Consider the following 57848-nt stretch of genomic DNA (forward strand, 5'->3'; position numbering starts at 1 on the left):
AGTCTGCGGTGTCTGGTGCGGTTACGGTCCGTCTGTCTCGTTGTAGGTCGGTCCTCGGCGCTTCCCCTGCAGCATCTCTTGGATAGCTACCAGTGCCGCCGAGAAGATGACCACCTGTCCTACGGGGAAACGGGAATGCCCGTCCCCCCTTTCGGCTGCACCTTTTCTGCAGGTAAAGTCACATTCCGAAAGCCCTTTCAGGGTACCCCTGTCAGCTTTTTTTTTTTTTTTAATAAGTCTCATGATTTGGTTGCCGAGTTTCTTGTTTTAAAGTGAGCCGCTGATGGTGTGCTTGCACCCAGATGTGATATAAATTGGATTGTGGTGTTCCTAAATACACTGGTGGAAAATATTCCCTGAAAGAAGCAACTGCCAAGCGTTTTAGTGTCTCTTTGTTTCAGCTTTGTCTGTTTCAAGGTACGTCCTCTTAGTGACAGTGCTAGGCTATGTAGTTGAAAAATTGGGCTTTGTTCAAAATATATCAAAGATATAACAGGATGGAGAAGAGGATGTGGAAATCAAAGAGGTGGATGTATGGCAGTGGGCATGTAGCGTTTCCCCGTGATAAATACGTGATGAGGGAAGAAAGCACGGAAGTTCCTGGATCTTGAGAACAAAACTCTTTCATTTGTAGTACTATAGTTTCGACGTGAGCTTATACCTTTCTCCAAGGCAGCTCCTGCTCTTCCAGCTCAGATCCGGAGGTTCCAGAGGATAGGTAGTATAGATACAGAAAACTGTAACTAGAGAACTATTATAGCTGGGGAAAGAGGCTGTTATCTCAAAAATTGCTTGTGGAGCCATTTGACTGCCCATGTATGGAACATCTAGAAAAAAATGCTTGCCAATATTTCTGCATTTTGAACATTTAAATAGCTATGTAAATGTTGTTTATTTTCACAGCTATCTATTTGCTGTGTACCCTGTCTAAAGTGTCTGTGGCCCTTCACAAAGAGCAGCGGTGTGATTATGAATCAGCTACGTAATGCACAAACACATTTCAATTTCTTTTCAGCCCCGAATTTGGAGCATGTACTGGCAGTTGCAAATGAAGAAGGATTTGTTAGACTGTATGATACTGAAGCTCAAACTACCAGCAAACTCATCTTTAAGGGTAAATGTTATATAGAATGTGATCTTCATGTGATGTGACAAGTACGTGGTTTACTGGAATCAAAGAAAGCTTTTTGCAAGTCATTTGAACATAAATGTGGGCAGTACTTAAATCCTTTGGTATACTTTGCTGAGTTTTCTTTACAAAGCAGCAGCACGGGTGTGCTCTTAGAACAGCAGTAGTAGGTGGATTGTTCTGTGTCATTTTTCATGCCTAAGGCAAGCTGTTGACAAGTTTTCTGATTTCAGTGTCTGATGTTCTTTAGTCTTCTGCAAAATATGCTGCAATGCACTGAACTAATCTTGTCTTTTGTTTTCATTTTAGAATGGCAGGCTCACTCAAATGCTGTATTTGACCTTGCCTGGGTACCAGGGGAACACAGGATTGTAAGCAGTCTTTTGCCATCTAACTTTATTTTTAATGCTTTAGCAACTGTGTGCAGAAAATGACAAAAGCTTTTTATTTTTTCCTCTGAAGGTCACTGCTTCAGGAGATCAGACAGCCAAGGTGTGGGATGTGATAGCCGGTGAGCTTCTTGGCATCTGCAAAGGTCACCAGTGTAGCCTCAAGTCAGTTGCTTTTTCTAGATTTGAGAAAGGTAAATGTTGATATTCCCTGTTGTCTGTTTTTTCCTTCTTCTTCCCCTGTGGCACATCGGTATTTTGGGGGCTGAAAAAAGGCTTTGGAAACTGACAGTTACAAATAGCAGAGGCAGACTGAGCAGCCACCTAGCCAGTGAAGCAAAACTAACTTGTTGGGGCTTCATAGTAACCTGATGCTAACATCTGCATGTTTCTGATCTTGGGCAAGCTTAAGACATGATATTGAAATCATTCAGTCCTTACTTCCCTACATAAGTGTATAAATACTCTTTTCATAAGCAGGTTTCTCTAGAGTAGAAGTAAAAAAAGACTAGGTAGAGTAAGGAAACAAGTCAAAAAGCATGGCAGAACACTGCCCTGATTTTTGTATTTCTAGACTGGCATCCCAAGTGCTGGGGTAGAAGAGCCCGAGGCACATAGATGGCATTATACTGCATTCAGTTAATGAAATTAACACTTTTGGAAGCTAATAGCACTCTTTTTTTTCTCTCTCAGCTGTCTTCTGTACTGGAGGCAGAGATGGAAACATCATGGTTTGGGATACCAGATGCAACAAGAAAGGTAACTGAACTTTCAGATACGTATCAAGGGGTGCAGAATACATCCTTGTGAGGGACAGCGGGGAGACAGATGGGCTGGGTGACAGTGCTTAGAGTCAGAGTTGTTAGGAGGGATGAAGCAAAGCTGGGAAGACTCCTGTCAGAGCAGGAAGGCAGGCAGAAAGTGCAGGAGCAAAGGAGCTTGTGAGTTGTGAGAGCAACTGAATGTATTGTGGGAACACCTACTAAATGCAGGGTGAGCTCATTCTGCTCCGCTTTTTGTTTCCTGAAGCTTTTCCTTCCCCAGTCAGGTCATGCCCTTGTGCCTCTTCCCAGTTCCCTGCTCTGTCACAGAAGTTGCCTGGCGTGTGCTGCCAGAACATGTCTCGCACTTTCATCTGACCCAGGTTCCCTGGCTCTTCAAACTGGCAAGTGGGGGAAAGGGAAGGCTCCACATGATTGAAGTGGAAGATACAGGAAAAAAAGTAGAAAAGTTGCTTTACTATAGTAAAGCAGTAAGTTTCATAAAGTGAGAAGTAGCAGACAAAAGGCTAATAGAAAATTATGATATAGAGTGGAAAAGCACTAGAAACCTACCTATGACCACAGTTCTGCTGGGGATGAAATGGTTTGAACACTCCAGGTGAGGATGCATGCAGAAGACCAGAGCAAAGGTAATGATTTCCAAAGGCAGCCTGCCTAGGCCAGTTCTAGTTTCAGTGACCACACTACATTGACCTCTGCAATTTTTTGCAATATATGCTTCTGTTTTCTACTGTGTTCTTCTAGTCGGTTTTGTACGTAACTAACAATTTTTGTTTTCAGAATATATTGATGATTTTAAAGGTTAGTCTCAGCAACTTTTTGGGATTTTTTTCCAAGCTGCTGCCTGTTTTATTAAAGTGATGGTAAAATTGCATAGAAACTATTAACTGAGATGTCTTTGTTTTCTTTCAGATGGATTTTATAGGCAGGTGAATCAAATCAGTGGAGCACACAATGTGGCTGACAAGCAGACTCCTTCCAAACCGAAGAAGAAGAGGCAGAACTTAAGAGGACTTGCTCCCTTGGTGGTAGGTATCTGAGGAACAAATTAAATGTGGGTCTGTCTTCAGAGGACAGACAATGTTATTCATAGAAGTCTTCCTAAGTAATTATCGTGAGAAATATTTGGCTTGAATGTGGTAAATGCTTCAATTTGTCTTTACAGAGGTAGGTTTTTGTATCATGGTCATGTGCTATGGCTAATTTTAGACACTGTTTAGTTGTCTAACAACCTGTGTGCCGTCAAAGCTACCTTTGTGCAAATGCCATGTGAAAATACTTTTTTTTTTTTTTTCAGAGAGGAAAGGGGTGGTCCAGCATTCCATTTTTGAGGGGGGGGATAGGGAAGGTTATAATTTCTTTTTTCTTTCTTCTTTTTTTTCCCTAATTTGACCACACTAATGACTGACTCACTGGAGTAAGACCTGGACTTATTTAACCTATTAAACCTTGTGATGAAGGTAGCTCTCTTATTTCTGACTTGAAAGGTATAACCTCAAACTGCTACCCAAACACTTACCGCTCAGTGGCAATTTCACTAGTGGGAGTGTTCGAAGGATTGTTGTGTCCCAAATGGCATCTGGTATTTCCAGGTTCCCTGTCTGGCTAGGAGGAGATTTCCTCGGTATTCACTTGACCTTGGACTAAGCAGCAAGATCTTGCTGACCTTGAAAGAAAATTAAGTTGTGGGTTTTTTTCTTTTCTTTTTTTCTTTAAGGATTTCCAGCAGAGTGTGACAGTGGTGCTCCTTCAGGACAAGCATACTCTTATCTCTGCAGGAGCTGTTGATGGGTAAGGAGGGAGGATGCCTGCTTTTCTGTCTATTCTGCATGTTCTTAGTGGCAAGAAAGATTGGGCATCATTTTCCTAAGATCACACAGAGGGCCACAAAGCTGCAGTTGCTGTTTGGTAGAATCAGCAGAGCTACGCTGACAGCTTGCTTTGGCAAAGCTGAATGCTGCTTTTCTTCCTTACTGGAGATGGCAGTGCTGGGACAAATTGTGCATATGTGGTGAATGCTTGTTTTAGTGTCTTAGCTATGGGGCGGAACGAGAGTAGCTCTTATCATCTCTCTCTATTCTCATGGACCTATTGGACCTCAAGTAAACAGGCTATTGTCAGACAGTGAGCTGTTCTGGGATGCAAGTGGGTGGTTGGTGCCTGGATATGTGTAGGCATGCTTGAGAAAATGTTGCCTTGAGTTACAAAGGATGCATTCTTTTAGGTGCCAGATCTGTTGCAGCATCTTGGAGCTCAAGCAAACTGTCTCATTGATTAGCACGGCATTAACCCTCTCAGAACTTGAATCTTTAGCAGGCTCCATGTGATCAGAACCTTTCTGAGGCAGATAAGATTGACTCCTGGTTATGGCTTGTGAGAGAGGCTTGCTCCCAGAGAGCAAATCCCTGAAGGACTTAATTTTTAAAACTACAAGCCAGGAGTAAAAAGGCATCCTTTTATTTCCTTTTACTAGTTGAATAAAGTTAACCTGTGGGCTCATGTTGTATCTTGTGTTAGTTACAGAAGACAATGCCGCTTCCTCATCCATAACCAGCAGAGCAATTGTTTTGCTTTCAGCGTGTCTCTGCTCTACTCTTGATCAGGTGTGTTCCTTAGCACTGGACACTCCTTGGTAATGAGCAACCTGTCTTCCTGTGCCCTTAGAAGGCCCTATCAACATTGCAAAATAAATTTTGAAGTTGAAGACACTTCTGCTTTTCTATTTCAGTGTGATCAAAGTATGGGACTTGCGCAAGAACTATACAGCTTACCGTCAGGACCCGGTGCCTTTCAAGTCTTTTTGCTACCCTGGGACCAGTACTCGCAAACTTGGTAAGTTATTGGAGGATGTTTTCGTTAAAGTGCAAAGTGAATTTAAGAAGTACTGACAGTACCATCTCTTATCTTTTTAGCCAATTATTGATCAGACTGACAAGCTCAGCAGGGTAATTTGATTGCCATTACAAAATTTTCAAGTTGAAGAGTGAGAATGCCCCACTTCTGTGTCATTGCACTGATTATAAAAACTTGCATAAGCTTCAGCAATTCATTTTCAGAAATTGAGATGAAGGAATACTAGAGGTCTTGAGGTAGAATTTAGCTAGTTGTTTAGATGCATGAGTAGAAATCAGATTGAACTCTTTCTTTGCATTTTATCTTGCAAAGACAACAGTCTGGATTGGGTTTTTACATTGTAACCTTCCAGAGTCAAGGAATACTTGAAGCTGTTATCAAAAACAATAGCGCCCTTGTTCATCTTGCTCTGTGCTTCTTTGTATCTTAATGCCTTACAATGCTCTGATGCAACACAGTAATTCCTGATGACTTGTCTAATCAGCTATCTTGACATGGTAATGGTCAGTGTCGGTCCCAAGAACGTGAGGGAAATCCTCAAGGAGCTGGTTGTGAAATAATTTGTTTGCAGGGAAAGATTTTTCTTGAACCTAAGTTACTAGCAAATCAGAGGATGGCTTATTCTGCCAAAGCATGAGGGTTTCTATTTATTTTAAAACTCTGCTTCTACAACTGGTTGTTCCTGTTACCCATTTGAAACTATCAGATAAATCGCTTGCCTGCTCTGCAGGTGAGATTTATCTCTAAATACCACCCTGAATCCTCATGAGAAAATCTAGATGTTACTCTAGAAACTTTCCTTCTCCAGCAAGTGCTCTGCCAAACAAATAAACTTTACAATGACAACCTCATACGTGATAGAGATCCCTTCCAGATTCCCCTCTTTAGGCATTTCTCTGAGAATGCCTGTTTTCCAAAATGCTTTCTGTGGAGTTATTTCTTAGGAAGAACTTCTGTCTTTGTCTATAGGATATTCTAGCCTGGTTTTGGATTCCACCGGTGCTAATCTGTTTGCTAACTGCACTGATGACAGTATCTACATGTTCAATATGACAAGTCTAAGGACCGTTCCAGGTGAGCATGACATCTGTGGAAATAGCTGCAAAAAATAGGTGTTACAGAGCACAGAAAGGCGAGTTTCTCCCCATGACTTAGAGAGACCAGCTTGAAGGCTTAGGAAGCCTATTCCATGCTTTTATGCTGAAAGCTACCCAGGAGAGAAGGCACCTGTTGCAAGGGTTTGTTCATATTTTGTGTTAAGCCATCCACATAAAACTAATAGCACAAAAACTTACACAAGTGCAGATACCGGTTCACCCAGATTGAGTCTAAGGGTAGTTTGCGTGTTATCCAGTGAGGAATGGCTAGTGTCCAGCTCCTACCCACCTGAAACAAGTTTGAATCTTCTGCTTACTGGCAATCACTGACTTTTCAAGCTCTTAGACAGGAATCCATGTAAAATGGTTGTATTGTGATATTTTAAGGTGTCTTTTAAATTTAGCTCCTGGGAGGAAGCATCCTCAGCATATTGTGGAGATACTTCAGCTTTTTAGATTCCTTCAGCTCTGCATCTGTGACCTTTACATCAACAAGACAGCCCACAGAATTGGGTGCTCTAAGCTGCTGTGTCACAGGCCAGCGGCTGCTTCTCAGAAAGCGGCAAAACTTTAGTTAGATTCATTCCAGCCAGACACATGATGTAGTTTTCCATTGCCTTTTTCCAGTCTCTCAGCTAATTGAAATTAAATGAACAATGCATCCTTCTGTCTGCTCTTCAGGAAAGCAGTCTGGTGGGTGGGAATGCTTCCAGAGTCGTGGTGCTCGTAGTAAATGTTAATAGGTCAGTTGTTGAGGTTAACCCCCAGTGCCACCTAGGGAAATAGGCTGACCAGCCTGTCCCCCCGCTGGAGCCGGCTCTCTCCAAAGCACAGAGCATCCTACCCTCAGCCTCCTCGTAGAGATCTTGCCTTCTGTGTGCAGCCAATAAAACCGGCAAGCAATCTCGATTCCTCCAGCTGGATGTTCCCACAGAGGGCAGCGCCTGCCTGCGGGTGGGAGCCTCTCTCTTCCCTCCCCAGCTTCCATCCTCATGGCAGCTGCTCTGATCTAGTACTGAGGCAGCTTTAGCTTGCACTGGGACGTGAGGAAATCCTCACTGTAACAGGATTTGCTGGTAGGTCTGGCTTAGGAAGGGACCTGCTGTCCGGTAACTGCTGTGTTGAGAGAACTGTGGGTGAAAATGAAGGGATATTTTGGGGTCTCGCAAATTTTAATAGATTGCCAAAGGCAGCCACGTGTCCTCCAGTTTGTGGGTCACCTCCTTTGCCAAAACCACTGTTAAAAAAGGGCTGGTAGAGGGAGTGCCAGCCCTGCCTGGTGCTACATGGGAAAAGTCACCCTTTCTGCCCGATGAGAGGACGGGACGTGGTGCGGCCAAGTGCTCTAGATCTACACCTCCAGTCCTCACGACAGGGGAAACAGCAGCCATCTCAAGGCTTTAGCAAACACTGCTCAGGCTTTAAATATAGGCAGCCAGCAAGTGTGACTGACACGATGCAAATTCTGTTGGCAAAATAAAGATGCTGTCAGCGGGAGGAAGGAGCAGCAAGCACCTTTGTTGCTGCCTGGGTGGAAGAAGGCCCCCGCTATGCTTTCCCCATGACTGTCCCTGTTAACGCAGCGGGGCTGGTGGTGGCAGCTGAGGGAGGAGGAGACAAAGAACCTTAACCAGAGTAGTGGGGCGGCCCCGGTGATGTCTCTGCTTGCTTGTGACATGAGTGAAGCTAAAGCTTTAATGAAACTGCCGCTGCTTCCTCGTGCTGTGGAGAGAGCTGTTCAGGTAAAGCTGCTCCGGTTGGGAAGCCTGAAGGGCTCCAGGTGAATAATAAAGACTTCCTGCCCCACAGCCCCAGAGCCAGGGAGCAGTGGAACCACTTTCTCCAGAGAACATGTGGTTAGGCAGGAAAAGCCTGTAAGATCAGCCCTGCTTGCACAACCGACTCCAGCGCTGTGCATTGACTGGGGCTTTTCTTTTCTTTTTTTCTCTTCTCACAGTGGCGGTTTTCAGCGGGCACCAGAATTCAACCTTTTACATCAAATCCAGCACCAGCCCAGATGACCAGTTCCTGGTCAGTGGCTCGAGTGACTGCAATGCATACATCTGGAAGGTGAGGTGACTGGGAGGGACCCAAACATGCAACCTGGAGCTGCTCCGCTCTTTCGTTTCATTTGCTTTTCACGTTCACATAGGACACTCCCTGCCTCCCACTTCTACTTACAGCAGCATGGGGTTAGCTCCTGGCATGTTGTGCCCAGTGCGTTGCTGTCAAGGCTGGATGTAACTGTTTAATGTGAAACAGAGCTAACCTCCTGCCATCAATACGTCTCTCATCACTGCTGCTTATTGCAAGTTGCTGATCTTAATCTGGTTTTAATGGGCATTAAAATCCTCTTTCAATCCTGGTGATTCAACCAGCTATGACAAGTAGATAGACAGTTCTCAGTTCATATTTAGCAATGGAGCACATTAACAAAAGTCAAACAATTTAATTGTTTTAAAGGGCGCTCTTTCCCCTCACTTCTGCTTTTTCCAGCTCTCGCTTCAGACATAGCTTTTTCTCGTGATTAATTTACAGTAGTTAAAGCCTTTGTATTACAGCAAGGGCTCAACCAGAGCCTTCAGCAAAATTCCAAAGCACCGTGTGACAGCTGAGAGGCTTCATGCTGACATGTAGGAAATGCAAATGTCACCAACATAGTAGCAGGGAGCTCAGAATAAGGTGTGCTTCAAGTTGTGCTCTCCATACTTGACAGCCATCTGGGAACAGAGGGGACTTCTTATCTGAAGTAGAATAGACAGAAACCACAGGTGACTGCTTGTTTCGGGTTTAAAGTAATTTTTAAGGAATGTTGACCTGTCTATCCCTTTCACAAGGAGATTGAATGTATAATACAAACCTTTGAGAGCAGAGGGCCAGCCTGCTGTGATTGTGGTTTGAGCATGTATTCTCTTTGACTTGGAGAACACTTGTAAGCAGCTAGGTTGCTTACTCAGAAGTCGCAGGGGTACAGTAGCATGGCTACTCCCATGCCAAGTGGTGTAATTTTAACCTTCCTCATGTTCGGTGCAAGTTCAGCAAAAATACCTGTGCAAAAGTGGGTTGCGCATCCTGTGGTCGCATGTTTTGATACTTTCTTGGAACACAGGGTGGGACTGGGTCGAAAGCATTCAAGTATGTCATCACATCTCAAAGTTTAAGCGTTTAAGCACTTATAAAATGCTTTAGTGTACAGAAGGCTTCTGTTGCTATCATATGTGGGTGACAGATCATATTGCATATTTATTAAATAAATCATCAGATTATTACTTTTATTTTAATCCCATAGTCATGTTAGAAAGTGGGACTTCCAGCAAAAATGTTTATTTTGAGATCTGTCATATCCAGAGGCTCCTTAATTTGCTTTAAATGTTGGCAGATTTTATTGACTGAAACATGAGTATCTTTCCCTGGGATGAGGATTTACTATGCTGTGAAAAAACCATGGTTAGATATTGCATGAACAATTAATAGGTAATGTTGGAAAGAACTTAATGAAGAGCACTAGCTTTCCATACCTAGAGAGCAATGAAAGGCAGAGCAAGGCCTTGTTGAGGAATGAAAGGCAGAGCGAGAACTTGTCCACCCAGATTATTTCTTTGAGAAACTTGCAGTAGTGCTAAATTGTGTTGGGTCAGCAATTCCCAAGGAATACTGTGGCTAGAACTTATTGCTGACAGGGACGCTATTTCAGTCTGTTTCCATATGTAAATCACTTCCAGGCAATGAACACTCACTTTATTGTGTTGGTGGGTTTTTTTAATTACTAGTTAGTCAATTAATGAACTGACTCTTGAACAGTCCTAAGATTATAAAAGCCAGAGAGCAGTGAGATTTCTCTGTACAAAGATGGTATCTATCTGAGCTACCTTCCTGGTAATAAAACAATATCTTTTATAGAATTATAGTTCCATAGTTCCATTCTCCTTTGAATCGTCTGGTACAGACTGCTCTGAGGTGACCATATTAAGTTACCCTTTGGTCTGTCCCAGCATTGGAATTTAAGTGCTTCTGTATCATATGGTGCATAAACTTTATACACCATTTTATGCTGAATCTTGAAGATGGATACAACAGCTGTTTCAGTGTGTAGAGTAACTAATAAAGTCTCATTTCCTAAGTTTATCTTTTTAACTTTTATGTAATAGCTCTAGCTTCCCCACCAATATCCTGTCACATCAGGCAAAAAGCAGCATGTGCTGTGGCTAATCCTGACTTAACATGCGCAGACTGTCCCACTGTCTTCTGCCAGACACAGTGGACACAGCTATAACTATGCATCCTCCTTTAGTTAACAATAATATAAGTTGGTTTAATTGACACTGGCATAGTGTAAAACCAGTGTGTCCCAGCAAGAATAATTCTCTTCCTCTGCTTTCCTTTGAGCAATCAGTGGCTACTAGGCTGCTACTGTGTCTGTTATGTGTGTATAGCAAAACCACTATTAAATGTAAACGAAGGTGTTCTCTGCACCGAGATCTCCTGTTTAGGGATTTAGTTTCCATGGCATTGCACATTTTGGCAGAGAAGGGAATACCCTGACCAAGGCATTTAGTGGATATGTAGTCAAGTGATTGCCTCGGCTATGCCAGCAAAAGAAAAGCAGCCTGTTAAGATGAACCTGTTGGTGTCAGAACAACTTTAAGATCTGAAGCTGGATATTCAATTGTAGTTTTGCAGGCTGTAGTAGGAGGTGATCCACAAGAGAAAAACTTGTGTGTAAATCAGAAGCCTTCCCCGATGTCTTGCATCTTCCTTTGAAATCTGAATGTGATGTCTACTCCTTTGCCCACACACTAAAGGATCTGTTCATTCACTTAGTCATTTATGCAAATCCCCTTGATAAATCCCCCTTATAATGTCACATCAATAATGGTGACTCATAGCTCCAGAAAGGATTGCCTGCTGAAAGCATGCAAAACTTGGATACAATCTCTGTGTGTGCGTGTATGCGTGTTTTCTTCCTTGGGCCACTTAAGGCTAGCTTCAGCTGTATCTGTCATTTACATGACCTGTAATCGAAGATTAATAGTAATACTGCAGAACAGTATTTATGAAGGGTGTAAGAGAAATGGAGATCAGTTTAATGGGCATGAGTGATTTAGGGAGCTTTTTGATGAACTCTTAAGAGGGTCCCTGGTGCAGCTGGTTGGTTGGAAGAGGTACAGGCACTTGGCCGTCATGCAAATGCCAGTTCTGAAGCCTGTGAAGGTTCATCTATAGGATTTTGTTGGTAACAGTTTTATTTTTTCAATAAACCGTTGACCTGTGACTGGGACATTTGTAAAATGGCTGCAGAATATATTTGCCTATTCTGATTAAAAGTATGAGCTTCACAAACTTTTAAGCATCTTACCTAGAACAGGTAGAGGTACTTAATATAGTAAAATGCTTGTGTCGTGTTTTGGGCTGACAACTCTGGAGGCAGAAATCCAGTGTGTAGCAGGAATTGAACAAGTGTTTCCAGGCAAGTCAGTACATCTCAGTGCTGACCAGCTGCTTCACCTCTAGAAATGAAACATGAACTGATTCTTGGAGCTCCATTAGTTGTTGCCTCATATGACAGGCTGAGAGCATTTGATTTATCTGTCTCATACAGGAAAGATGGAAAGTATTCACATGCCTTACAGGTGGGCTGTGTGGTCTTTTCTTAGTGAATGTATATTAGTGATGTGTATTAGGCTGCTGGACTTCTGATTGTATACTTGTTTTTCTATGGAATTTTTAAGGTTTCTGAGCCTAGCCTTCCTCCACGGATACTCCTTGGTCACACTCAAGAAGTTACCTCCATTGCTTGGTGTCCTTCAGACTTCACTAAGGTTTGTATTCTGGACAATTGTCTTTCCCATGAAACGATAGATGTGATGTGGCAAAATCTGCTTTTCAACATTGCAGGAGTATTTGTTTATTTGGGAGGAAATTTTGTCAATAATTTCTAAAAATGCTGATTGGGGGGGGCAGTAAACCAAGCTTGTCACATGAGTACAATGTATCGGAACTTTTTTGTTATTTTCCAATAATTTAGGCTATTTGATAAGACCTAGGAAATTGCAAATTAACAAAAAACTTCTCCTGATGAGAGTTTGTGACACTACCTGTAAGAGACAAAACTGTGAAACCATTTAATCAGGGCTTTCATAAGCCAGAAGCTTGTTTTGTCATGCTTCCTTACCTATCAACCACTGATACATCTGCTAGTCTAGTACAGAGCAGCAAGAAGCTTTGAATGCCCTTTAAAAAACATTGTGACCTTTTTTCAAAATCTGAGCTGTTTTTATGACATATTTGTATGTACACTCAAAAGCCTATAGTGAAATTGGGTCAGTAATTATGTACCAGGTATCACTAAAAGGAAGAGAACTGCAGTAGGAGGTTGGTTCAAATGATTGGCCCAGCTCAAAATGATAAATAACCCTGAAAAATCCTAGACAGCATCCTAATAATAGCCAAAGTTTCTTTCACCCAACAGTATTAAGCAAGTCAGCCACTGTCCCTATCTTGCACTATAAGCACCAGGTCTTCAGAGAAGCTTTTCAGTGCAGAAGGGTAGGAGCCTTGCAGGCAATCAGAAGGAATTGTTCTAGTTGTGTAAGATGCACAGAAATACGAGAATTAGCATTTTAGATGAAATCTGTGATCTAGAGGTAGCCCAGCATCCTGATCATGATGTGTTGGAAATGCAGACCAATACAGCCTTTAAAATCATTACTGACACAGGTAAGAAATAGCCATTGTACAGATGCTGAAGCATAAAGAAAAGCGGAAAATGTGGTGCTAAGACAGGACAGGAAGATGCTTGGAGTGATTTGAGAGGCAAAGTTGCTCTCTGTAGGGACAGAGGTCTCTGTAGCTGTCACAGAGGTCAGAGTAGAATCACTTTCCCATCCAGATTACTATGAACTTTGGCCACAGCATTTCCTTTTTCTTACTGCTGGTTCCCATGTGAGTCACGAGCTAATCTGTCCAAAGAGAGCCATGAAATGTGGGCTAGGTGGGTTCTGCTGCTTCTTTGGATGAGATTCCACAGATCCTTCTGGAGCGCGTGATGCAGTGGCGGGAATCTAGACCTAAGTTTCTAGCAGAGTTGGTTTCTCTGCCAGATACTGCTGACATCTGACTCTGAAGAGATAGCGCTTAAGGCTAGTGCAACAGCCTTCCAATGTCACCTTCTCAGTGTGTTGCAAATGTTTGTCCCCAAGCAGAAAATGTCCTGAGTAACAGAGACGGACCTAGATGCAGGTGCAAAAAGCAGTAAGGCTGCTTTTGTCTGCCTAGTGATTGACATCTCAAACTATGCCCTGGCCCTTCCTGAACAGACTGCTGTCTGTCACAGAGCTATGCAAGGCAAACGGTTACTGATGACTGAGATTTCTATAGCAGAGAGACATGAAGGCAGCAGCCTGGCCTGCTTCAGAGCAAATGCCGCTGTCCGGTACAGTAATGAAACAGAGCTGGGTTGTTTTGTTTGTTTTACAGGCAAATGTTGCACCCCCTCAACCAGGCTTCACCCTCATTCCTATTGGCACGGGGTGTCGGGTGCAGCTGTTCTAGTTCCCTTGGACAGTGATCCACAGGATGTGCTGTGGTTACTCCAACAAATTAATTTATACTGTAGATTGCCACATGCTCTGATGACAACACTGTGAGGATTTGGCGCTTACGACGTCATTTGGAGGAGGAGAAATCAGCACTTAGCAAAATCGGCTTGGTGGGCTGGGTCACTCAGAAGAAAACAGAAGAAAAACGTGGATCAGGTAAGGCCCCTGAGTTGAGATATCTTGTTCTGCAACATGGCTTCTGAATTTTGGCTATTCTCTGCACCAACAAAAGCCTTTGGCTTGTCTTACTAGTCTTCTATTTTTTTCATATTAGGCAATAATTCATATAGCCAAACACTTCCACTAGTAAATTCTTCTGCCATCAGCAAGGCAAGCTGGCTGAAATAGCTTACAAGTATTCCGAAGTCTGTATGACCAGACTGAAAAGCAAATATTCTTTAATACAGCTTGTTGGGATGCCACATCTTCAGTGGCTATTAGCAGGGTTCAATAATTGAACAGCCAGAGGCGATGTCATGCGTGCATGCACTGTAGCAACAAGTCACACTTCTTTTTTTTATATCAAACAATAACTGAAAGCAGTAAGATCACATGTTTTTTCCAGTTTGCTAGTTTACCCAGTAAAGGGCACATATACAGCCTTGGAATTAATCAGTAGCATTCATCCATTCCCATGTTAAGGCTAGTTAACAAATGCAATACGTTTCTAGAAAGCCTAGGCAATCAGACAAGCTATGCAGCGTGCTCTCACAGCTAGCAAGCAGATCTGGGCACTATGGAGAAGCTACTCACTGCACAGTACCCTAGACCAGAAGAAAGGAGCCCTGGATCATAGCACTACTTTGACTTTTCTGCAACTTGCATTTTGTTACAGTAGAGTAGGTGAAAGGAGATTACCACCCCCACCCAGACTGAAATAAGATGAGCTTCTCTGTAGAGTAGCTCTGAACTCAAGAATACAATAGCTTCCCAGCAGCTGGTAGTGTGACTTCCTGTGTTCCACCTATCTTTTCTAGCCCCCCTCCGAATGAATTTCACCTTGGCTAACACAAATAAAGGCTGAAGGTCTCCAAATCCCACTAATGGGATAACATTACCTCTAACCTTTTGCTAGTGAGTAACAGCCTTGCAGGAAGTTTGCAGGACAATAGCAGGGAGAGTGCCAGGTCTGCTCTGTAGCTGGTAAATGGTTTTGTGTGTGCACACACTTTGCTTTAGAGAGGGCTCAAAAATCACTTCGTGTGCTAGTTTCAGCAAAAGAGAAGTAAGCATAGGTCTAATCCAGAAGCCCAAAACATACAGGAGCTTGTACACTAAAACTTGACAAGTCATCTTTGGCAATTATACTAGAAAAATAACTTATTTCTCCTTGCTCTTGCTGCATTAAAGAAACATAAGAGGGAAGAGGAAGTACACAGACACTGCAAACACAACAGCAGGCTTCCTGCTGACTGAACACAAAGCACGTGCTGTTAGAATATAGGAATTACCTGCAAAGGCTGATTCAGAGCTGGCAAGCTAAGTACTATTTCAGACCTGCTGGGATGAGATCTAGGTAGTTCCCCACCCATTTATGTGGAACAAATTATGAGACTGAGGTGTATTGACTGTTGATTTATATCATCAAGTGTAGCAAGCACAGTTTCCTTTTCTTTGGAAATTGCTCTTGTGGTTTCTCTAAGTTCCACTACTTTCTCTGTGTTTTTGTGTAATCAAATTTATGGAGCAAGCCTGTGCATGGTCAATTTGTGACTCTGAAATCTGGAGATTGATAATATCACTCTACAAGATTTGTAGCAGAGAAGGTTGGAAAAATCTGAAATAACCTGCTCTGGTGTTATGCAGGTTGACTGCAGGTATTTACAGTATTGTACTACATGCAATGGCAGCATGAAAGGAAACAGCTTGGAACTGGCTTAGTAGAAGCCTGAATAATGCATGCAGAAGACTGATCTTCGTATTCTTTATCTCAAGTTTGGGGATGTTTCTCAAGTTTAGGTTTTCTTCTTGCTGTGACACCCATCCAACTGTCAGGATAGCTTTTTTCCCTTTCTTGGCATCTCCACAGTATAAGTATCAGGCTAGTTTGGGATTGAGAGTGCTCATAGCCATCTAGTCATGCAATAGTTCTGCTGTATGAATTTGTAGATGGTCATTAGGGATCAAGAGTTCCTGAGTTTGCTATTTCTCTTCTACCTCTAGGAGCTTAGATTTTTTAAGTGCAACTAATTCCCCAGCTGGGATATTATTGTCTTGTAAGTGCTTATTGAAGTACAGATTAGGAGAACCAATCTTGGCAGTTATTTTCTGTTAGTCCAGGTTGAAGCAAGTTGTTATGAAGTAGCATATCTTATCAGGAAAGGAGCCTTTAACTCTGTATTGTGTGTTTTCTAGTGATTTGTAGTGGGATCTGTTAATATGGGATCCTATTTAATTTTTTTCTGATGCACCAGTACTTGTATTTTGGATACTAGATAGTACAGTAAAAGGAAGGATCAAAAGAGGCTCAGTATGGTATATAATCAAAGAGTCATGCAGGTGCACACTTGATGTGTTATTTATAAGGCAGCCCAGCATCCTAAAGAAAACAGCAGGTTATTCGCACTAGACTTGTCATTGTTATAATGAAGTGCTTTATAGTACAGCACTAATGCTGAGATTTAGGAGCTCAGATTAAACACCTGGTATATGGAAAATGTTTAGAGCTCTTGTGCTCAGAAGTAGAAATGCATAGAGTAGCTAAGGTGCTATCCTATTTAATTGCATCACTGCAAGTTAGATGAATGAGAAAGCAGGCATCTAACAAACACATTAATGTGTTCTCAGTTGCAGGATGCCAGAAAAAAAAAAATTGACCACTCTCCCTCTAATATTGCTGCAGACCAAGATCTTTGCTATATATAATTCCCACTGTTATTAGTGAAGTCCTTATGTCCCTACCTGTTACATGACTACTGTTATAAGAAGTGGGTATTCAGAACCTCTTTTTTCCCCTACCTGTTACATGACTACTTTTTTAAGAAGTGGGTATTCAGAACCTCTTTTTTAAAAGCAGGGGGGTTTACATCTTGGCTAGTGAGCTCAGAAGCCACTGTGAAATACCTGTTTGGGAATCATTTGTTTTAAATAAATAACTTACTACAATGACAGATTTTATTTTCTTCAGAATTTGTCTTTGTTCAGGAGGTGAAGAATTTCTCACATTCCTCTGGGTGTGGTAAATAACTACTGTCTTCATACTCATACAGCATTGCAGAAAATCATCCAGGAAAAAGACAAGAGAAAGAAAGCGTGTCCATTCCTGTTCTCACTCTCTCTTTTTTTTCCATCCTTAAAATATGAAAATATTAATGCCTGACTAGGACCATTATTCATACGGTAGGGCATTACAGCATAAGGCTTCCTTGGTATTGTAATTAGCCGTGGGACCTGCTTACAGTACCTTTGTCCCTCAACTCAGTTATGCAACCGTTAAGGATGGTAGCGCAGGTGGGGACCAGCCTTGCTCTCAGGCAGCATCTCAGTACTGAGCTGCCTGGACCCAGCCACTGCAAGGCGTCCAGCAAGGCTAGCTAACCTTGGAAGATTCAAGATCTATTTTGTCTGTCCGTCAGTCCCTTGGCTGTAGCTCAGCTAAGGGTGCTCATTACAGAAGGGATAGAAGGCAGACATTACACAAATGTAGTATATTAGACTTATCAATACAATACAGGATTTTACATAAGACTTGTACTAGTTTAACTGAAATTAGAGGGATTTATGCAACCTCTTAATTCAAAACGGTATGTCTGAGAAGCAGGGTCAGTGCTGAATTCATCTCCTAGTTGGAAGGGGTGTTTATAAAATGGCTGTCTTCAGTCTGCTGTTCTGTGTTCCTCATCAGACTACTTATTTCTCCCCTATCAGGACTGCCAGCCAGCCCACAGAGTACTCCTGCCAAGGCCTTCGCAGCGGGCAGCCCGTGCATTTCCTCACCACGGCCGGCTGCCTGTGCTCCCATTTATTCTGGAGACCTTCCCCTCTCTACAAACACTCCGACGGGCGCTCTCAAAACCCAGACGGCCGCAGCCTGCACCCCAGCCAAGCGGAATGGAGCCAGCCCATGCGCTTCTCCCAAACTGATCCCTTCCTCCAAAATGTCTATTAAACATTGGGTCACGAGGACTCCATGCTCTTCTCCTCCAGAAGTGGGGAAAAAGGCTCCTTCTCCTAGAAAAGCCCTGGCAGAAGTCACCCAAGGTCTCCTGGAAGCCACTTGCCCTCCTAAAGCCCCACACTTGCAGTTTGAAAAACGTGCCAAGAGAAGGCTTGACTGCAGCAAGGAGGATGGTGTGGGGCAGAAGTGTCTGCAGGCCTGTAGCTGTGTGACTGAACTGGACCATGTGGCTAAGAAATCCAAGCTGAATTTATGTCACTTGGCTGCAGACCAAAAAGCTTGTGATGAAGGCTCTCTCAGCCTGGCTGACTTGGATAACAACTGTGAAGGCTCCAGCCGCAGCCCAAAAGAGCTTTCCTTTCCTGGAAGCTATATTAATCCATTGGGCATCCAAACTACCCCCCATCTTTTCAGATCTCCATGTGGGAAAGACACTGAGGTAGTAGATAAAGAGAATAGTTCACCTGAAAGAAAAAATTGGTTGTCTGCTCTGGGAGAGAGGCTCCGGACTGGCAGAGCTGGCAGCCAGAGTGCCTCAAACAGCCCCCCGTCATCTTGCAGTCCTGGTGCCAAACAAGAGGCTGTGGCAGCGGCCACTTCACCAAAAACAGTAAGTCAGTGACAGTGGTCATGAAAGACATTATCCCTAGTTGCCACTCTCCCCTTGTTTGTTCCGACCTGCTCAGGCATTCAAGGAATTATCTGATCCCTTTGATTAAGGACAAAAGGGATGATTTCTGGCCTAATAAGACAGATATGTTGATGCTGTTATCTAGTAATGCAGGAAGATAATTTTTAGGACGTTGATGTCCCTCACTTTAAAGGGACTTAGGGCACACAGGAGCTCAGAGATCTTCCCAGTACCCAGTCGGGTGTTTGGAGGATGTAGCTGTCATCTGAAATATGCCTCTACTCTGAAAAGCACAATAATGACAGCACCTTTCCTGGCAGATCTACTGTTTATGTGTTCATCATCACATCTGCCTGTTTATGTTACTGAAAAGCCACTTAGGCATTGGAAGAAAGAGCTAAATTTTATTCTAGCCCAAGTAGAAAAAATTTGGTACCCATGTTAAAACCGTGAGGCTAAATAATGCCTTCAGTTCCTTCAATTGAAAAGTAACAGAAAACAAAGGAATTGCAGAAGAGTCAGAGGACAAGACTTGACTGACATAATCCTACTTTTGATGTACAAGAAGCCTGGCACAGAGCTCATCCTAGGATCTGAAAGTTAAGCTTATAAAGCAGCTAAAAAAGTTGGCATGAGGGCATGGGGATTTAACATGCAAACATTTTTTACAACAAACCAAACTTGACTCATGTCTGAAACTGGACTCCAAGTCTATGGTGTATTTGACTGAGTCTTATTTCAATAAACGTTAGGTAAATTTCCACTCATCAAATTTTAGTTGTACTCTCTTTGAATATCTGATGATTGAAGTTGTTTCCATCATTAAGGCTTACTTTGGTAAAGTATCTCATGTGTTACCTGATTTCACCTCTTCCAGCCCTTCTATCAGATGTGAAGTAGGCAAGCCACCACTCCTTAAGTTACACATAGCAGCTGCACTCTTCATACTGTGCTTGTACCAGGGAATCTTGGTTACAGCAACTTGTGCTTTATGCTGTACATGTTTAAACACAAGACAGAAATATTTGCCCTGGAGAGGGATTACTATAGAACAATTACCTTTCCTGCCCAGTATGCTCTAGTTCAGATTTCAGGATGCTTCTGTGTTGTACTTGAAGCCTGAGGAAGTACCAGCAGCATCCACTCATCTGCTATGTCTGGGAAATCTGCAGCCCTCTTACCTGCTGTAGGGAAGCTGAAACTGCAGCCAGAGTGCTTTTCGTATGGCAGTAAGACAACCCTAGGTTTTAGCTAGTGTTTCCTGTAGGTAGTAAGCCTCTTATCTCAGACAAACAGATTACAGCAAAGAACCTTTCATGTACTATCTTATTTGAGAAGCTAAACAAACTGGGGCAGTGTTGGAGGGGCAACTATAAGACTCCTGCAGCCTATAAACTGTTAAGCTAGAAATGTTGATTTTGGTTTGTTTTTTTTTTTTTTTTTGTAGGCTACAACCACTTCAGTTTCCATGAGGAAGATCTGCACATACTTCCACAGAAAGCCACAGAATGACTGAAGTGGCATGTGGCAGTTGCACCTGATGGATGTTGACACTGTGGTATCCAGACCAGATTTCGCAATGCCAACAACGATGTGCCAGGATTACACAGTTTGTTGTCAGACATTGATAAACTTGGGGTTTTATTCTTCTGTTTTTCAAGCTGTTAACAGTTGAAGTCAGCTGAGTGTGGGAAATCTACACAATACTTCGTCACAGTCTCTTACTGGCTTCCGATGATGGTTTTTTAATAAAGAAAAATTAAGGGGTTCTTGCATGGTAACTGTTATAGTCCAAAGACAGCAACAGCTCTGCTGTGCATTGTTGACAGGCACTATAGCTTGTCAGTTTATGTTACTAATTTGCCATTGAAACCTCCTCTACTTAAGAATAATATGTAAATCAGTGCACGCTCCCAAAAAGCAAGTGTTGGAATGTGTGTAAAGAAACTTACTGGAGGTAGATCTGAGCCCCTTTGTTCTGAATGGCATTTCTACAGTTATTCCTCTAGCAATGACTACTCACTTCCAACAGGGAAGTTATGAATGTGTTAAGTAAATATAAAAGACTTTTAAACACCCTGTGTCCATCCAATGGTGATTATAGTCTCAAAGACAAAGTATAATCAAGTACATAATGCCTGTACTCCTCTTGCCATCCCCTTGCTTCTCCCAGTCTGAAAACTTCTGTATTTACCGACTTAGCTGGCTCTTGAACCATCAGCACTACAGCTGTTGAGGCCAACAGCTTGTCACTTCTCTGAAATATAATGCTGACAAGTTGCGTTAAAAAAATTAGTTTGATCTATCCCAAATAGAACACCCATAACAGCTGGTTGCTTGGTCACCTCTTACACATTCAGCCTGTAGCAAAGGCATTAATAACTGCTTATAACATTACTTTATAACACTTTTACAGTACAGAATCTATGAAAAATAGCTTGTCAATTGGGGAAGAAGAACTTGACATTTTAGAAAGCACTTGACGGAGTTTACATATTAATATTAAATGCTTTGCCATTGTAAGTTGTCACTGATGCTGAAAGAACAAGGTCACTGAAACGAGATCACTGTCCTGCTGGCTAATGATACTAACTCCTCAGTCATGCTTTCCCCAGGGGAAGCTAGTAGAAGATCCATATCTTAGGTTGGAGTATCTACTCTGTCTTCTAGTACAATAGTTTGTATGAACTTTTAAAAAAGAACAAAATCAAACCAAACCTCTGAATTCCTATTAAGTTTTTCCACTGCAAAATAATTGAGGTATTTGAAGGGGATGTGGTCCAGCTAACTCCTGTTTTCCATCTGGAATTTTCACACCTACTTTTCTGTAGCACTGAATAGTACAGTAGCTGAAAAGGATTAGAGGAAAACATGCTGGTTTGCATTTTATATTGTAGATTGTATTTTGCAAGAAAATAAATTACTTGAGAGAAACTGGCTTTTGTGAAAGATCTCTTACATCTACAAAGCAAAAGTAAATGTGTAGTGTGCTTTTTTAAAAAAAGAAAAGCAGTCATCATCAGTGCATCTTTTAGCAGGAGCACTAAAGCACGTATAGGGGCCAGAACAACTTTCTCCTGTTTACTGAATTACAGGCCATCATTCCATGAGCTTTGAGGAGAAGCCATTATGAAAGTGAGAAAGGTAATGTAGTGCTTCAGGTATTTTGTTATAGTTCTTGTTTAAAAAAATGGATTTGTAGAAAGTGATTATCTGAACAGATCTAGCATCTTGGGCAAAACAGGAATATGTTAGTTTAATTTTAACCTACTTCTGGATATCGAGGTAGTTGGAATTAGTAGAAACATAACCTAAAATAAGTAGGTTTGGGATGGAATTCTGTCTTAATTTTAATTATTAGAGCAACTGTGTAGGACACAACCTGCCCTGTCTACAGACAGTTTTTCATGCAGGCTTCTTCCATGCAGTTCGCAAATAACAGCTTGCAGAATAGAGATGTAGACCCTATTGAAGTACACAAGAGTTGTCAGACACTTCAACAATAGGATTTCATGTTCCTCCACTTCTCTCACAATATTTTCCTCCTCCAGAAATATTCTGCAGCCAAAGCATTTTCTCCTCTATCTTGTAAATGGCTACCTAGAGATGATTTACACTAATGGGTTACCACTTGGATGAATAATACTGTGTGGTGATGTGAGATTTTCTCCTTTCAAATAGTACTTGTTTAGTGGAACTACTTGTTTTATGGACCACCACGCATGATTTCTTTGATCTTAAATTGACATCAACCTGGTTCAGAGCCTAAGAGAGTTAAGTGAAACTTCTGTTCTTCTACGTCCAACTGCCTTGACCTTATTGTGATAAAATCATGATTGCAAAAACATTGAACAATTGCTGATACACAGTATGTTCTTCTTTGGTTGGGTTTTTATCCTTCTAGCTTTAACATCATGATGATAAAAATGTCAGTTTATTGTTCGATTCCTGTTCATGCAAGGGGTGTCAAGTATCCAAAAACCAGACTAATAATAGTTCATAGGACCGTAAAGCCAGTTACTCTGTGTGCTGCAGCGACGTTAAAGTAGGCTGTGTTGACAGGGAGTTTAGCAGATATTGTCAGAGTGTATCACTGAATTATTCAGTGTCACCATTATTTTTGTTCTGCTAATTTTCATGGATTTACTGATGAAGGAAGTGACAGTATGTACACTGTGAGATCAAGACATCCATTGGATTCTTGAAAACAACATGTGGCTGACATAAATGAGCCCTGATTTGCTTGAATAGACTGATTTGCTGCAGGTAGCTGACAGCAAGGTGGTTATGTTAAAACTGGAATTGTTGCGTCATACGAAATCAGGTGTTTGTACACATGCAATTATTTTAAGAAGCAGGACTGGAGAGAGAAAGAGAAAGCTGACGTTTGCAGAAGTAAGCAGGAGAGAGAAACTAAAGGAGAAACTAAGCTTCGCATACTTGTTAGGTACTTAGAAGAAAGAGTAGGGCTTGGGAGGCCCACATTGTGCCTTTGTATCTGTATACTCTAGTTTTTTTCCTTCTGTGCAATGGGACAGTTGTCTGTGCTTGCCAATTCACCCTGATTAAGAGAGGATGTGAGTCTGAAGGCTGTTGTGAGGCACTCTTCCAGAACAGGGAGCGCCTGGTCTGAGCTAACCTAATCTGCTCTTGGAAAGGAGTCAGTTTTGTCAGAGTATTAAGATCAGCCAGAAGAAGGTTTTCTTGTTTCAGAATAAGCCTGTTTTTGCACAGGGTTGTTCAGAAATGGCTATCGTGAAGTAACAGCTCCCCAGTAACTCCACCACATAGGCGATCCTTCAAGAAAGTGATGCAAGACTGTTGGGTGAGTGGTATTATGTCAAACCAAGGATACTCTCAAGCACGAAGGTGTCAGGAAAACTTTCCTACATGAAAGGGAAAGGCACTCTTTACCAGGAGTGTAGTGATAGGACGAGGGATAACAGTTTTAAGCTGAGAGAGTATAAATTCAGATGAGATATTAGGAACAAATTTTTTCCTGTGAGGGTAGTGAGACACTGGAACAGGCTGACCAGAGAAGCTGTGGATGCCCCATCCCTGGAGGTGTTCAAGGCCAGGCTGGATGAGGCTGTGAGCAGGTGTCCCTGCCCATGGCAGGGGGGGTGGAACTGGATGATCTTCAAGGTCCCTTCCAACCGAAACCATTCTATGATTATTCTGTGATTATATGAAAATGAATTTCGTACTTGTCCAGTGGTGCGTAACTCAGCCAATGGTTTGGCTGTTGACATGTCACTGCCTGTCCCAGGCTGAAGGAACCGCCGCTGCTGCTGCTGCTGCCTCGTGGCAGAGCCCTCACCTTCCTGTCAGCAAGAAAGGCTTCCCCTCGCTTCCGGATTTGTAGGATGTTGTGCTCTGCTTTCCCACCGCACGCAGGCCCACAGTAACGGAGGGTATTTCCTGCAGTCGCCACATCCCCAGCCCCAGCAGGTCTCTCAGGCCATGCCTGCATCCCCATGCCTCCGCCGCTGTCGCAGCCCCACATTGCCTGAGCCATCTCCCACCACCTTCTGTCAGTGTCGCTGCCCTGCGGCCTCTCGGTGAGGGCCTGTGGGTCCCCCACTGCAATCCCACAGCCAAAGTGCTCAGAAAAGCATGTTCTGGTTGTGTTTTCATCTGTACCCAGCAGGGACACCACCTTGGGGCCACCCCTAGCAAAGAACATGTGTGCAGCCTCCTTTTTCATCTTCTCCCTGGGAGGCGGAGAAGAGTGAATTTTAAACATAATGCTGCGAGTTCAGTGCTGCTAAGCAGAGCTTGTCTGATTGCAGATGCAGCTGGAGCTCCCGGCTGAGTCCCGCCACAAGTGAGTTAAGAACAAAAGGTCTTCATTGCTCTTATGCAAAGAGACAATTTCTGTGGCAGCTGAGGGCAGCATTAGTATTCATCCCTTGGTCGGTCTGGCAGCAACGCGGCTAACTTGATATTAACTGTGGCACAATGACTGGGTTTGGGGGCTTTTTCTTAATATATATCGCAGGTAGCCAACCAAGTGGCTCTTTAACCTCATTTCCTTGGGGTACCTGCTCTCCTACCCGCTCCAGCAATGGGCCCTGGGTTTTCCTTGCAGTGCTGGTGGTTTATTAAGAGCCACAGGCAGGTTCCCTGCCTGGCTTATTTGTTGTCATGTTGTAATCCTGTATTGGTTTATTTTTCAGCTGACCAAAGTTCCTCTTAAACTCAAGTCATCTGTGTTTACAAACACTTTATTGTGTAATATACTAAAGCTTTTTCCCAGTGCTTGAGCGGGACCATAGATTTGCAGCAGAGACATTTCCACATTATATGCATTAGAAAAGTGTTACCCTAAATGAGTAATGGAAATTATTTCTGCTCCAGGAAGCAAAATGATGCTGAGTGAAAGAGAGGAAGAGAAGATGGTTTATATGGAAACAAGAGGATTATTTCCCTTTGCCCGGGCCCACCGAAAGGCTCCATCCCCTTCCCCCTCGTTGTGTGTCTCGTCGCAGCACGAGGGTGTGCCAGAACATGTTCCCACAACCTTTCAACCCATGCAGCACAGCCTGCAACTTTCCTGGCTATTTTTGTGTATTCCACTCGATTAAGTGCTGAGGACTGTGATAATGCATCCTTTCACCAACAGCACCCAGCGGAATGCAGTCTCAGCTGCTCACAGACTGCTTTTCCAGTTACTCTGCCTAAAAACTGAATTATCAATGGGTTATCCTTCTGATCATAAGGGTGTAAACTGAAGATGTGCTGTTCCTGGCCAGGACTCCAGCTCTTAGTAATCAACTATTATTCTTGTTGACAATATGATTCCTGCTTCTAACCAAAGTCCTTTCCAGGCTGCCTTTGCCTATTATAAAAGAAGTGGCTCATCTGCTGCTGAAGATGAACCACCTCTGGGCCAAAACAGGGCAGCTATTTAATTATACAAAGGTAGAGCACACAGTGGTTTCCTGAACACCTCTGGTTGCATAGCAGTATCTTAGTTTTGCTTCAACTCCTTAGTCTGTTTACCAAATATGCTATAACACTGCTAATGATTTATCCTTTGTAGAAAAGCCCCTTTCTGCTCTGACATCTGCCAGTTTTTCTATTGCTCAGGAACACTCAGATGCTGCAAACCCCACCACCATAGCAAGATTAATACAATCTCACACTGCCCAGGCATAAGAGTTACCCTCAGATCACTGTGGTTCAGATGGCTGAACTTGTCAACACCAGAACAGAGTCTCCCATTTTGGGCTGAGGCGCTATGATACAACCCAAATAAACCATCACAATTGCTCCTGCAATATCATCTGACAGCGACCAAGGCACAACACATCCATCGTGACCGACAGGCAGCCCACTGACAGCACACAACCCCAATCACCTGTTTCACGTTGTATCCTGGTGAATTAAAAAAAAAAAAAAAAAAAAAAAAAAAGACCAAAAAAACCCCAAAATGATAGCCTTCCCATTGAACAGAGTGGGGGAGCATCAGCCACGGCAATGTGGGCAGGATGTGACGGGATCAGAAGTCAGCCCTTTTGGTTCCCACTCATCTCCAGGAGTGCCTGAATCCTTGGGGAGCCTTCATCCCCTGAGCTTCCAGGCAGGCTCTGCAGCAATGTTTGAAAGCAGGAGTTTGTCTTCCAGGGACCTTTGGTACCAGGGAAGATTTCAACATTAAGGCCTATGTCACTAAATGGAGCAGGGGTAAGAGCAGGGAGCCAAAATCAGGATCTGGCCCCACACAGACCTGCAGAGACAAGTGATTTTTTATGCCAAGGTGACCAGCTAGGAGCAGGGTCACGCCGACTGGGAAAGTGCTCTCTTGATGGGCTAGCTCCAGCTCTGGGAGATATATCCACTGAGTCCCACAAGGCAGCCCTGGGAAAGTCTCTGTCCAGGAGCAGAAAATGAGACTGTTCTGGGACCTGCCAGCCACGGCTGATGGGAGTTGCACAGATGAAGGGCCAGACTCCTGCAGATATAAATCAACCAGGCTCCACTGACACTGCAGCTCTGCTTGTTTACACTAACGGAAGGTGTTGCCCACTGTATTTCAGGTGTTAGATTTTAATTTATATTTACTCTCTATCCCACTATAAGGCAAATCACACTCATTGGCAAGCTCTTGGCTGAAAAGGGCATTGCGTTATGCCTCCGGTTTCATTTTAAAAAGCAAAAGCAAAACCTTAACTTAGACTTTCCAAATTATGGTATGAAAATGTATGCCAAACCTATGCTGTAAAAATATTTGGAATGCTAAAAATAGATTGTCATTTGAATAGCTGTTGAAAGGGGAAGCATTCCCAACCAAACCTGGCACGACCAAAGCTGTTTATTTTCCATACACTTATTTCCAAACAGGCTGAGCATGCGGAGCCATCATTTCCTCATAGGGTCGTTGCAAGCCCAGGTACCACTGATGGCAGTTCCTAGTGGAACTGGAGCTGAGTTTCCACTGCTGTCACCTACTTTCTTGGCCAGGCATCCAGTCTGGGCATTGTTGTCATCAACTTTTTCACCAAAGGAAGCTATGAAGGTTGAGTTAATGAGAACAAACACCTCAAATCAAAAAAGACTAGCATCTTCAGACTGAAGCCTATGATACAATTCTGTATTATTTTAAAGGCAGAACTTGCTGATTTATCAGACTGTCAGACAGATCAATGCATGAAAACATTTGCTGCTCTCTCGGTGCCTTATGTTGATGCACTTGCACATGGCTCATTTTCCACCACCGAAGTCACGCTGTGGTAAATCAAATGTTAATATGTAACTCCCTGCAGTATCCTATTGTGGCAGAATAATGATACCTTAGAAGCATTTTTTTCCCAGCTCGACTGTAAGTACCAATGTATTTTTTATACCTCTACAATCAATATTCATCTTTAAATATGAGAGACCTGCAGCACTTCTCATGAAAGCATTTCAGAGGGCCAGAGCATGGGGGAAGTAGAAGGCCCATGTTGTGGAGAGGGGAACGGATGCCAAGAGGAGTGGTGAAGACAGTGTTGTGTGTACCTGACAGAAAGGATGAAAAGCAGTAGATACATTTTCTTACATTATTCTTGTCTGATTTAAGCCTCAAACCATTTGTACCACATCATTAGCAAGAAAAAGATCTGCTGCCAGTACACTTTGAGTGTCTTATATGGTATCTTTTGTGACCGTATTTGTGTGCATGTTTCTAAATAAAATCTCCTCTGCAGCAGACTGCAACAGTCAGATTCACACTTTTTCAAGGCAAAAAGCTCCACCTTTGTTCTTTCTTAGCAGTATGCCTCACTTAAATTGAGGCTGGCTTTTTGATGGCTGCCCGAGGTGGTTGCTCTGTGTGCTAGGAGAATCATTTCAAAAGGCTGACTTGTTCCAAAGTGCACCAGAGGAATGTGAGGAAGTGCACTGGCAAGGGAAAAGATAAACAGTGCAAACAAAAAGAGCAGTTTAATCTTGCTCAGCTGTATCTCAGCTGCAGTTCTACTTTCTCTGGGCAGCTTTGACACAACCACGATGCAAGTGGCCGACTGGGAAGCGCAGTTTGCAGAAGTGCACAGCCCCACCTTGAAACAGAAAAACTGAAACACCCACAGAAAGAGAAAATATTATCTCACTGGGCCATAATACACAACAAAATTTTCCTCTACCATGGTTGCAATTTGTTGCTAGCCTCATATTTCTGTATATACCGCATATAGCAGGAAGCAATGGGCTGCGTTCAGGCTTAACCACAGGTAATGATTTTTGCTTAGCAAGCCTGCGGATGAGTCATTAGACCTACCAGCTGGAGCGCTGAGTACTGCTTCACACCAGGCACGCCCTGAGGAGCCAAGGCAGTGGGGCAGCCACATACCTGCGGATGCCTGCAGGACAAGAAGCCTGAGTTGAGCCCTATTCTTGCTGGCAACAAGATTTCTGTAGGTTATTTGACATTTTTGTGCTTGTTTCTCCTCCTTTCTAATGATGATATTCCCCTCTATTTTATCTAGTGCTGGTGGCATCTCCCACTTGCAAAACACTTAAAAATCATTGTGTAGAGGATCGTCTATTGAGATGCACTTTACCACTCCAGGGTAACTGGTGGAATGAGGAGAAAGCATATTGCCCCCCAAATCCAAAGACTTAATGTAACCACAGGCTTCCTGTCTCAGAGCAGGAGATGCCAAAAAAAATGCTTCATGGTGAACTCTCCTTTCTGGCATTTTGTGGGGAAGGAGAGGGGAAACCCAGGGAAGGATCACTACAGTAGTACCTTTAAGGTACCTTTAAGGTAATAAAAATGAGTTTGCTTGCAGTGTGATTTCTTTATGGTAGACATTTTATAACACTGGTTCAGGTTTGCTGAAGCTACCCAGAAAAAGTTGTATGGTCCAAATGAAGAAGTGCTTAATCATTAAAAAAACCCTCTTGCTCTTTGCATGTTCTTGCCGTACTGCCATAAGCCACCCAAAAAAAGCAGGCTTGGGCTGGGGAACCTCTCCCCAGTGCCCTAGTCCACAGCAAATCCTGTCCTGGCATTTCCAGGAGGTTGTCTGGCTATGGCAGGGACCCCGTGGAGCCACAGCACGAGCACTGCTGTGCCTGCGCATTGAGCTTTGCTTTTGTTCTCACTGCTATGACCAGAACCTGCACTTTGACCAAAATAAGAAGTTTCCTTCTTCCAATGTGGCGGCTTGGAAAAGCATGGGCTTATTTCAGATAAAGTTCATGGAGGTGAATGATTTGAGGTGCATCACAGCTGATTAACAAAAATCCTTAAGTAAGAATAAGCCTCTCCTTTGAGCTACTTTGAAATAACCTTTAGCACGAATGTCTCTCTAGGCTCAAGATATCCAAATGCAAAGCAGACGGGTCCCAAGGGCTCGCTCCCCTGCTCTCTTATACCTCCTCTGCCTCTTTTTATTGTGATGTATTTGCATTTAAAAGTAACAAAGGGAGAAAAATTACACCTTGTGGGAAGTTTAGCTCTGTTCACACGAGCTGCTTTCTTTTTTTAGCGTGATGCTTCCTGTACGCTCAGGGAGGTCAGTTGCTGTTTTTGGCAAAGTACATTCCCAGCAGAGAGGGGCATGCAGGAGAGAAAAAAAAAAGTTTCTGTACAAGTAGCTAAGTAGCCCCTGCCACCACAGGAGGAGATATGGAACTGAAGGGAAGATTTTTTTCCCTGCAGAAATCCCCCTTCCCTCTGGTCCCCTGAAAATCTGGCAGAGTAAGCATGGCATCTCTCACTGCAACCTCGTGTCTCAGACATGCAGCTGTTGATTTCAAGCCTGAGGGTGAAAGTCAGGATGTCGCATCTTCAGCCACGATGGAGAGACTGACGCTTCGGGCCAGGTCTCCTCGTCCCTTTCTGGGGGCGAAGCTCTGGGTAGTGCCCTTCTGTACCCAGAGGCACCCAGGGGAAGATAAACACTGGGGAGCATCAGAGCCAAGCTCTGCGTCCTGCATGTAGTTCAGGTCCAGCAGCCTTTTGCGACATCCCTGGATTTGGGTGGGAGAGCAGAGGACACCCCCCTTTCATCCTTCCCCCAGCACCACCGGGTGCATTTCAGCTCCTCGGTGTCCGGACCAGGCTGCAAGCTGCTCCTGCTGAGGAGGCCTCCTGCCTGCACTGTCGGCAGCGGCCACGGTCATTCTTTCCATGTGATAAATATGGTAACAGAGTTTGCACAAGGTCAGAGCTGGGAATAAATTCCATTGCTCAAATAGGAGAGAGCTAAGTTTCATTCACTCGCTGCCGTTCCAGCTCTGTGTCAACGCCGTTCGTTAACGGTGACCTATTACGGGTGACCTAGAGTCTGCCCTGGAAACTAAATTCACTTGCTATCTCTCCTGCAAGCTTGCAGAAGTGCCTCGGGTACAGCCAGTGCCTGAGCACGCTGGCCGTGTTTGCTCCTGGCCAGGCTGGTGGTGCTCGCACAGGCTGCACACGTTCGGGCAGCAGCAACAACAGAAGGCAGAAGGCCAGGCACAGCACATTTAGGAGCTATACGATGGCTGCCTGTGCGCAGTGGTATGGACACAACCAAGGTGGCAAAGCTCTGGACTCAGCTGCTTTTTCTGCATGCAGAACGTGCCGGTGCCACTGGTGCTGCTCTCGCAGGCAAAGCGGTGCTGGGAGCCCGGCACCGTCACGCGGTCATTGTGCAGCCCCAGCAGCACATGCCCCATTCCCGAAAGGCTCATCTTGGCTCCAGCGGGAAAATCCCTCTCCATGCATCTGGATGTTGCAAATAGGTCCATTTGCTTGCCAAAAACTGGCAGTTGGAGACTGTGGTAATAGGTGCACAGACAGAATTATGCATTACAGACTTTTAAAAAAAAGCTCTGGCATTTCAACAGCCCTGAGCACTTGCCTTTCTGACTTTAAAAAGGGAGTAAAAGGACATTAAATACTCCATGTGTGGTGTACATTAAATATGACAATCACATATTGAAGACAATCTCTCTCTGCTACCCGTTTTTCCCTGATCACATACAAAAAACTTATTTTGTAATACCTGAAATATGCAAGTGTTGTCCAGGTTAATAAATTACGGTCAAATCAACTGTCCATATGCATAACAACTCTTTGGTGAACATGGGAGAGGAAAACAATCTCATCTGACCACGCAAGTGTTGTCCAGGTTAATAAATTATGGTCAAATCAACAGTCCATATGGATAACAACTCTTTGGTGAACATGGGAGAGGAAAACAATCTCATCTGACCATAGTGATAGCCTTTATACAGTTCTGAGTAGGAGGTTACCTAACAAATGCACATTATGTTTGAATTATGAATCTGCCTCATATGCATGCACCAGTGTTTGAGATCTGCTCAGGTTCGCCCTGCAGTTGAAGTTAAATTAGTATTTATATACATTTATCTCTGGTTGAACAGCCAAGAGAGTCATTCCAGGTAACGAGGTTTTGACTTAGGGGGAATACACCATGGAATAATAAAACAGCTTTCTGTGCTATCAGGCAATAGATCATATTGGATGATGTGAATTCAAAATCTTAAAGACGTATTGAGTGAAGGTGAATTAGGTTGCTTCATCTTCGTGCTGGTTTGGATACTGGAGAAAACCATTCTCTGTCTTTGCTATAAAGAAGCTGGACTAAGTGAAACTTAGGTCGCTCCTTACTAGACTGTTCCCGTTCATCACTTTAACGTTGAGAATTCAGAGAATAACGTTATTTTACACTTTGATATATGGATGAAGAGGGAAAATGTGTTTTAGGATGGAAGGTGGTATAATTTACACAAGGAAACTCTAACACTGAAAGCTGACCTCTGAAATCTGATAGCTTGCCACTGTAGAGCTTCCGCAGGCTCAGTGTGCAGAAGCATGTTTTAAGACTCTTCAGAAAAACAAAGCAAATTACAGCCATTTCCAGTTCTCCTCACATACATTGCTATATTTTTAATTGTCATCCTATCCTTATGTACACCACCACCAAAGATAATTCCTGCCCCAAGGAATTGTTAAATCTAGTTAAAGACAGAAGAAAGTATAATATATTACAGGTAAGCCACTTCCATATTTTAAAAGTATCCAATTAAACTTGAAAACATACCTGCAGAATCATCTGGTACCTTGTATTTATACAGATATGACTTCCCTAATCAAGTTAGGCGAGAATATGCCTGCCCAGTACACATCAGCAATGCCTGCTTATAGGTTTGCACTATGTTCCTTCAATATTGCTCTGGGGTCTCTCAGGCCAATTTGAAAGCCGTACGCTGTCTATTTTCATTTTAGGCTCTCTCAGTGACCACATCATTTGTTCACTGACAGCACGCTTGAAAGGCTCTGTCGCTCTACTTGTTTTTACTTACAGGCTGCCCAAGATCTTTTCAGATGCCAAGGCGATAAGCATCACAGCAGGCTTGTAAAGCAGGCTAGCAGGGCTCACCTCTGACGAAGGTGGTAAGAGGGAAGGTGGTAAGGCAAGCTTGGGAGAACGTAAACAGAGTTATCTTCACGAGGAGTGAACAGATCCATCTGTTGGCACGGAAGAAGGGTGGGAATTATGGCTGAATTAACTTTCTCTGTTTGCATCACTACGGACTTAATGTGTTTGTAGAATGAGTTAAAGAGACGTTCGGATGTTTGCAAAGACCTTTCAGCTGTTTTCTGTTCTAAAGATATTCTCCTTTGAAATACTGAGCCTTGAGCCAAAAGCTTAAGTCTTTAATGAGAATTTTGCCTAAGTAATAAATGAATAATTACTTCAGGTTTTGGCCCTGGATAAAAACAAAAGTTCTTCCTGTGACAGAGAAAAATTATCCATTGATGTGAAGTATCTAAGTGGTCACTGATGCAATAAATCACTTCATAAATCCCTGACCACTTATCTTTCAAATGCTTTGTAGTTTGAAATGGATGTAACGCATGCTTTAGAAAGTCCTTAATTATGTAGTTTTCCCAATACAGGTATTCAAACTTCTCATGGGAGTAATGTGTGTTTTTAAGACAAAGCCTTGAAAGCGGGTGAGGTTAGCTGGCCCACAGCATGATGGCTGTCTCCTGGGCAGATGTGCTGGAAGAGCAAAGGGCAATTCTGACACATCCATCCCCAGGCAGCACCAGCTTGGCTCTTCTCTCTGGGAAATAGCACCAAAATGTTCCTGTTGCATCATTTACTTCAATAAATCATCCTCTCCCTCATGATATATTGAGTGATATTACTGTGTTTATATAAAGCATAATCAATGCTGCTGACTCAAACAATTCCCACTTTGATGTAGCAGCAAGGTATCCTTACAGTTATCAGGACCTGGGCCACGCACATTATTGAAAGTTAAATACCAGTAAGCTAGAGCACCCCACTGCAACTTCTGTCAGTGACTGCTCCTAGTGAATTATCTTGTCTGCTGTTCTCTTTCAGAAACCTCTTCAGTGGTGAGTTTTTCTCCTCCTGGATAGCTTTGTTTGTCAGCTCAGTGGTATATCGTCTGGCCACAAGCACGTGAGCTTTTCAGACACATGTATGAACTGATGGGCGATACAAACAGGGCAACACATCAGGACTGGCCAAGTTGTGCAATATACTTCCCTCACTTAGATACTCAGACAGGATCTAGTGGGTGTTATAAAGGAAGACAATTAAACATTTCAGAAGTCTAAAATCTACTCTTTTTTCCATGTTACTGAAGGAAAAAAAAAAAAAACAGATTAGAGCATATTTCCCTAAGCTAGGCTTGCATCAGTAAACTTGATATATTCTTAAGGATGAGTTTTTAAAGATCAGTACCCCCCATCCGTAAACTAGCCCATTATCTCTGTGCAAGGTCTAGTATTTTAGCAACAAGGCATTTTGCTGACCAGGAGAACCAAGCTATTTTTTAAACAAAACTGAAATAATTTATTTCTCAAAAACACTGTGGGAAAAGTGTTAAAAGGCAGCTATATATTTGTGTAAATTTAGTAAAAATAACTATTCTTATATTGTGCCATTCATTCACTCAGATGTTTCCCTCTCCCTCATGTATTCTGCAAAGGAACAAAGCTCTTATCTTGGATGTTTTAAATCCCACACACCCACCAACAATGCAGTTCTTGGCCCTGTGACACCTAAACTTCCTGTGTGGCTCAACCTCCTCATTAGTGAGATACGCTTTATTACAGGGCAGTCACTTTTGAAGTTGCAAGAAATCTCTGTAAGCTGATGGGATATTTTTTTTACATGATTACTGAAATCTGCCATTCTAACCTCTGTCCCAAGGCAAACTGTGAGAGGTGCGTATGGGACCGGCTATACCTCCCCTTGTGAGGTGCAACACTTTGCAGCAGCTTCTGCAGCTCTGCAGTGTCCATGCAACCATGAGGGTCTCTCCAGCAGAACTGAAGCCTAATTCTGTTGTGTCAAGAAGCCCAAAAAAGCCTTTATAAAAAAGGCCAGAAAAAAAAATGCATTATTTTTCTTCTATGCTGGTGACCACAGCTTTACACAAGAGTGTAAGGAAGGAAGTGAAGAAAGTGGGTTGTCATGCTCTGCCACACCAACAACGTTCTGCAGTTACTCAGTCGAGTGAGAAGGGGATTTTCTGAAATGTGCTATGATAGGTAAACACAGCACCTGGTGTGTGAAGGATATGGAGGGTAATATTTACCATATCTCTTTGTCTCTCTAGTTCAGACCCTATATGCAAACATCAGACATACTGACAAATAAATACGTTCCATCTCAGTGCCATGACTATGCTCCCAAATGGGATGAAGCAGGATAGGACTTTGCCAAGGAGGTGCCCAAAGTTATGTCTGTTTTATGAGCCAGATTTAGCTGCACACAACTCACACTGATATAAGACTTACCTGCTGTATGCCACAGCTAAATTAATTGCTTGTCCATATCAGCTAAGTAGTTTGCAGGTCTTTTTCTCCTGACTTAAGACATACCTAGAGGGGTTTTGATGCACAGATGGCATTTTCTCCATCAGTGTGGCTGTTCCTTGAAGAGAAAGTAGTTTGTTGATTTTTTACAAAGAAATCCTAATGCTGCCTCATTTTCCACAGTAATGGAGTACATCTCTCTGCAGCCTTTCCACACACTTTACGGCTCTGGGACACACGTCTCCTCATAAGACCCTGCCCACCTAAACCTTTCCTGTGGGCAAGTGCCTCCCTTTCCACAAAGAGATTCAATTCCAACGTAAAAACTAATCAAGCCCTGGCTTCCAATTAAACATCCAAGCCTCCATCTTCAAAAGTTTTCACCTTGTGCTGTAAACCCCAATTTTCCTCGCTGCCAGCACGGCTAGTCCCACGATGGTGCCTGCCAGCTTCCCGGTGGTCCTGACAGGGAAGAAAGAAATGGGGAGAGGGTGATGAGGGTCCCCACAGCGCTGGGTGCTTTTCAGCTGTTCCCATTTTAAGTTCAAAGCTTTCTACATGGCAGCGGAATGGGAGGCTTTCCAAAATCTACAGGAGGCTGGGAAGGAATCCAGCATCACAAGGAGTATCCTGACGGAAACAGAAGAACTGGCAAAGCAGCATATGTGAAACATACTCCTTTTTGTCACAACCAGAGGCACTGTTTTCCCAACAAACACCCAACCCATTTGGAAAAGAACAGTCGCTACCTGTCTCTGTGGATGTGAGCCCTGCTGCCCAGCCAAAGAGAGTTTAAAGCAAGCAATCCCTCCTCCCTACACATTACACTGCTCCTACCTTTTCTTCCTTTTCCAGTGCTGCTACCCCTTTTATAACAGATGGTATTTTTCTAACATCCTAGACCTACAAACTATAGTCCTGTAATGCAAATGGTTTTATTTGCAGGGATAAAGACTCATCATGAGCACAAGTTTTATAGGACTGGGCCTTGTATTTCTTGAAGTCCTTGCAATGATCCCTCTCCTGCCAAATCCCTTTCTGTCTAGCTCCTGCTCTTACATTCAGACTCCATTTCCTGTGGCTTTGGTTTGGCTGGGGTTTGCACTCTTTTTTCCTTCTTAATCCCTCAACTTTCTTTCGCTGTATTTTTCTGCCTCTCAAGCTCGCAATAGCGTTTCTGTAATCGGACTTCTTCTGCACAGCACTGAAATGGCAACACTGCAGGTCTGCCTCAGAGCATTAGTTTGCAAGCACAGGAAGAGGCAGAGAAAACCCCTCCGTGCCTAAATCCTACCATTTAAACTATTACAACAGACAGTGTTTGCAGAAAATCCTTTAAATGTGTTGGTTTGGGGTTTTTTTAGAATTATGATATCTCAAATGTCATACACATTGAAGGCACATACTTTGTACATCACAGATGTACTAAAACCAGTGCCTCCTGAACCTTCTCCATAAGCAGAGAGCCTAACCCTTTCCTGGTCTGCCCTGCCCTTTCTCCAGTGGCTGCAATTATACCAGTAGTGATTCAGAGGAGCGAGAGGCTCCTGCCTTGTGTGTATCAGTGAAAAGCCCAAGGACAGAGCCAGCCAGTGTTTCTGGCAGCGCAGCCACATGATAATTAAACAGCCCTGGTTACAAATCTGTCAGTGCAGGAATGGCATACTTTCCTGGTGAGTTGGCAGGGGCAGGTAATAAAGCTCGCATGCTTACACGTCCATTATGAACAGACCTATTAAGAGCCTCTCCTCCCAGAGGAATGCTGTAGTATACACAGAAAGAGTCTGTGGTCACCCAGCATTTCACAGGTATCCAGCTGCACACTCAGCAGACACCAAGCGTGCAAAGCCACGCTGCCCAGGCAGAATCCCAGTATTCTTGCTTAGAGAAGCAGGACCCTTCTCGTTTGAGTAGAGAGAGGGTCCATTTGCTTTTAGCAGTATTTGGACCACATAACAAAGCTTTTTCTCACTCTCTTCAGAGAATGATGGTTGTACATATATGTACAACTCCCAAGGTTTTTTTGCTTCGTCTAAAATCCTTCCAATTACTTCACAAGTTTCTCAGCCAATATTTCATTGATTACCATTGCTGTAACTCCTCCTAAACAGATAAAGTATTTCAAGTGCTTCAGAGAAAAGTATGTCCCCTCTCTGCACTGACGTGTGCAGAAATGCCTCTCATACTTTCTGGATCTAGCTTATCTTTCCCAAGGGCTGAGGCATGACGATCCTTTGCTATTCTTTTCCCTAGTATTTAGGACAGTACTTCTGCCTTTTTCAAAGGATGAGGGAGGTCAAAATCTTCCCCCATACATTTTGCTGAAGTTACAGTATTTCGGGCAGGTTATTAATGTTAATGTTATTAATTGTTTTGGAACATATTTTTACTGCCTTATAATATTTATGGACTTTGTACTGAATCACATAACTACTCCCTTTCCTTTTAAGCAAGGGGTACAGTGTAAATGCCTGAAATTTCAGGAGCTGCTAGCATTTAGGATGAATGTGATGATGGTTAGTATTTCCTTCATGAACTTCATGTTTCTGGGATATTCTTAATGTCAAGCTCTCACATCCCCTGGACAATCAAAACTCCCAGGGGATCTAGGGAAGTTACAGTCCAGCCAAGTCCACTTGTTCCCACAGTGCGCTTTCCACACCTCATTAAAAAAGTGATCCAGAATTTCTCTTCAAAGCTTCAGCAGCCCCTCACACTAAGAAGAAACCTTTCAGAAACAAACCAGTATACACTGTTAAGTGCATACAGTACTTGGAGAGGGATTATATGGCAATAAGGGAATTTTTCTGTGCTAAAAGGAAAACAGAAAAGTATTTTTAAAGTGCAATGGTATACAAATGAGACCAGCAGCTCTGCCTGACTCCAAACAAGATTCCCAGGCCTTCAAGGAATTGTCTATGCTTACAAGTTCTGCTACTTTAATTATGCTGACACAGAGCAGCATAATGCCTTTCTGGCATAGCAGCAATTATACAGGTATGGCTTAGTCCAGTTACACACAGCAAAACAGAGTACACTGGCACACTTTTTTCTATAGCTCTGTATGCAGACTGCAGTTTTTACTGGCAATGTATACACCAACAAAAAATAATATTCTTGTTAATAGTGTCAACTAAGTACATGTCTCAAGTAAAGTCACCTTTCCTTGAACTTGTTTATTTCACTATCGTTTCTCACAGGGTTTTTCTTTGGGGATCTTTTTATCACAACCCACCCCCTTGCCTTCCCTGCTGCGTTTTGTCTGTGCTTCCACAGCTTCCAAACCTCCTCCCGGGTGTGATTCCAGGCTGGAATCCTCCCTGTCCTCTTGCTACACCTTCAGATCAAACCGGCAGGTTTGATCATTTAAACTCCAGTTTCCCATCCAGCAGTCACTTCCTCTTCTTTCGTATCAGCTGGGTTAACAAACCGGCTGCAGCAGAAGGCCAAGGCGAGCCCAGTTATTCCAGCAGGACAAGTAGGTGTTAGGCAATACCGTAACCTGCTTATTCCTGCATTTTCATATAGGAAGATAGGGAATGAATACAATCTGAGAGTTATAATTTCTGTTCCTACCGTCAGACTGCCTCATCAGCCTATTTTCCATTGCAAAGAGGTTTCCCTAAGTACAGACCTTATTTTTCCCCACACAATTTCTCTCTGTGGCTTTTGCACATTTAGATTTATCAGATATTTGAATGAGAAATTAATAGCCACCCCACAAAACTGGATAAGGTACCTCTGTGTGTACACTCACCTTCCCTACTGCTTCTCTAGTAGCAGCAACACAATTACTCCCGACCACAGGAGATCACTACTGGAATAACTCCTCCACGCTTCCTGAAGGGAGTCAGCAACCCCTCAGCCCCCGTACCCACATTAACACGTCCTTTTCTGAGGTAATCATGAGCTGGAAGCAAAATGGGAGAGAATTTGCCATCTGCAGTGAAAGGCTGCCATCAGCTCTGAGTAGATGTCTTCATGCCACACTTGTCACCAGTAGTTTGATGGGGGTCTGAGAGCCCAGGCTCACCTATTAAAAATTAGTATGAAGAACTGTATTTTGCTACAGTCTGACTGTCCAGGGAGATCTCCTGCAACTCTTTGGGCTGGTAAACTTGAGGATTATTTCGCTGCTGGTTGTCAGCTGCAGGAGCAGTTGGATTTTCGGAGGGGAAGCATGAGAAGGGCCCTGGAGAACTGCCTGCACTTCAGTGATGTCCTCCTTGCAGATGGGGTAGGTACCAGGCTGCTGTAAAGTGTTGCTCAGGGAACTAGTCCACAACCCCAGCCAAGAAAACTCACTTTCACTGAAACACTTTCAGGCTTGTATCTCTGAGAGCTGGGGAAGCAAAGGGCTGCATGGTGCTGGGTAAGGTGGGGTTTTGATTCCTGGTTACTTCGGGTCAGACATTTAAACAACATAGCGACAAACCAGGGAAAGAACCTAACTGATGTGACTATTAAAGAAAAAAAAAAGCCAAGCTCCAAAATCTGGCTTTGTATCTACTCCACTCAAGTGAGAACAGACAGCCTGCAAAACACACAGCAGCAGGAGTAGGAAACTGAAACCCCGTATTGATTCAAACATTAGCCTGAATCCTGCGATGACCCAGATCACAAAGATTAAAAGCACTACAATCCTTGAACTAATGAAGTAGGCAAGTGGCTAGGACTTAATGATGGTGTGAACTTGGGTTACAGTTTGTGTGCATATTGCATCAAAGAGAAACTCTTTGGCCATCGGATTAATTTATTTTTCCCCTTCTTTTCTCAGCCTGCCTGGAAACAGCACTTAAAACTCTCATAGTGTCTTGATCCTGCCAACAATTCTGAGAGGGACGCTAAATGCTAGTAGTGTCAGAAATGTAGCAGTACAGAAATGGCTTAACTTTTTCCCATCAGCTGCCCTTTTTATTATTTACACTGTAAGCTGTTTAACTAGGGCAGGGACAACTTATTTTTACAGATTTGCATGCTGGATTCAAACCACAGCTCCTATATTTCACTGGGACACCTAGTTGCTGCTATTAAAAAAAAAAAGACAAAATAAAAAGTCATACAGGGATGTGCAGTGAGAAAGTCTAATGGTTACTGAAAAATCCCACATACAGAAAGGGCAGTAGTCCAATGAACCTGATGATCTTTAAGGTCCTTTCCAACCCAAACCATTCTATGATTCTATGACAAGTGACATCTAGTACAGTTATGTGACAGTGATGGAGATGGCAAACAAGGCACTAACAGCACTTGTTATCAAAGGAACAATTACAGCACTAGCAGTTGTGGGTGAACATGAAATCTCTGTAGAAAAGCCTGTACCTCTACCATGCTGCTTTGATAACAAAAGCAAATGAGACACTGAGCTCCTAAACTGCTGCACAAAGAAGGAAGATAACATAAGCAAGTCAGACATTATTGCAAGTCACTTCAAATTTCAGATAGCCCCCAAAATATACCACACGTTCTAACCCTGCATCTGGACAAGCACCAGCAGTTAGAGCTTGTGGCAATGGTTTTGTGAGGTATTCAGATACCACAGTGATGGCTGCCACAGATGTACGTGTGTTTAGAAACTGTTTAATCAGTGATTGCTGCTGTGAAACTCTCTTTCCATTTTCACATGAGTGGGACTAGGCTGCAAGGGATGTCACACAGTGGGAGAGGCTCCTTGTCATAATCAGAAACCATTAAAGACCAGAAAAGAGGATGGTGGGTTTTTTTCACTTTTGGTTAGGAAGAGATACATCATGGATGATGATGCATTCCAGTAGGGCTGTCCAACCCTTGGGAGACAAGGGGGCAGTTCTGGAGCACTTCTGTGGATGAGCTCTGACTCCTCTTGAGCTCCGTGAGCAAAGAAGCTGGCAGGGCTCAGGGTCCATCCACACACGGGGGCATGAGGAAGCCTTGGGCTACAGCCTCTCCGCTGGATATCCCTGTATTACTAATTTCATCTCTTCTAACTCTCCTTACAGACTAAATACTTGGGGGATCCCTCTGAACGCTGCAGGAAGGTACATCATCCTAGGCATCCATATGGCTGCCAGCCTTGTACCTGCTGCTGGTTTCTAATCAAAAGAGTGAAGACTGCAATTATTTGCTCATCTTTCTAGCCTTTATTTTGGAGAAAGTAACACTCCCAGCTACAACCAAAATGATTAAGACAGCAGAAAACGCAGAGCAGATGAGCAAATTAAAACCATCTGACTCATTTCCTAACTCAGAGATGTCTGGAAACTGAAATTCACAAGTGACAGAGCAAAAGGCTTCATCTTCAGCAATTTCAACCTTTTCTTTTTATTGAAGGGAGCCTTTTCTTGTATATGCACGGGTCTTGCGACAGCATCTTGCTAAGGCCATTCACAGAGGAACCCGCACTTTGCGATATTTACAGACACACCATGCCTTAAAGCACAGCACGTGGCCAAGGGGTCTGCAATGCACCTCCCTGAGCTGTTAGCACCACAGGGATCTCTGTTTCTGGGCTCTTCTTACTCTCCCAGCTGCAGGTCGCCAGTGGCTGGGGTTGGTATTGATGATAATGCTCAGACGGCTCAGGATTGATTTTAAAACAAAATTGCCTTGCTGCAAGGAAGGCTGAGCCTTAAAGTGTAGCTACGAGAACCTTGCTTATGTTCATGAGTGAACATACTGTCTGAAGGTGGCTGGTCTCTACAGGCACTGCTGACACCAGGCTGCTTTTCTCTGAAAATACGTTGACTCACAAATGGACCTCAAGGACTTAGAAAATGAATCCACCACTCTTTGCAAACCCTACATATCCCTTAAGCTGCAAAGAAGCCTAATTTTGAGGATCTAATAGCACATAAACGGTATATAGGGTTTGTGTTCACCCCTAAGCAGGTGAAATTTTATTAGAATATTTAACATAACCTGGCATTCTGAAGGGAAGCTCTACCTTGGATGTACCCACAGAAACTCATTACAAGAGTAAATACATGACAGAGAAAAGATCACCTCACCTTGACAACTTGCAGTCTGTATTTAGGAGGTTAAGAGGTAAAATATTAAGGCAGATACGAAAGCTACTTCATCTGAATATAATTTGAATGTCCAGAATGAACAGAATGTCATTGTATTCCCAAGTGACCCAAATAAACGACTACTCAGAAATGAGACTCAGGCAATACTATTCAGAGTTTCAGATTAAGGAATATAAAAGATGGAGATGGGCTACATTATTCATAAAGGCTGTTCCAGTGAAAGACCTAAAGAGCCTGAGCTTTCAGAAGGGTCAGCCAGCAATATTGCCCTGTGTAAAGCCATTGGACCCCATGAATCAGTCGGCCACAGTGGACTTCAACACTCACAGCAGAGAAGCCCAGATAAAAAGAGGAACATAAAAAATAAAAATCAATTACAATCTTGAGCAGCAGAAGATAACTTCCAAATTTATGAATCAGTTGCTTCATTCTTATGTTTATGTAGTATTCATTTGTTCTCAAGACTCTATTAAAAATAGCATCCTTTCAAATTCCAGTAGAACAAATCGTACCAAAACTATAACCAAAATATGTGGTCCATCTACAATTTTGGCAATTATCAAGTGTGTTATTTTGAGTTAATACCATTATTAGCAAGGGTTTTACAAACATTTTGGATGCTCCTGTAATTCAAAACAGGCATGGTATGCATTTGCCTGTGTTTGCAGCAGAAACAAAGTTTGCAGCAGAAACAAAGACGTGTTGAGGTCTTGTTGGCCTCCCTGATCGTGCTCTAAAGCTGCTCACCTGCCCCAGCAACCTCACAAGTGCTCTGAAGTGTGGTGCCTGTACAACAAGCTTTAGTCTCCCCAGCTGCCCCAGCAGTCCTAGCACAAGCAGCAATGGGAGGCTTCCCACCCTCATGTCCTCACCCCCCCCAGCTTCAGAACGGAGACCTGGTTTATACCTTTCTATACTGTCCCAAACTGTTCATCTTATTGGCCCTTGCTCTCTTCTCCTGCCACAGGCTATCTTCCCATCCCCATTACTCAGCTGCTCTCCACCCATTTTCCAGTTATTACCGGTCAAACCCAGGAAAGACCAGCAACAAAAAGACAATTTTTAGCTCAAACCTGACATCAGCTGAACAACCCAGACCACATCTTTGTCTGGCATATCATCTTTGCCATCTGACCGTGACTCTAGGGGGCCTCTCATACAATCATGTCCCCATTTGTCCTACCTATATTGCTTCTTGCCTAGTTTTCCAGTTAAATTCCTAGTTGCCAATAGCATGACTGTGCATACACAGCAAGCTCAATGCAAGCACAACAGCCTTTCACCCAAGGTGACACAGGCACCTTTCTCCCTCCCTTTTTACTGCATTTTTCAGAGGTGGAAATTTTGACTCCATTTGACTCCAAATGTGAGACTCTTAAGCATCGATGCCTAATCATCCCCTGATCACTGAGAAGCAATCAAGTTCAAGAATGCAACTTCAGCCCCTCTATCAACTGTCTTTCTCCACTGACTGTAGAGGGAGCATAGATCCCTAATTCAGGCACCTTACTTATGTGCTCGAGATTAGTTTGCATGAATCCATGCAGTCATATGTGTTAATTGATATGAGTATTGAAGTCTGATGTGTATCTTATTTGGAATAGTTACTGTACTTCTGTGGGCTTATCGAGCACCTAGGGGAACAGTCCTGGAGCTTTTCTGGAATACAGATAAAAATAACCACGTGCAGAAGTTGCATGGCTGGTGTAGAAGTGCAGACTCTCAAGCTCTTTTAGAAAACTTGCCCCGGGCAAGGGGTCCTTGGCAGCCACAGGTGAGTTCTTCATCTCAGAACCCCACCATCATGTGCAGGCTTTGTGAAAAGCAAACATGCCAGGTCTTTGAAAGGGGCTGGTTTGGATCCTAAATTCTCCTACATGAGCCAACATACAAGTGAGCGCTTGGTAAGGGGTGCTCTCAACACACCATTGCCAACAGTGAGAAGACGACAATATTAAACGTTATGGAGTGTTTTCACCACTATGGTTAGGAGCACTACCTCCATCTGTATTTCATCTGGGCCCTGGAATCACATTGTTTTTCTTACTGTACAGTTATAGCACACTAAGCCAGCAAGAACAGCCCAAGGATTTTGTTTTGTTTGTTTAAAAGCTGCTTGCAGCCGTGAGGTTTTGAAATTCACACTTCTTTTCAACTGCTGAAGCAACACTCTGGGATGACATATCACAAAAGCAAGGCCAACTGCTTTCCAGAAGGAGATGTATCATAAAATAAAATAATTGACAAAGAAAAATGGGCCACTGTAAAAGCAAAAGGAAAATAGTGCAAGGCCGCTAATATAAGCAATCAAAAAAGCAAGAAAAAAAAATGTACAGGAGCTCACACCATTCTTTCAATACACAAAAATACTCAAATAAGGGCAGCAGTATTCAGTGGAAACTACACAACAGCACAATCATCCAGCTGCTTTATTCTTCTCTTATAAAAGTGAATCTAATATTAAACACTGCAGCTCCTTGTTAGAACATGAGGAACTAATGCTGGCCGCACACTGGGAATCATAGTGGGTTTCTACCTGTATTTAAATTTTCTGGACTTTGAACAAACTGACCAAACACCTAAAAATACAACCCAGTTCCCACTTCTAAAATCCCATTTCTGCCCATCCTAGCAGTTCATAACCAGTGATGGTTCACTGTGCAGCCACCAGTGCCTTCTCTTCTCAAAAGAGATGTGACGCAAGCTCCTCCTGATTGGCGTGGACAGGTATTCAAGTAGACAGATTCTCTCAGCTAACAGTTCTTAACTTCTGCGTTGCCCAGACATGATGACAAGGATCTAAAAGTTAATTACCTTGCAACTTTCCTTCCTTAAAAATATTTTGTAAGACTGACTTCTGGCTCCCGCTACAAGACTGTGGGAACACTACTACTGCCTCTGTTTGGTCCTGAATGGCCCTGGTAGTAGGAAGCAGGGAAAGACATGGCTTCCTACCACCCATAGAGATAAAGTGGGAGAAAGAGAAGAAGGGTGGATTTTAACATCAAAATTACCACATATATTACTGCTTCTCTAAAAGATATAAAGTTCCACACTGTCCACTCTGACATAACAAAAATATCATGCAAAGATAAACCCATAATTACGAATAAACGGCAGCACTGCATTTTGCATAGGTAGCAGTATATACTATGCAGACAAGGCTGATGAGACTTGAAGATGTTTCTATGGGACATGTACACCAAGCCCTTACAATATGGAAGTGAATTTTTCTGTCAGGCATAAAGCCCAATTCAAGCATCCATGTTCCATAAGTCAAGTTCGGAAAATGATCATTCTTACATAGTCATGTAACTACACAATTTAAAAACTTCACCAAATACTGCTAGTCTCACAACACATTTGGCAACGCTGTATAGTGGAAATAAAGCAAGTCCATAAACCAGTGTTATTTGGAGTATCCAGCATATGTGTCTTCCTAAATCAGCTGCATTTGTTTAAAATAACTAGCAGGTCTGACTTAACACCACACATTGCCTGAAAGTGAAACAAGTCTTCTTTTCAGAGGAGTGGTGCCTCTTTACTTGTGTGAAAGGTATAATCCCATTTAGTGGCAATTTCATCTCAACAAGAAGGATGCATGATTACATTTTTACTGTTCTTCAGCCCTGGGAACAAAATGCCCTACTAGCTCATTAAAACCAAATCATGCTAGAGAAGACTTCTGCAAAAATCACAGTGCTAATAAAATTATGTACATTACAAATGGAACACTTTACCTGGTAAATAAGAATCATGGGAATTTATAACAAGTGGAAGAGCTGTAATGGCAAATTTGAAAAACCTATTTGTTAACTTGATTAAATTAACTATGTGAATAAAGCAGCAAGCTTTGTGAGTTTATTTTGCAAACAACGCTACATTTTTTTTCTCATACAATATGCACTATTTATATCTCATGCTCATTTTCTTCTATCCTGAGACAGAAACAGCACTACAGCAAGGTAGACAAATTATGACCCACCATTGACAATTCCTTTTCATTTTGGAAACCATGACCTGACCCCATCCTTGATCAAACCTGATGTCAGCTACATCTTTGCCTGCCTTCTCAAGGAAATGAGATTTATGCAATCACACCGTCTGTTGGTATGTCCGTTACATGTACCCGTACAACAAATCCTGAGTCTGTTGGCCAATTTTAACCACATCTGACAGAAGGGCAGGGGTCTTAAAGATAAAAGCTCTTCTGAATGTCATGCAAATCAGCACGTGGGTTGTGGTGGGGAGACCACAGCAGTTACTCCAGCATGAGAAGAGATCACTATGAGAGCTCAACAGCCATGGGTTTTTTGTCTGGTCAACGTGCAGCAGACCTCAGAGCCAGCCATGGCACCATCTGCATCCTGCCCACAGGAGCACTGGGGCACCAGGGAGGTCGCAAGGGCTCACGGGGGACATCCATGGTTAGTAAGGTGCTGTAGGGCATCGGACATCTATCATAGGAAACCAGGCGCCGTTAGATCTGCTGTGCAGCTTGTTCCTTTCTTTAAATTAATCTACAGAAGAAAGATCCTTTGTTAAAGGTCACAGCAACAGAGATGAAGTTTGCAAGAAAGTGATGTCAAGAAGCACTATTTTAATGCCTGATAGCTTCAAATGCATCACACTGATATTATAGCACAACATCATACTATTCTAATATAAGTTCTGATGCTCACATAATCTGTAGATTACCATTATGAAACTCTCATTAAAAAAAATAATCCTACTGCCTTATTATTATGTGGAATTTTATGTTGAACCAGACCTTTATCTTCTAACTTTGAAAGCACCATAAAAACATGCATTTCCCTTCCCCATCCCCACCAGCATCTTCTGCAAAGAACTAACCTAACTACCAGGAAAGCAGCACACCTTGTGGTACCAACCATGGAGGATGTGGTCTGTGCCCTTGGGAAAGCCCAGAATCACTAACTCTTGTCAGATGGTTGAGGAAGAAGGGAAATCTGAAAAAGTCTCAGATTCTGGATAGCAACCATGAGGAGAGCATGCTGCTTCTTTTAACCATTTCCTATCTAGAACTGGGAATGTACAATTTCTTTTCTGTGGAAGAAGAAATTGGGACCAATATTACTTTGTTCAGTTCTGTTTATTTATAAAGAAGGAAAAAAATCCTGTCTTTGAACGCAAAAGGAATCAAGCAGCAGGAGAGACAGGCTTTGTGCACAAATCCAATCCTCTTTAGAGCTAGCACTCTGCCCAAAGGTCCTCTTTTTTTTTTTTTTTTTTAAATTAGTTTTAACATTGTCAGAGTATTGGTACATCTGTAGCTGTGGCTATCACTTTCTCACTCCCCTCAGTTTCTTTGTTTTTTTCTGCACTTCCTCACAGGAACACAAACCTTTACCAAACAGCACTCAAGAAAACCTCTTTATCTGCATATGCTTGTGCATTGGAAAACAGCTCCTACCGCTTCAGTTCTCTGGTCCATAAAAGATCCCTTTTCTTACCAAGTTATTAAAACTTACCTAAACTTATTAAAACTACTTACTCATCTGAAGGCCTAATTAATGTTTAGATGCAGTAAAATGATAGCAGCATGCAATCTGTTTAAAGACACTCAGCATGATATGCCTTACGAAAGTAATACAAAGAATTTAAACTCGGGTCTGCAGAGCTAAAGGCAACACTACATCACATGGTGCTACAATTCCTACAGTGACAGATAGTTTGAAGTTAAAAGAGATCAGTGGTCAGTGAAAACAGCAAATGTAATACAATAAATATTGGGAGGAGGGACAGAAAAAAAGAGCCCAGACACCCTCTAGTTTATCCACAAGCTTCTTGCATCTCACTGTGTTTCCTCAAAATCAAACTACCTGTCTTTGACATTGAAGGGTCTGAGTTAAATCCCATCTCTTTTCTCCTGCTTCAAAAAATCGCCTTTCTTTCCCATTCAAAGCCTTTGAAGGACTCAATGAATCTTCCCCTGTTTTCCCTCTGTGAGTCCCTCTGGAGCTGCCATTCTCCCAATTTCTGCTCCTTCCTCCTGTTTGAGAACTTTCCACTTTAGCTGGTACAGTCATTAAAGTTAATGGCTCTTCATCACTCTGGCATGTGCTGCAGACCCAGTCGGCAAACGGTCTGTTCCACATTAAAAATATGACATTCATAATAACATAGTCCAAAATTCATAAGACGTGTAGAACATGCTGGCCACCCCATATGCCTGGGATCAAACAGAATTTAAATGTTGTTTAAAAGGGATGGTTCAGGGTTTTTTCTAAGACAGATTGCAGCACTCATTTCTGACCCTACTTTAGTCCCATAAACAGCACCTGACCAGCCAAGTCAATTAACACCAATATTTAAGTAAGACTTTGGTAACAATGATTTTGAAATTTCACCCTTTTTTTCCAAAGGTCGTCAATGGTAATAATAAAACTGCAGAAACAAATATCAGTGTTTGGAATCCGTATGGCTCTATTGGACAAACAAACACTAAAGACATTTAAATGACAATACAGTTTTGTACTGTTTCGCAATTATATGTGTAGACAGCAGCACATTCAACACCAGCCTACAGTAAAGACACTTTTAAAATAAAAAGCCTAGAACTTGTACATCCTTTGAAAGCTCTGTGGTAAAAATTGCTGAGGACAGAAAACAATTTTTGATCTAGAACATATATTTGGAGATACAAATGGGTCATTTCCAACCGCAGAAATCATACATATGCTGTTATGATAGAAATTTGTCTATGTTTTTTTGGAAACATGGTGAATACTAACAGAAGTTATCATAAGAGGAGAACTTGTCTTCTATCTGTCACAGCGATCTAGGATAATACTCAACTATGCCTGAATTGAATAAAACAGGAAAATATCTTTTAACTAGACCCCTCTTTTTTTTCTGAACACTTCAGTTTGCGCAGTGGAAAAGCAGGCATAGGCTTCACAGCACGACACCTGACACGGCCCAGTACAGCTGTTGACAAGGACAGATTAAAAACATACCACACAAGAAATTCAGGGAGCAGCAACAGTACTTAAAACACTCTCCTCTCACTTAGCAAACTTACTAGTGATGCTTCTTAACAGCCATAATAATCCAAAAGTCAGAGTAATCATTCTTAGGTTAGAGGAGCCACAAGGTCTACGTAACAAAGTCTATTTTGTTAACTCACACTGTTGAAATTATAACATCACTGAGTATTTTGGGACCAGTGAAGATCCTGTTTTACCAAGGATTATGTTGAAAGAACACCTAACATTTTTCTGCCTTATTTTTCATGCACTGTTTATCAAGTTATCAGCTCAGGTGCATTGATGGCATTTTGTGATGAATGCAAGTTAAATGTCTTTAATCTACAAAGTAATCCATGTCCAACCCCAATTATGGTTTTCCTTGATTGCATTGATTTATCAGCCATGAAATGCTCTCCTATTTCATAAGTTTTAAGCCTCTTCAAAGATGTGCCCCCAGTGGTGGCTCCCCAGAAGACAAGAAGCTTCCACAAGCAGTGGGGTAGCAAGCAGGCAGTGCATGCACTGACAGCACGATGCATCCTGTGGCAAAGGTAATTGCTTTTTTTTTTTTTTTCTTAAGAAAGCCGTCTCGGTCATTATTGTTTTAAGACAAGCAGATCCAGGCACAGTGCTACACTTTGCTGCACTGGTTCCTAACTCATGAATGCCTGTAACGCAGGTGAGGTGCTGAGTGGGCTGACAAATTCTGCAGGAGTCATGTCGGCTCTGGGCAGAGAAGTTCAGGACAGAGTCATATAAATTTCCCAGCTGGGGACAGAAATCATCCTGTCTGCAGCTGGTGGAAGTGGTGGAAGAGCAGAACATCAGCTGGGTGGAAACAAGAGGGGAGGAGACAACAGCAGCCCCACAGACAAGAAGCACAAAGATGCTGAAGGCAACTAGGGGAGGAAGGATGCTATGTGTATGGTCCAGCATGGCACGGTACAAGGAGGGAGAATCAATGGGCACCAGTCACAGAAAGGCTGGGAACCGGTGCTTTGTGTGATACCCTGCTCACAGCAGGACAGAATCCTGGACCATTTCATTAGCTTGCAGAAAGGCGTAGCAAATGCATTTGTTTTTATTGGAGATATTTGGTGTTAAGGATAGCATAGATCTGGGAGACCAGACACCAAATTCTGCAATTATTAGGCAGATATCCCAACAAAGAGCAGCTGGAATAACACAGTGCAAAGTGACATTGCAGACCCTTTTATCCTGTCAAGTCACGGGACTGTCTTGAACTCAATCGAATCTTAAGAGAATAACCAGAATAGAGCATATATTATCAAATTAAATACAAATTTGTTATTTAACATGATACAGTGGTAGGACACTAGAAGCAATCAGAGAGGCAATGGCTACAGAGATGGATGCTAGCCTAGCAAGATGTCTAACCCAAGCCAATAGTGTACTCAAAGAGATAGAGGTATCCTGGTCTGAAGTATACATATTTCAGAATATATAAATATCTATACCCAATATATATATTTAAGACTACATATATGTATAGTCTTAGTCCAGTTCTATCCCTGTATACATTTAATGTTTTTAACTGCTGCAGGGAGATCAGGATCATGAGTTGCCTTTAGAACCCATCCTCTCAGAGCAGCATCAAACCTTACAGATTGGCTCGTAGTTTGGCTGCCTACCTGTTCTGTAAGAAAACAGATGGCTTTACTTTCCAGACATCCACTTTAATGATAATTTTAAGGAAAAATTGATATTTCAAGATCAATTTTAATTTCAGAAAAGTGTGTTCCTCCATATTTACATTTTTAATTGTAAAATCTGGCCTTTGGGCTCATTTGAGGACTTGGTCCTTAATGACACAAATTAATACATTTGTGTCAATGTAACTTTGGCAGCTTTGGTGGGTTTATGGACTCCAAAAACTAGAGTAGAAAAGGATCAAGCCAACATTTTTTACAGAAGGGGAAAAATGGAAGAAGATTCTGAGATACCCTGTATGAAGGCATACATTACCAAATAGTTTAGCATATTTTTCCTTTAAGGTCTGTTTTATGTTTTAACTCCTTAATCAGTGAGAAATAATCCAGAAAATAAACACAGTGGGTGCTTGGTTATACTATAATCATTCTGCCTCACCTCAGACAGTTCTGAGGTCCATTAAGACAGAACATAGTCTGATTTTTTTCTTTCCTTAGAAGCTGGCAGCTTTTTAACAGAGCTAGACTGAAGTAGTGTATGTAGTCATTGCAATCTGTTCTGATCAGTGCTGCCTAATTAGGGTTTAGCTAATTTAACTTTGAAAGATGGTTTGAGTTAGAATCTGAAAACTCTTGTTTAGTAATACAAATGAGAACTGAAAACATATGTTACAGCTGAGAATGAAACAGCACTTGTACGGCTCATCTGGACGGAGGCTGTAGGTATCACTGACAGCACTGCATTTCACAGAACAATTTTGACTCAGGGAAGCTGGTATCTTTTTAAAGTATGAAATAACCTACTGGTAAACTCTGATGTTTGAAAAGGGACACTAAAAATGAGACAGTTGAAGTAATAAGTGGTAGGCTTGAGTGGAAAACCTTCAAAAAAGGCTTCATTCTCTGTAAAGTATCTTTTCCAAGGATCCAGTTTTGTTTCATTTGAAGAAATGTCAATGCAAATTCCACTATTCCACTAGCTATGTGGAATATTTTTCCCAGCACACTGAACTAGCTGTCTCTCTGAAGACACAAATAGGACAAGAACTGCCATTGCTTCTTGGCATTTTCCTGATGGGCTAAGCAGGACTGGCAGGACTTGTGCACCGACAGCTTATATAGCATGGCTACTCCATGGCGTAGAGTGGTTCGAGCCAGAATAATACCGAAAATGGGCTCATCATTTGCTTCATAACGGTGTTGTCCAGTATGCTCCTTCCCCAGTAAAGACAAGATTTTGAAGAAATGTATCAGGCGAGATGATGGGTTTGGCCTGAGAGAATCCCCTTCCCATCCACCTGCTCCACCTCTCCAGGGAGAAGGCGGTTGTGACTTCTGAAGCTGGCTTTGGACTGAAGCCAGGGTACCTTGTAACAGGATTGTGAAGTCCACAAACTTTAGAACACATATTGAATGGCATTCAGTACAAAAATTGTATCTTTTTATGCTTTCACATGACTGGGTAAAGATAAGTATGTCTGGAGCAAAATTTCAGGTTGGAGTCCATTATAATTACCGTGATCAACTCATTTTATACTGTTAAAGATGTTATATATTTTAAAAATATGATCGGCTCATCTTTTAAGAATACTCAAACATATTTAATATTCCTGACATTTGGCTAACTCTTTGCATTCACAAAGATCTTTCTTGAAAGTGAAAATATAGCGCTATTTTCTTGGCAATGTTTAACTTTCTGCTTCTTAAATAGTAAAGCAATACTGCTATTTAGATTGCAAGAACAGCAAGAAGAACATTTGCTCTGTTTAAATCTTCCTTTTCTGAAAACATGGTTTATTTATTTATTTGTAATATGTGGAAACACAGTTGAAAATAGGTTTTGTAAAAAAAATAATAACCAGAGTTATAAACCAAAATTACCATAACAGTATGAAAAGGCAAATATTTAGAGGTCAAAAACATGCAATGTTGATAACTGGTAATTCAGGATGGAATTCATCTCTTCCAAAAACAGCACGGTCATATACCATCTAATCACATTCATACTACATGAAGTTTTATTTCTCTCAAAATCTTTGTCTTTTTGGTTGGTGTTCATCTAGGACGTTAGAAGTTATTGCAGTCTACAGCAACAAGGGGAAAAAATCATTGTTAAACATGTCTGACTCTTGGAGATAATTCAAATGGAAAAAAATCCAGGTCATTGGCCTTTTTAAATAGACCCCCGGCAATATTTACTCCTCCATAAATAGCACAGTCACATGAAATAAAACTGTGTTCAGTAAAGCCTGCAAAACAAAAGAACAATTTACAGACTGAAACGCAAACTGTGGCTCATGTGTTCGCTGGGTAGGATTAAGTGAGCTTGCTGCACGGTCTGTGCTTAGTGACTGTGGTGTCAGATCCGCTGGAAGGAGAGCAAGTCAGGTCACCGAAGGTGCTCCATCCTTCAGGAAATGCAGGGGAACACTGTGATCTTGCTCTAGATGGTGACCTGTGAGAGACAGCTTTGCTATAATGTCACATTTCATTGGGGCAGAAATAAGCACTGCTTCCTTTACCATCATGACTATGAGCATATCTACATAAGGAAAAATCCCGGGCATTACTGTGCTGCTTTAATTCAACCACTGTGGCTCTATTGCTATAGGAAAGGCAGTACATTTTCCTGAGGCAGACAAGTCCTAACATGGAGGTACATACTTCTGAAATCTCAGTAAGACCATTTATTTCATCTCCTGGCAAAAAATAAACCTTTATGGTTGTTACAGACAAAAAGACAAATGAGTAAATTACTCTAAACATTCTTTAGATCTCTCTGAAGCTTGCATCAATCTCTTCTCTGGGCTTACCCACGCTTACCATTTCAACTCAAGTCTTACTTCTTCTTTTTCCCCCCAAAGATCTAGTTCTGGGGATCATGTTATTATATAAGAGCCATAAGTCTCTTCTGCAGCTCTCAAAACTGTTGAGAAAAACTTGAAAAGATGAAACAAGAGCACACAAAAGCTGTGTAACCTACATAACAGATTAATAGTATCCACAAATGCCTATGACTTGATTTCATTCATTAACCGGGGAGGGGAAGGATCGATTATAATTAATCAATATTTAAGACTCTTACTTACTAGTAGCATTCATTCCACTTTTGCAAAAATAAGTTTTAAAAATGCCACTGAAAAGGTATAGTTTGAAGTTGAGAGTTGTCAGAGAGGGCAGATTTGCAGACAGTGGGTGCCAGCCCCCTTGCTAGCGGGCCATGGAGGACTGGCTGTTCGGCAGGCTTGGCTCTTTGTTTCCAATTGCTAAATCAAGTCAGAGACAGATGAAAACACAAAAATACATTTCTGCTGTTATCCTCCAAGGAGAATGGAATTATGAGGGAACAAAATTAAAATTCGAGACACAAAACCAATTTCTTACAGAAAGTATTCTACACTGTCAAAATGCTTGGAAACCCTGGTACAGAGAACCCTTTCTACCTGGGATTTATGGAGAGATTTTCCAATCCTCTTCATTTCTCTTCACTACAGTCTAAATATCTGGTTTACATTTCTTGGCCACGTTTTGTACTTTTCTGGCTGCCACATTCATTAAGTTTCCCAGAGCAGCTGATTCTTAGCATGCAATAATTCTTGTTAGCCTGCTGAGAAGCTGACAGAATAAACCTTGCTGTTTGTTTGTTTAATTCCCTTCACTGAGCATTAGGAATTATTTCTGAAAGAACTCAAGCTTCCAGGTGTTCGCTTTTACATGCAAACATTTCATAACAGAAGTAGCTCCCTTTTATTTTCTAAATGCCGTGTTGAACAATCTTTATAGAAGACTGTAAAGCTGAGGAGAGCGCTCGCTGGCATTTACAAAGGTCTGGTTTGCCACAGACAAAAGCATTTAGAGAGTGGTAGTGGAAAGGCTACAGTGTTTTTCATTGTCGGCAACAGTGGTTGGCTGTTAGGTTTTGGGATGGGGTTTTTTTTGCATTTCAGTGAATAGAGGTGCCATTTGTTACACTTAAAAATACTATGAATCTGCTCCTCTTGCTGAAGATCTTTCCCCATTTCATATGTAAAATGCAAACAGATCTTCAGCACAGAGAACAGATTAATAAATACACATATGCTCATGTTCTGTAGCTTTTTTCTAAGGAAATGTCATTATGGCAAAGATGCTAACTGGCTTTGAAAGCTTAGTTACCAACCTATATCCCTAAGGGATGCTTTGCATCTTACTGAGCCAGAAAGCCTGCTGTTGAGTTCTCAGACAGCACTGTTTACACCCAAAATGACAGTTCAAGACACAGGCAGAATTAAGGAGTTAAATCGGGGTGCACTTACATTGGACCATCAGTTATGATAACCAGTGTACGTGTGCATGTGTGTGCCTGTGTGTACAAACTTCTTTTTTTATTTTTTATTTGCAACACAATCATGATGGATTGTCTGACAGGATTTAATTAAAAGGTTTCTAAAATAACAACATGAATCACAGCTAGTTTTAACAATCCGTTGCCTGCGCATACCCATACACATAGTTTTGCCTGGAAAGACTGTACTGACGCATTCATAGGTATGCCAAAGGAAATCCAACTCAGGGCCCTTACAAAAAAGGTCTCGCCAACTAATCTCCGAGTTCCAATCCAAAAATTTCAAATCCTGCTCTAACAGATGGTCCCTGAGACCACTGATTCTATATTACTTAAGGATTTACCAAGCAGAAGTCTTGGGAACACTTCTGCTAGAAAGTGACTAGCCAGTGCAGACCACACAACACGTAGCCATACAGTTTCACCTGAAGTATGTGAATAGCTCACTTGGTTTTACTGGGATAGTCCATGTGCTTAAAATTAATTCCACACGTGTTTGAAAGAGCACTGCCTTATCCCAGAAAGCATTTTAAGTTAGTTGAAATACCCCAAAATCTGACGGGGTGCAGTAGTACATGTAAGCACAGCTGCAGCCAATAGGGCTTTTCCTTAAACATTTTCATTTTGATTTCTCCACAAACCTTCCTGGTTGAGGGTTCACTCACTTAGGACATCCTCTTTACTTAAATATTCCTCCCATTGTCCCTGAGAAGAGCTTCATTTCTGGCACTTTGGCCTCTAAGGATCTGTACAGGAGAATGGGAAAGCAAAGCTAGAGCTAACTCCTTGTCTGCTGGCAACCAGACAACTCCCTGTAGGAACCTGGTACTCGAAGTCCCACAATTCCAAGCCAAGTTGGTCAGGATCCTGAAAGTTAATGGCACGTCATGTTCTCATTCACCTTTCCAAAGGTCTCACTCCTGGGTAAAAAGATGTTAAGAAGGTGCAGGAAATACATTTCTATGATTGAATGAAAATAACTGCAAACGTGATTTTTAGTTAAATCTGTTCCAGAACGTTGTTTCTCTGTTTTGAATAATGATCAGGAACGATAATGAGCTTTCTTCCAAGCCGAGCTAGAGACATGTGTGAGGTTTTGCAGAATCAATTGTTTAGTTTACATTGAAGGCTGTGGTTTAAGTGGGAATAGCTTGGCATAAAATCACTATTCACAACATTCTCTGTGGACACCTCAGACTTTTATGAATTGGATTTGGAGCCAGTGGCTTATAAACTGGCATCATCGCTGTGCGCCTTTAAATATATTCTGAAAACCAGGGGGGGCAGAAGCTGACTCAGAGCAGCTCCGGCAGCTGTGTAGGAAGCAGCATGTGCGGAAAGCAGGGAAGGGCAATCTTCAGCCTTCTCAAATGTAGCTATTTCAGACTGCCAGCCAGAGCTCTCGCTTTCATTTTTTCCTCCAGATACCCCAGCCCCACAGGCCTGTATGTTTCAATGGTTTCATACAGCCATGTAATTCCACTGACTTCAAGAGTACATTAATTCAAACATTACCATTTCAGTTTGGGAAACTGTAGCTGGTCTACAGAGCTGCTGGAGATTCTTTTCCTAAACAGAAAAGGTACATTACAAAGACACAAGAAAACCCAACAGCTAAAAACACTTTTCATTTATTTGAGAGAATAGAAGAGTTTCTTTTTGTTTGACTGATTAAGGTTTCACCAATGTTTCTTTTATGAGTGTTACATGAAGATACAGTCTGAAAATATCTTCTAGTGCAACTGATATGAAAATTCCATCATTGCAAGACTACACCTATTACTTACTGAGGTCTTTGCATCATGAATTTCAACTGCCAACAGATTTTTACAACATAGTTGGACGTCATTCCAAAGCCTAGTAACCTTGAAGAAGATATTTGACATCTCAATAGAATATTTTTACATTACTTAGAATTTACATAAGGCTTTTCATTAACAAATTCCAAAACAGTTAATTGATGAAACTTTAAGGTAGACTCTTCTACACTGGGAACAGGCAGCAAGGCTTGAGTTGCCAATAAACAGTATACAGGACACAGTGGGCAGTGTCAGTTTCTAAAAATGGGTGCAGAAGAAAATGACAGCTGTTGGAGGGCAGGCAGGAACAGAGGAACACACTGACACAGGGTCTGGGCCTCAGCTGTGAATGAACCAGGTAAGGAATGCAAAGATTTCCTTTACTTCAATGAATACATGAGCTGGCGGTTGAAAGGACAAGTGCCTAAAGAGTGCCATTTTGTCTGTAAAATGGATTTTGTAATATATTAAAAAAATGTGAAAAAGTTTACTTGCCTACAAGAAAGATAACGGTATATTACACTTGTCCCCTGTCACTTCTAGATGTGCTGTTTCCAGAACTGAATCTAAAGTATACAGAAAAGAACGCTCTTACAGTTCTCTTTGTTTCTCCATTTCCAAACGATAAAGATTATTTCAACAAAAGCAAAAAAGATGGGAGGTGCACAAGTAATTACACATGAAAAAGTTAGGAGAGATTTTGCTGACAGACGAAAGGAAAAAGAAAATAATGACAGAAGGAAATGCCAACAACAGTTTCTATTGAACAGGCTCCCACAGTCTTCTTTTATGTTCGCATGAAGCTATAATCTACACTTGGCTTTTGATTTATGGTTTATAAGGATGAAACTCTAACTCATGAAGGCATTTAACAAACATGCCTGGTTACCTTTCAGCATTTATGTCCTACCACAGCTACTGAGACTCGAGTGTGTATTTAAAATGCTACAAACACTCATTTGCTGAGCTGGTACCTAAAACTATGCAGCAAGAAAAAACGTGCTGATGTGCACAGCACTTATCTCTGCGGGAATGGCTACAGGCGAGGGCATCCCACCCGTTTGCAGTTCAAAAGGAGGGGCTGCTGTTCGTGCACGCAAACGGGACCGAGCAAAACTCGGGCTTTAACGCAGCTGCGTGCTGCACACACATCATCTTCC

At 42.3% G+C, this 57848-nt stretch overlaps 1 protein-coding gene across 1 annotated transcript; it reads left to right on the forward strand.

The window, feature by feature from the left end:
• Positions 1-52: 52 nt before the first annotated feature.
• DTL (denticleless E3 ubiquitin protein ligase homolog (Drosophila)) lies at positions 53-20112 on the forward strand. Its single transcript, XM_010079762.1, has 14 exons — positions 53-172; positions 1016-1114; positions 1439-1500; positions 1592-1712; positions 2212-2277; positions 3213-3328; positions 4018-4091; positions 5029-5132; positions 6123-6227; positions 8208-8320; positions 11980-12069; positions 13866-14004; positions 17716-18575; positions 20044-20112. Exons 1-14 carry the CDS (start codon positions 136-138, stop codon positions 20110-20112), a joined length of 2055 nt encoding a protein of 684 aa, XP_010078064.1. The 5' UTR covers positions 53-135.
• Positions 20113-57848: the final 37736 nt, after the last annotated feature.

Source organism: Pterocles gutturalis, unplaced genomic scaffold, assembly GCF_000699245.1.
Source record: "Pterocles gutturalis isolate BGI_N339 unplaced genomic scaffold, ASM69924v1 scaffold22844, whole genome shotgun sequence".
In the NCBI taxonomy this organism is placed as follows: Eukaryota; Metazoa; Chordata; class Aves; order Pterocliformes; family Pteroclidae; genus Pterocles; species Pterocles gutturalis.

Coding starts and splice junctions, on each gene's coding strand:
- DTL (XM_010079762.1), top strand. CDS start 136: ATGCCCGTCCCCCCTTTCGGCTGCACCTTTTCTGCAG. Junction 5,133..6,122: donor GACCAGTACTCGCAAACTTG/GTAAGTTATTGG, acceptor CTTTGTCTATAG/GATATTCTAGCCTGGTTTTG. Junction 12,070..13,865: donor GTCCTTCAGACTTCACTAAG/GTTTGTATTCTG, acceptor TTTATACTGTAG/ATTGCCACATGCTCTGATGA.